This window comes from Sander lucioperca, chromosome 21 (assembly GCF_008315115.2).
Source record: "Sander lucioperca isolate FBNREF2018 chromosome 21, SLUC_FBN_1.2, whole genome shotgun sequence".
In the NCBI taxonomy this organism is placed as follows: domain Eukaryota; kingdom Metazoa; phylum Chordata; class Actinopteri; order Perciformes; family Percidae; genus Sander; species Sander lucioperca.
This window is the reverse complement of record NC_050193.1, coordinates 12,437,374-12,488,574: the sequence shown is the minus strand read 5'-3', so window position 1 is coordinate 12,488,574 and position 51,201 is coordinate 12,437,374. Positions and strand designations below refer to the sequence as shown.

General features: G+C 40.7%; 3 protein-coding genes across 10 annotated transcripts; 2 read left to right on the top strand and 1 right to left on the bottom strand.

Moving 5' to 3' along the window:
• The first annotated feature begins 15,021 nt into the window (after positions 1-15,021).
• Positions 15,022-29,741, top strand: sgsm3 (small G protein signaling modulator 3). Of its 4 annotated transcripts, none has more exons than XM_035996507.1 (22): positions 15,059-15,243; positions 16,522-16,577; positions 19,978-20,065; positions 20,341-20,426; positions 20,727-20,790; positions 21,333-21,544; positions 21,766-21,873; positions 22,951-23,094; positions 23,204-23,399; positions 23,742-23,887; positions 24,183-24,413; positions 24,506-24,688; positions 24,912-25,067; positions 25,183-25,237; positions 25,357-25,406; positions 25,597-25,749; positions 26,137-26,207; positions 26,350-26,398; positions 26,789-26,874; positions 27,021-27,143; positions 27,499-27,559; positions 27,675-28,015. In XM_035996507.1, exons 3-22 carry the CDS (start codon positions 20,059-20,061, stop codon positions 27,744-27,746), a joined length of 2,253 nt encoding a protein of 750 aa, XP_035852400.1. In that variant the 5' UTR covers positions 15,059-15,243; positions 16,522-16,577; positions 19,978-20,058; the 3' UTR covers positions 27,747-28,015. The 4 variants fall into 4 exon arrangements, with proteins under 4 accessions (XP_031158282.1, XP_035852400.1, XP_031158283.1 ...); XM_031302423.2 differs by lacking the exon at positions 27,675-28,015 and adding an exon at positions 28,061-29,741 and having other exon boundaries at positions 15,060-15,243; XM_031302424.2 differs by lacking the exon at positions 27,675-28,015 and adding an exon at positions 28,061-29,741 and having other exon boundaries at positions 15,060-15,243; positions 16,519-16,577.
• On the bottom strand, positions 29,730-41,527 carry gtpbp1 (GTP binding protein 1). Of its 5 annotated transcripts, none has more exons than XM_031302429.2 (14): positions 41,081-41,527; positions 38,362-38,473; positions 38,033-38,213; positions 37,652-37,835; positions 36,866-37,030; positions 35,286-35,409; positions 34,943-35,057; positions 34,717-34,861; positions 33,946-34,128; positions 33,535-33,670; positions 32,965-33,143; positions 31,737-31,901; positions 31,341-31,462; positions 29,730-30,997 (listed from the first exon to the last, which is right to left on the bottom strand). In XM_031302429.2, the coding sequence occupies exons 1-13, from the start codon at positions 41,273-41,275 to the stop codon at positions 31,382-31,384; spliced, it is 1,965 nt and encodes a 654-aa protein (XP_031158289.1). In that variant the 5' UTR covers positions 41,276-41,527; the 3' UTR covers positions 29,730-30,997; positions 31,341-31,381. The 5 variants fall into 5 exon arrangements, with proteins under 5 accessions (XP_031158289.1, XP_031158286.1, XP_031158290.1 ...); XM_031302426.2 differs by having other exon boundaries at positions 29,730-30,809; positions 31,406-31,462; XM_031302430.2 differs by having other exon boundaries at positions 31,341-31,456; positions 41,081-41,526.
• A 3,535-nt stretch (positions 41,528-45,062) lies between these two features.
• Positions 45,063-49,614, top strand: LOC116051976 (beta-galactoside-binding lectin-like). Its single transcript, XM_031302462.2, has 4 exons — positions 45,063-45,242; positions 47,848-47,927; positions 48,292-48,463; positions 48,943-49,614. The coding sequence occupies exons 1-4, from the start codon at positions 45,234-45,236 to the stop codon at positions 49,087-49,089; spliced, it is 408 nt and encodes a 135-aa protein (XP_031158322.1). The 5' UTR covers positions 45,063-45,233; the 3' UTR covers positions 49,090-49,614.
• The last annotated feature ends 1,587 nt before the right edge of the window (positions 49,615-51,201 follow it).

The window sequence follows — 51,201 nt, the reverse complement described above, 5'->3', positions numbered from 1 at the left end:
TATTCAAAAATAACACCAGTACATAAAATGTACATATGGTCTAAATATGTAAACAGTCTACACAAGACGCCGCAGTAAGTTAAAAATGTATAAGTGACGTGTGCCAGGAAAAAAACTAAATAGCCAACAGACTAAAGAAGACATACATGAACAGGTGTTTTGAACTTTGGTTCGAGTAAAGTGGCGAACTTTTTGGCATGGCATAAACTGTATAAAACAGGTCTATGATCGGAAATGTCAACTCTGAAAGATACAACGTTATTTCCTCTACGGAAGACATTGACAAAGACGAAAACTAAGGACATTTACTTGATAATTTTATTTTATTTTATTTAGTTTTCCAAACAGCTATCACAGTTTTAGTTAGTTATTGTTTTTATTGTAATGCCTCGTTTTTATTTTAATTTCAGTTAACAATGTTTTTTCCCACCTAGTTTTCGTTATTTCATTCGTTTTCGTTAACGATTATAGCCTTGGTGGACCCGCCGACAGTTTTGTTGTCATTACTTAGAATTTGTCATGGGGGCGACAGAAACTACGCACTTTAATCAATCAATTTGTCAGATAAAAGACACTGTCACACCCACAGTGGGATTGTCATGGTGGACGGTATCACTTGTGGTATTCAATGTGTGGCCTACATAGTCCAAATGTCAGGGCTAAGGCTGTTAAATGTTTTTCTATCATCAGCTCAATGTAAAAACATGTTAGAGTAACAACTCTACACAGAATGCATGAATGGATTAAAAAAAAGATGTTGACCAGTGAAAAATTGCAACCAATCTATCTATCAACCACAGTAACGCGCACATCCATTCACATTTCCTTACTCTTTCTTGTCTCTCTCCCTCTGTCTCTTCCTCTCTTTCAGTTTTGATACAATTACCTCGGAACTTATATCCTTCATACTCTATCTATCTCTCTATCTATCTATCTCTCTATCTATCTATCTATCTATCTATCTATCTATCTGTGATTTATTGTAAACACATTCCTACTTTTTTCCACTGTAGTTGGCTTTTATTTTTATTCCACTGTCATTCTCCTCTTCCACATGCTCCCTTTTTTCCTTGTTTATCTTTTTTACTTTGTCTTTTGCCAAGGGGCTCCCCTTTCCTTGTGATCTATCCCTGCTCGTTGCATCTTCACTTGCAAATCTCTCCCCTCCTCCCGGAGGAGCCTCCTCCTCTTCTCTCCTCATCCTCTTATCACTGCTGCTCCCTTATTCTCTTTGCTTTGTACTTCGCTCTTTTCCTTCTCTGCCTGGTCCTTTTGCACACTTACATATATATTGCTTTCTTTTAGTCTCAATCTCTTGACTTGTCACTGAACCATGCATTGTAGCACTGGCATGTGTCTTTCTCATACTGTAGCTTTCATTCTCTGCTTGAGGTGGTGGTCATATTATTCTGCTCACTCAGTCTGTTCATCACTATCTCGCTTGTCTATAAGCCTTGTAGATACAATATGCAGTCAGATCTTTATGTCAGTAATAAATACAAGCCTTTTCTTATGTGGTATGTGGTTGTGCACAGACCAGATCTCAGCCTTTTTTGTTTGTTTTCCAGTGACATTGATTGTCTTTATTGCTCCTCTTACATACAGAGGTCAACGTTCAGAGTCAGCCCAATAACACTTAAGCAAAGTGGATGTTTGCTGTCATGTGGGCATGAACTAGCTGGGCATTTAAAAGCCTGCCCTTTTCACACCCCTATCCTGCCAAAGGCATTTACCGATTATGATCCAGTCGATCAGACCTACATATATGTTCATGCATGGTATAGTCAGAATGGTCAGCCATTTTTTTATGGAGAATACTAAAAACTTCACGTCTGTTAAAACGGCCCTAAGAAAATTCAGCAGCTCAAAATGTTATTGGTCAACGCTGACACAAATAAAATCCCTCGTCTTTATTAATCAATACAGCAAAGATATTTTTAGGGTGCAATCCCAAACCGGGTAATCTAATCCCAAATTACCGTGAAACTGCGATACTTGCTGTAATAAATGAACATTTTTGGGCTGTTAAACCCCCTTAATGAGGTTGCATTTGTCACATTCTGACCATGTTTTCTCCTCTGGTTTTCATCACTGTTATTCCTTTTGAAGGCAGCAGAATAATGAGTCATAAATTAAGCGAGACCGTATGATTAATATGTTTTTAATTAGTCATCTGCAGTGCCTATTGCTCTCTTCCTCCCGGGCATATCAACTTCAAGGTAACAGCATGAGTGGTGTGCTGGGACCATTAGGAATTCATTCTTTTTAGTTGGTACTGATGAACTGAGGTTGCAGGACTCCTGTTGCTGATCAGACTAGCAGCAGATTTCAAAGCCACTATCTATCCCCAGGTTGACAAGAACTAACAAAATACGATGTGTGCGATTGAAAGCAGCTAAAGTATTTGAATCAGTGAATCAATGATTTTGCTCATAAAATGAATGCAAACGTTGTTTTTTGCAAGTCAGATCTCTGCACTTCCTTTTTTTTTATTGTATCACCTATATAGCAACCTATCAATATTGTTTGTTTATCTGTGACTTTGAATTTTTGGAAACCACCATTTGCACAGACCTGGATTAGAGTTAGTTGTCCACAGTTCTTCGATACTTTCAGACAGGTGAGACTGTCAAGAGAAGCTATCTTGCCAATTAATATTCTGGCTTAGCTTCCCCTGCTGGCCAACAATCTGTATTTTTGGCACCATGACTTGTTTTGTACCATACAGAGTGTGAGCATCCTGAAACTGGCACCACCAGCAGAGAATTATACATTGGCTATGTTCATAATTATCATTCAAGCTATTCAAGTTGAGCTTTGCAAGGAATTGTACAATGCATTAAAGGAACTGCTAGAAACATGCTGTGTTTTGGTTCTTCCAGCATCGAACCTTAACTGGTAACAATTACTGTAACAATATGGTACACAAAAATGTGAGTTACTAAGAATTGAGTGAGGAACGACTAATTAATCAATCGTTTACATGTAGTTCCTGAATAACTCTGATTCTGGGACTATACAGTAGATTATGATGAGTTACTAGAGGACAGACTGGGAACTAATGAATCATTAACATAATTTGTATTGTTGGTGTTACCACTTCATTTTAATAGGAGATCAAAACACACTATTATTTTTCAGCCTACCCCTGCTGAGAAGTTTCCAGTCTGACTCATGTATTGTTTCTGAATCATTCTCTAAATATCTGAAAGAATTATGTAAATTAAACTTTTTCCCCAAGTTCTTTAAATGAAGGGAACTTTTCTCCAATATTTTAATCCAGAATATTAGTAAGCATTAAACAGAGATACTTTAGAATGTTTTGCTTCTACAGTACCATACATCAAATCCATCTAAACTCTTCTTGCATCTTTATAAAATATACATTTCCACATAACTTTATTAGAGTACCACAAGGGCAACCAAGCCGGCTTGATGCAAAACATTTTACAGGGCTCTAGAGCTGGCAAGCCAGAAAAAAATGAATGCCCTGAGCATGAATTATGGCATTATTCATATCCATGCCTTGCTGCTTCAGCGTTCCTATTGAAAGTGAAGCTAGCTAGTGAAAGACAGCCTTAAATTTCATTACTTCATAGCGGCTACTAGCCTCTCACCAGGGTGATGACTCATGGTGAAAATAGATAAATCAAACATTTCCTAGTGTGTGTGTGTGTGTGTGTGTGTGTGTGTGTGTGTATGTGTGCGTGTGTGTGTGCGTGTGTGTGTGCGTGTGTGCGTGCGTGCGTGCGTGCGTGCATGCATGCGTGTGTGTTTGTGCCTCCTGGTTTTCACTGTAGATTATTCACATTCTTCTTGTGCAGCAGGGAGGGGAGCCAGCGAAGCGTAGCATTGCACTACCCTGCTTGTTATCAGGTGGAGAAAACGAGGACAGAAAGTGGGTAGACAGGGCTGGTGAACAGGGGGGGAAGAGAGGGGTGAATGGAGAGATGAGCCGATATTGAGAAAAATGAGGGAGAAAGGCTCGGATGACTGGAGAGACAATAAGAGAAAGGATGAACGGCAGCGGACGTGCACAAATGACTGGGAGAGAGGCAGAGTGACACTTGAATCTGTGCTGAGAGCATATGAGAGATGCTATGAGAGGATTGACATAGATGAAGATGGAGAGAAATGTGAGGAAGAGGAGGGAAGAAACATTAGATGAGTTACAGGAGATTTTATAGTAATGTCAGTGACAGCTCTGTTGCTGTATTATGTTCCAGCTATGTCATTAGCTTCCTGAAATATTATTCAGTAAACACACTGGGAAACACACAGAACTGCCCAGCATAGACATTTTTTTATTTTATTTTATTCATGATGCACAATGGAACAGGTACACTTTTACAGAGAACACAACAGGACACACTGACACTGACACAACAGATGTCACTAAGACACGTTGCATCATATTGCATCACATCACTAAGATACTGCAACATAACAGTCAGGGTTGTGACAGAGTATTGGGTACATTTGTAGGTAAATAGAAAGAAAAATGCCTATTTCAAAAGCATTTTATATTGTCTTTTTCTGGTGTGTGTGTGTGTGTGTGTGTGTGTGTGTGTGTGTGTGTGTGTGTGTGTTTTGCTTGTAGATATGTAGGTTTGAATTCATGGCTGCATGTGTCTCTGTGTGCAGCACGCTAAACTTATTTATTAAAGCAAAGACTTTCAATATTTGATTTCCTGTGCTGAAGCTTAAAGGATGAGTGATGTGAAAGGAGTATCTTAAATATTTGATCAAACCCAGGTAGAACACGCTGCCTGACTATCGCTGCCTGAGCTATGGCCTGACGTATAACTGACGAGAAAGTCAAAACATCAAACCTTATTTTCAGGCTGGCTTCTTGCATGTATTGACAAATGTAATTGATTGTCATTCATATTCCACCAGATTAAAAGATTGTATTGTTTTTTTCCATATTTCAGTAACAATGCGACAAAACCTTTTCAACACTTTACATTGCACTATAAATTATGTTATAAAAATCACAGCAGCATCCTACCAGGCTTTACATTGAATTAGAGGCACATTTAGAGGTGATTTTCTCAAGAGAAAATGCAGTCCAATGATTACATTCACGACATGAGCACTGGCCACCACTGTAAGCTCTTGAGTTGATATACTATTTACGCCAAGTCATGCAGATTATGGAACGCTATTTCAGCCAGCCTCAGTGATTTGATGTGCAAAGCACTTGAGTGCAGAGAGTTCACCAACTGATTGAGCAGTCAAAGTCAAATAAACCATGCTCATAATAAAGCTCATAACAAACTTTGATGCTGAGATAGAGATAGAGATACGTGTGTGTGTGTGTGTGTGTGTGTGTGTGTGTGTGTGTGTGTGTGTGTGTGTGTGTGTGTGTGTGCGTGCGTGTGTGTGTGATATGTACCCACCAGGATGTGTTTACGCAACACAAGTTTTAATGAAGTCTCTGTGGTGACATCTCAGGCAGTAGTTGCATCCAAATTGCACACAGCATTTTAACCGAATCTTAGGTAGCACAATTTTAGAGTGCCTTTAGAGTACATTTTTGATGATGTCAGTGTTGTTATTCTCTATGTTAGTGTTTAATTTCCATAATACATGGCTGTGATCTATGAGCTGCTGCTTGCGCTTGGTAGACTGTTGTTGAGGGTTTTTTGTGCCCTCTCTTACCCAGGAGCAGTGGTGTAGTCTACAAGATACGCAGTATACCCACTAAGAAATCTCCAGGATTTCCATATACCCACTTAAAAATGTGCAATGATACGCAACATAGTTTTGTGACAGAACTTTCACTTCAGATATTTGTCTTCACAAATATAGGGTCGAGTAATGTGACAGCAAACTAAACTAACACTGCAGAACATGCAGAGAGACTTTTCTCATCTTTCATCGACCCGCTCCTCACTGAGCGAAGTGCGTAGTGTGTGGTAGCGACCGGGCCCAAAAGCTCCGCATACACTAATGCCAGTATCCTCCTTCACCGTACATTTAAGACAAATATAAGTAGCCTATATTATTTTGTCCTCGTTGCTTTGGGGTCAACTTTTGTGATCCAGGCTTAGGTGCCTGATGTGAACGCCCCCTTACTGCATTTATATTCCATTATATTTTTGATATATTTTGAATATCATCCATGCTTTCCTTCTCATAGGATTAATAAAGGTATTCCCACGATAAATTGGTGCATAAAAGTGTGCAGGAAATTAAGCCTTTGACACTCAAAATAACCCTGGTGGAGGACACCCAGACCCCACACTTTGATATGCCCCCCCACCCCAAAAGGCCCATTCTGAGCCAGGAAAAAACTATTTATACAGATATACAGGGGCGGATTGTCCATCTGGCAATTCTGGCAAATGCCAGAGGGGCCAGACCTTTTTTTTTAATGTGGGCTGGTCAGATTTTTTTTTTTTACTACAGTCTGTACTGCCGACAGTGCATAGGATGGGTTTTTATTGCTTGCACGATTTCACTATGGTTATAATAATTAATATTATATTATTAATAATAATAATAAATATTAAGCATTTGGCCAGTCTGCAACGGCCGGCCTGGTCCTGAGATGGGCCGACCGACCCAATCAGAAGTTACTCAAATTGGAACGTTCAGTCAAAATCAAGCATGTCACCTGCAGGGTTCAGGCTGTACCGGACCCTCCTGGTGACCCTCCTCGTTCATTCCTGTTATCAGTAAATACCATCACTGAGAGCTCCGTCTGCTCCTGATTTTTATCTGTGCTAGCAGGCCAAAAGATCCCTATCAGACACTAAAGTAACTACTTCTTAAAGTATAAGCATTCTCATTCCCATCATTGTCTATTACAGTTTTTTCCAACTGCTTACACACGTTTTCAAAACTATGTCTCCTTTTTTCAAAATGAAACACTGCATTCAAAGTACCATAAACACATCTCAAAATGAAGCATTTGCATCAAATGGCAAACACTTTTTTCATAATAGTAAATCTTTGGATATACCATGTACACACTGTTGTTCTAAATCTAAAGCTCTTTTGTCTTTCATAGGCTTATATCTACATTTACAATGTTCTAGAGTGAAAGTAATCTGCTGAGAGTGGTTGAAAAGTGCACTGTAAACAACAATGTAATGTTAGAGTAAAACAGAAAATATTTATTGGGCAAAACATTACGTTTGTAAGAGTAGCACAGTGTTGTATACAGTAGCATGAAACAAGAAAACAAAACTACAAACATATGTAAACCAAAGGTATCATTTTTAGATTACAGTAAATAACGTGTGTGTGTGTGTGTGTGTGTGTGTGTGTGTGTGTGTGTGTGTGTGTGTGTGTGTGTTTGTGCGTGCTTGTGTGTTGGGGCGAGGGGGGGGGGGGGGGGTATTGTATGCACTTTGTGCAAAACAAAGTCTGATTGATTTATAATGCTGAAATAGTCATTACATAGTTGCATGCCTGTTCTCATTTCTGAAGGTTTGAAGTATCTGTAAAGCCATTCTCTCATGGTCAATCCGTGGTTGATCACGTGATGAATAAGTGTGGCCCTGATCTCATCAGAGATGGCTCTCCTTCTTTCTCTTCTTCCCTCCTCCTCCTCCTCCTCCTCCTCCTCCTCCTCCTCCTCCTAGTTGTCGTCCCCTGTCTCTCCCTCCTCCCCTTGATCTCTGTCTATTGTTGGCATCCATTGTTCAAAACAGGTAATCTGAACTTTGACCTATGTATAGGCCTTGTTTTTGGAAAAGGAAAGCAAGTCACTTCCTGTTAGATTTTTGTTTAGGTAGAGATGATGTTACGGAAATGGGAAATGATTGTTCATGTCAGAACTTGCTGAAAATATATTTAGCTGGAAACTACAGAGCCTTTTTGCCCATGTTGTTCCCATTAAATTATTTCACAGTTAAAATACATACCTAGAAAAATATAGGAAAGAATGTATTAATGCAAATTAATAAATCAGGTTTAAGCATTACGAGTATTGTGTACACTGAACATGAAGAGCCAGGGAATATGGGATCAAATGCTAAAGGAAGAAGTCAGTCTTGACTGCTGGACCATATACAGTATGAATAACTTAAAGCAAAAAAGACATCTATGCTTTATAGTGAAATGCTCCCTACAGTCATCTCACAATATTTCATGAATCAATCAATAGACAGGGCACATACAGTATCTGGAATATATGGAAAACATGGACTTGTCTTTTTTGTATGCATTCATGTCATAATCAGTCTCAATAAATATTAATTTAGTTTGATGTAACAATTGGCAACATCGGACATCATTCAGAGCCATCTCAGAGGTGATCAGGTAGATTTGGAAGACTGACAGTGATTATCCCTGCAGAGTGTGATAAAGAGAAAGAAGGTTGAGCAAGAGAAATATGAGAAAGATATTAGATAAAGATATAAGATAATTTAGATAGAAAAACAAAAAGATGGAGAAGTGCTTGCATGTACAGTAGATAGGTGAAGAGGAAGGGTCTATTTTACTGTATACCAATTAGTACACCCTTCTATTTAACGTAGGCTAAAATATTCATAACTGACACAACCAAAAATCTGAATGTTAATTAACCAAAAATCTCCATGTAAATTATATATTTTATATCAATCAATCAATCAACATTTATTTATATAGCACTTTACAGCAACCAGCAGGTATCCAAAGTGCTTCACATCGGAAAAAAAGAATAAAACAACATATCATACAACAAAAGAATGAAACATAGAAAACAGTAACATCAGAAAAGGTTACATAGAAACAGGAGGAGGAGAGTGGAATTGTCACACCACTACTACGTATTAAAAGCCATTCTAAACAAATAGGTTTTGAGTTTGGACCAAAAAAGAGCTACATCTGTAATAGTGTGAATATCAGGGGGTAACTTGTTACAGAGTCTCGGGCAGCTACTGCAAAAGCCTGATCACCCCACCGTTTATACCTTGACCTTGGGACTTCTAAAACCAGCTGATTTGAGGACCGCAATGAACGGTTGTGCTCACGCAGCGTTAAAATTTCGGACAAATATTCCGGGCCCAGGCCGTTTAAGGCCTTGAAAACAAACAATAAAATCTTAAAATCGATTCAAAAACGCACAGGGAGACAATGTAGGGTGTAGAGAACGGGAGTGATGTGTGCACGTCAAGATGTATTTGTTAAAAAGCGAGCGGCAGCATTTTGCACAAGTTGAAGTCGTGAGGAGGTTTGATTCAGACCAACATAAAGAGCATTACAGTAATCCAACCTTGAACTAATAAAAGCATGAATCGCCTTTTCTAGATCATGCCTGTTAAGGAAGGGCTTAACTTTAGCCAGGAGACAAAGCTGGAAAAAGCTCATTTTAGCAACTTTATATACAGTATATAAAAGACCATCTGTTTACATCTGCATTACCACACACACACACACACACACACACACACACACACACACACACAAAAAAACAAATTTAGTAATTTACCTTATAACAACTTTAAAGACTGACAGTTTTGCTCTTGCATTTTTATGATTTAATTTCTTTTTACCCATTAGGGCTTCATATCAAGCTCTCTTTACAAACAGCATGTATGCCAACAGCCATTATTGTCAAGAGCCTATGTGTACTCATTATTATTATAACTTTGATATAAGTCAGCATATGGATCAAGGGCACACTGCTCTTTTATCCTCTTAGCCAGCACTTAGTGTGACACACACACACACACACACACACACACACACACACACACACACACACACACACACACACACACACACACACACACAGATGTGTGACATAAGTCATGATCTCTATTCCACCCTTAATTTTTCCTTTATTGTCCCCCCGAGTTTGTTGTTCTTTTCTCCAACTGTGGTTGAGTATAGCAACAGTGTAAACCGTAGAGCAGGAGCTCAGCAGTTCATGAAACAAACAAACAGCAGCAATGCAAACAAAAACACTGCTTTCAGTGGAAATACTTCTCAAATGCTTGACTGAATATAAATGTGACAACCTTTCCTAAGACAAAAGCTATGTTGAGTTTCAAATTATGCCAATATCACAGGATAATAATTCTGGGCTGTGTGCAAGACAAATCCCCAAAGCCAATATAGCAATATACAATATTATCCTCTGCTGGGTTTACAATGAATGAAGGAACCCCCCCCAACGCAAAACAATGGTAACTGGCGGAGAGGTATGCCACAAATCCAGTTCAGCCCATAACACTCATAATACTCAAACATGAGTTCTTATTACATTCTCGAATTACCGCTACATAAATGAGCAGAATGAAAGCCCCATAATGCCAAAGAGCAGCAGACAAGAATAAGCTCAGCCCAAACAAGAAGTCGTTCCCAATTGTTGAAGAACAGTAATTCCCAAGATGAGAGATAGTGGCTGCATGGGGTTCCATGGACAACAATTTAAACAATTGTATTGCTTACATTTATAACAATTTTGCACAATGACTCAGTGTAAATATATAAATAGAATAAGGTATTTTATGTCTACGTATTTTATGTCCAGTTCTCACCCGTCTATATTGATATACTGTTGAATGACATAGATTGAAAAGTGTTTATACCAATCTGCTAGTCCATACTGGATTCTGAACTGTGCTATTTTTAGACATCTCTGTCAGCTGTGAGTTAATCTGAGCAGGCACAAACACACAGACAATGTAACACACTGAGGGTTCAAGGGTTAACAAGCATTACATTCACGGTCATAAATACAAGAAGGGAGGGAGGGTAGAGGGATTTATGTAGCCATAACATCCATTCATCTGTGTCCATCACTAAGACAAACAATAAATGGCCTCCCACCTAACAAATGGCCACAGCAGATGAACAGAATGAAGTGACACAATTGCTGCGCAAACAGCTGGCACTAAAGAAATATTTAAGTACAGAGGATACCTTGTTGGTTGCAATGTCTGCTATTGTTTAACATTTTACAAATTGCAATCAAGTGATTGCTGTAACAAATACCACATTGCTGCTATAGTGCATTATTGTTATGGCAATAACCCGGTGTTTGAGGTTTCTTGCAGCACTTTGTTAAAGAAGAAATACAAAAGTTTTATTGCAGTGATGCATTAATGCAGGTCTTTTATATGCTGCGGTGAAAATAGCATCTACAAATTTTGCTGTGGCTTTATGATTACTATCTCTCCCTCTTTGGCTCGGTATTTTATATCTCACATTGTAAATCCATATACTTCCCTCTCCTTCATTCCAACATGCACTCTGTTGCTCCTTCTAAGCTTTGTGTTCTTCATCACACTCGTGTCCTTTGCATGACATCAACCCTCAGTGTGTGAATGTGTTTGGATGCTCAGTGCATTTCATTTCCCAAATGACTTGACCTCATGATGAAATGATAAAACAAGCTTCGACAGAGAGAATGTAGGATTTTTATACAAGTGCATTAAACACTCATGAGACTTTTTTCCCTCTCTTTCCCTTTTCCTTCTCCTCCTGCCCTTGACCCGTGGATATGCGTTGTCCTCAGCAATGCGGCCGCTGCATTCTCTAATGTCGGTTTCAACATTTTGTAATTGCTGTCAGTACACCATCCATCTCAGAGTGAAAATCTTGTTTGAATGACTGTTTAGCCTTCATGATGTCCATTGTGGAGGGGTTGTCCATGATTTCAGTGCTGTCTGTACCTGACTCTGCAACGCTTGCACCTCTTTCTTCGTCTGAATTCGGTCTCGCCGGCTCATTTTCTTTATTAGCGAGTCCTCCAGCTGTTTTATATTTGTCCTTGGTTACTTTTCTTGGCATATTAACTTGTATTACAACTGTTGTTTCAATTTGTGATGTTTTTACTCCAATTGGGATAATTTAAGCAGTATTTGTTTTAGGATTAGCAACAGAGCACAAAAATCTGCTCACTGCGCCGCCATAACCGGAAATCCAAAAAACACATTTAAATATATTTGTCTTCATCATTTTTTTTGTCAAATTGGTAACACAGGTAGAAAACATGTTAGCCCTGCTTTTTCTTTGCCCCACATGCTCTACCCACACCACATACAGATTAGATTTAACACAGAATCATAAATACAAAGAGCACACAACACCCAAGAGAAATCACTTCCCAATGCAATTCTTAGCCTGGGAGCCCCTGCCCTTTACCTTAAATCCTCCTCAGCACAGCAGAGATCCTCTGAGACCGGGGCAACAGCTGCGTGAAAGCCCCATGATCCAGCCCAAGAGACCCAGCCTGGGTTAGTCTATGCTGGCTTTATATGCACAAATGATGTAAATGATCCCAAAGGCAGAGGCCACTTCATGCAGGTTACATAAACCTGTGCACTCTGTGTTGCTTAAGGGAGGCCCTGAGCATTTCTGTATGACAGTGGAGACATGCCGACTTAATTATGTTCAGCTCAGTGATTTTTATTTAGTTTAATTTGTGTCCATATGAAAATATTAGAATGAGGACTGACAAGACTCTCGTGATATTATTATGCATGCATAGTAAAGACAAATATATAAGTATGCATACACATAAATCAATGTGCATAAACAGCCCTGATAGATGTGAGCATACAAGCCCGTTTACATATGTATGCTTGCACGCATGTGCGGGCACACACACACACATACACATTTACATTTACAATATAATCTACTCAAATATGGCCCACATACAGGGTGAATTGGATATGACGTAATGCAACATCGCCATCTTCTGTCATGAAGAAGAACTGCAAGACTGCAGCAAACTGACTCAGACTGAACAAGTAGTTCTCTCTCTCCTTTTACCTCCTTTTATCTCCTTACCATCTATTTGATGGTAAGATCCTGATTCATCTGAATCAATAATCTCTTTCATCTTATCCAATGAACATGTCAATAACACTTGTGCATGTGTGCTTGTATCTGCGTGCGTGAAAGCTTTTGAGCTGACTAAAAACCTGCCCACATAAATACATCAAGGCTGTGAGCGCGAGGTCCCTCTTGCCTATGAACAATATATCAGAAAAATGCCTTTCAGCCCACGTATTCTCTCCTCCCTCTACTTTTTCCCTCTTTTTCCACTGCTTTCTCTTTGTCCTTAATTTTCTTGTGCTTCAGCCACACGCACAAACACACACACACACACACACACACACACACACACACACACACACACACACACACACACACACACACACACGTCTTGGTAGTTGAATCTTTTTTGAATGAATCTTTTCTCACTCACATAGCAGCTTTATTTCTCTTCCCTCCCTCTCCCACGTATGCTCCCACCCCCTTCTTTGTTTCTCAAGCTCTGTCTGTCTCCTCATTCCTCCCTTGGCATCTCCCTCCGCCTCTCTCTGCCTCTATCTGACGTCATAGCAACCGCAGTGTAAGATCCAGGGCTTGCTTGACAGTGCCCATCATCCTATCAAAAATGACGAAGACAGTCAGACAGATGAGCACTAGAGGAGGTGGAGTAGGGGGAAAGAGGTGGCAGAAGACTGAACCACACCCACAGTACTGTGGCATGTAGGGTGAATGCACTATTGGGGCTATTTGGCCTGCAAGCTATGGGCAAGGTCGGCTTTAGGCTGCAGCATTTTTAATGATGTGACTCACTCTGGCATGGTGCAGCAAACAAAGCATGCAAGCAATGCAAGAGGGTTAGAATGAACAGAAGAGTGTCATACTGATGTGTCACAGGGCAGAGGCAGAAGGGAGGGTGAGAGGGAAGAAAGAGATTGAGGGAAGGGTATGTAAGACAATAGAAATTTTAGAGAAAAGTGTATACTAGCTTTTTAGTATACGTAGGCCTACGTATGTCAGTGGCAAAAGAGGCAAAAGACTGCAGAATGAACTGAAGGATGAACTGTTGTGTAAGTGTAATAGGAAAAACAGAGTGAGACACCAAAGTGATTTGCATTTTAAAGGATTATTGGCTCCTCAGTCAGAAGGCTGTGCAATACGTGTTTTCATGTACACGCACACACAATTTCATTTTTTAAGAAGAAATTAAAATGCAGTCTCTCACTGTGCAAAATTTGCATCTGCAGCATCAAAGTGCCAGCTCCTTCACGCATGAATCATCTCATAGAAAGGAGAATAGCTGATAATTTAGTTCTAATGCCCATTTAGCCTGATATCCACTAACTAACATGAGATAACAAAGGGTACTTTCCCCTAAGGCCAATTTGGACTACAGGAGCTCATCAGACTTCAATTATAATATCTTATCTTCGGTGCGTATTTGTGGTTGAGAGGTTTGGTGGGTGGATGTGTGGAGGAGGAAAATGGAGGCTTGTGGGGGCTGTAATACTGTAAAGGGGACATACAGTATGCAATAAGGTCTTATACTTTCAGTGGTTGGTGGTTGATGGTGCCAATGTGTAAAAGCTTGTGCACTCATTGCACTAGAGACATCTTGTGGAGCAACTGTGTAAATGTATTATGTTTCAACCATCAGTGAAACCATTTTAGAGGAAATTCAATCTCAAAATAATTAAAATTGTTCTTCATTATCTTGACTTGAAATATTTAGTGATGACAAATGTTTTCACTTCTTTCATTCAATTTTTCTTTTTTTTTAACTCAATATTACAGTTTTTTTGTATGGGTAGTCTACCCATAGCCTACTCAATGCCAATAATTAGCGTAGCTAGGCTTATACTTATTAGAACTAATAGGCCTATAATAATAATAATAATAATAATAATAATAACAATTATTATTGTTATAAATGTTAGATCACAAAACAGCTTTTTTTACCTCGAATTGCCAGTTTATTAGGGACCCACCCTCTTAAAAAATGCATAATTGAAAAGGATTAAACGTGTCATTCAAAAGAAAAACTAATGAACACAAACAACAACTTAACCCTATCCATTCAGACTTCCATAACAAGGTGTTTTGTTCTCGATAACGTGTCTGATCGCGTTCGTGATTGCATCTCACATTTTGATTGGTAGCCTTCTATTGTGATTGGTGACTGATTGTTGTGCTGGAGGCTGGAATAAATGAGTGAAAGGACGAGGAAACTGATGAATGAATGGAACAAACACACGTCGTGTGCCTACGTCATCAATTCCTCTGCGGAAGGATATTTTCAGTAAGAAGTGTAGTTCCGGGATCTGGTACTATTTCTCAGGATGGAAAGGAAAAACCTTAAAGGGTGTAAGGATACAACGTGGCTGCACGTCGCTAGCAGGTGCATAACGCAGGGAAATCACAAATACGAGACGAGTGATGGCATATTCCCCTTTCGAACGACAGAAGACACGTTCGCCACAAACCATAACCTTGTGCTTTTACTAGGATAATGTCACGGTAAGTTATGCTAGCCGGCCATTGTCCACCGTTGTATGTAACGGTTAGCTCAAAGCGAAAGGTAGCATATAGGCTACTGGCTAATGTTAACAGCTGACAACTCTGAGTAAATACATTAACGTACATTGGTCTCTGTGAGACGGATTTTAGGAGTTTTATCAATTCGTAGGCATGGTTTATTATCGTATTCCACGTTTTGTGTGGTATAATTTGTATATACACGTGAATGTAGTCGGTCAAATGTGTGTTTGTATTGAAAAAGTATTGCTCATTTTATGGTTTGACGTCATCTGGGGTTTGACGTAACGGCTGAGCGTTCTAGGACTGTAACATAATGTGTGCACACTTGCATACAAGTAACGTTAAGCAGCATAATTTCATAGCACCTCCAGTGATATTTTGGCTTTATCGCGCGTTGATCTAACGTTAATGAACCATGCACAACGTTAGCTTTTCAGCATACCATCTACCATTGGTCAACAGCTGACTGGTTTAACAGATGCTGCAATTTACATTAAAACTTAAGAATCTGTTACACCCTAACATGTAGGCTACTGCTTGTGTTACTGTGTGTGTGTGTAACCATGAATACCAAATCCAGATGAGTCACTTGTTGCCATATATCTACTGTCTTATGGATTGGTTCTGTAAGTTAGAGAAAATCAGCTTTGATTAAGAGCTGCACGTTGTTATGATGCTCTTTCCCCTGCAGAATGATTTTCCTACCCCTAAATTTCCTGGAAAGTGGTGGATTGGGAGATTTTTCCATTATCTTCTTATTTCCTGCTCTTGAGGAAGCAACATTTCTGTTCACCAGAACAGTTCTGGTGAACAGTTCTGTGTGTATAAAAACTGCCAAAGAGTACAAATGACTGTTGTATGTATCATTATTCAGCCAAAGCTACTGTAACTTGGTGGGGCACGAGCCGGTAATTCTGTCAAACAGGGCTGTGTACGTGGGCGTATAACATGAGTCACCATTGTTGTGATTACTGTGAGGAACAACTGGAAGAGGTGTTTGGATAGGGGAGGGGGGTGGCGGTAGGGCAGCCCAACAGGGCAACACAAATTCTGTTATCAAGGTAAAATAATTTGGTTGTTATTTTTCCTTTGATAATAGAGATGTGTTACTGTTGGGCTGCCCTACTGACCCCCCCAGATGTAAAGGAAGGGTTTCCCGGAACACACACTTGCTCGCTCTCTCTCTCTTTCTCTCTCTCTCTCTCTCTCTCTCTCTCTCTCTCTCTCTCTCTCTCTCTCGCCCTGTCTGTACAGCAGGATGTTACTCTTTGTTTTACTTGCAGCAGGGTGTTGACCAGTGTGTGCAAACACAGGTGAGCGCAACCGCACCTCAATAATAGAAAAGATCCTTTTGTGTTAAGAGTAAGATGGGAAACATCCTATTTTTGACCCAGTCAAGTCCTCTGCTAAGTCAACATAAGTTATTTGGTTTCTTCATGCTGTTTCTGGGAGTTTCATACAATCTGTATTGGGTTGGACGATATATACACACACGTACTGTGAGATCATATACATTTGTAACGCGTCCCATTTTGCAGTCTCTGTCATGGTTGCTGTCTCTTCAGTATCTCTGGTTGTATTTGGCCATTGTGGGGATTGTTGTAAATTACAGTTGAATGGTAAATAATAACATACCTATAAAAAATCTAATAAGAGAACACAAAAAACATAAATGTGCTGCAATTTATTTTCATATATCTGCCTAAATATACCCAATATGATGTGTGTGTGTGTGTATATATGGTAGCCCAATGTCTGCAAATTATATTGGTTGGCCTCTATTCTTTACATATAAAGTAATGTTTATGAATATAAAGTTGTCAATGGGGGATTCTGTTTACTCATCAATCAATTTTTATTTGTCACATAAAATCGTACGAGCTTCAACTTCTATACAATGTCAGAAAAGTAAAAAACAAAACAAAAAGACATTACGTTTCCATAGAGGCCATGGTGGCATCTTCAATTCTCTTCAATGTCTTCAATGTTTTTATCAGACCAACCCCAAACTATTCAGTACAGCTGCAAAGATTAATCGTTTAGTTGTAAACTATTAAATTAATTGGCAACTATTTTGATAATTGATTAAATGGTTATTTTGTATGTATTTTTATATTCCTTGTCTGGAATTTTTATTCTTTTCTTTCCTTTTTAAATATTTTAAAACATTTATGTTCATTTGTAAATTGGTGGCAGTCATGTACAGCTGTCTTTTAATTTGAATGTTAAGTGGGTTCCTTTTACAAGCACTCAGGGTTTTTTTTCCATCCCACCTCTGCATTTTCTTATGTTATTTTATATTTCTTTTATATGCACAAATAAAAAATAAAAACAGTCGTTAGTTGCAGCCCTACGATTCAGTATACTATCACAGAAGACAAAGAACAGCAGCACATCCTCACATTTGACAGGGTGGAACCAGCATTTGTTTGGCATTTTTATTTGAAAAAATGATTTGAGCGATTGAATAGTTGCTGATTATATTAATGTTGATTTGCTAATTGATTAATTAACTTATCATTTCAGGTCTAACCTTTGCTTCCCTCTGCTGCATCATTTTGCAGTAACATTGTCAATATGTGCAACAGTTTGCAGGAGGGGCTCAGTCGTGATGCTTTTCTTGGCAGGTGATTAAACTGTTCGTGTTCTTGTAAGGGAGTCACTCCAAAATCCGTACTCCCCTGAGCTAAACACAGAGCTAGCCTGGAAGTACTGGGCCATCCTCCAAACCTCAAATTGATTTCTCATCTCTCTTAAGTCCTAAATCCCTCTTCAGATGCTGCAAGCCTGCTGCTGGAATGAATCATTTTGGCAGGGTGTTTGCATGCTGGTGAGCCTCTTTTGCAGGTTACGGTTGTTGTGCTGTTATGTCTGCCTGTGTATGTCTGTGTGTGGTTTGTCAGTGCTTACATTCCAAATAGTGTCCCCTCTCAGGATGCTTAGTAAGAAGGTGAAAGCAAGATGTTATGATCTTTTTATTAGCATCCAAAGGGGAAGCCCTTACTCAATGGCTTAATTCTTGACATAGAAACTCTGCCTCTTGTGCAAATAATTGGTATTGACTATCCAATAATCCGGGGATAATAATCATAGAATAATCATTCAAAACCTATTTGGACAGCAGATCATTAATTGTGGTATTTTGGATGTATTATTTGGCTCTGATGTGTTTATATGCAGTACATGTTTAACGCTAGTACAATTTTATGAAATGGTCATTTGTGTATAATAGCCTGTACAGTCAGCCAATAGGCTGAGCTGACATTGCGTGAATGAAAAAGAAAATCCAGGGACACTTAACATTTTTCCATTGTATTGATGCATTAAAAAAACGATGTAATGGAGGTGGCATACCTGCTGAACTTTTGAAGACCGAAGAATACTGCCAGAAGAGAGTAGTACCCTGTCAGTGTGTTTTAGTTAGTCATTCATTTTCAGAAAATCTGAAGTGTTGGCTGACTGATGTGCTTGAGATAGTCCTTCTTTATATGTGGTATAATCAGAACCAAAATTGCCAGGGCCTTGGATGGGTGTAGGGTAGAGCTTTGTTGTCACCATGAGAAGAGATGGTAATTGGCTCAGGAGTGCTGTAAATGTTTATTTTTCCTACTTTCTGTTATTTACTTTATTACTGTTCTAATTATTTGCATAGTATTTTCTTAAATGAGTCATTGGAATTGTAAGGAGACCCTTTACCATTGGACGGTTTGTCTTACAAGAAAACTAGTTTTTAAAGGAGCTGAGGCTCTCTCCCAGTATTCTCACAGAATGTTTGTTAATTTTGCCGCTGTTTAAAAAATGGAGCACACTAGGGCTGGGACGATATGCTTCTGTCCTGATTCGATGGGTGCCGATTCGATTTGTATTGCGATTTTCATTTATTGTGATTATTCCCCCCCACTCCTAGCGTGCGTGCGTGCACACACACACACACACACACACACACACACACACACACACACACACACACACACACACACACACACACACACGCGCGTTTCACTATCTTTGTGGGGACCCGTCATTGACATAATGCATTCCCTAGCCCCTTACCCTTACCTTAACCATCGCAACTAAATGCCTAACCTTAACCCTTACCCTAACCTAATTCTAATCCTGAAACCAAGTCTTAACCCTCAAACAGCCCTTTACAGTGGTGGGGTCTAGCACAGACACACACACACACACACACACACACACACACACACACACACACAGTTAAGTGAGGTAATTAGCCTCTGGTAAGTACAACAGTCATATGGCCATGAGAAGAGTGACAAGAATGCCCCTCTTTCTCTCTCTGTATCTCTTCCTCTCTCACTTAACTGTATTTGTGTAAAACTTCTGAAACTCTCCTTTGAGTAATGCTTGAAGAAGGAACGGTGCTTTGTTACAAGATTGTTGGACTTGAGAATGGACTCATTATAAAGGTACTTGTGTAATATTTAAAAAAAAAACAGGACTGATATTTACAGCAAAAACTCTGCCTTGGATGGATTGCCACTGCAACAACTAAATCAACCATATTAATGCTGACTTGTCCCGAGAGCGGTGCTACAGTATGTCTTACATTCACCCACAGACACATGGAGCACTGATATCTGGAGCACTTTGGGGTTCAGTGTCTTTCTCCAGGACACTTCGTCTTGCTGTTTGGACGATCCTGAATTGAACAACCAACCTTTTCTCTTACTCTGTTGTTCCTTTTTGCAGAGTGGGTGCTATCTGCTGACCTCCGTTCTCCAGAGTGACTGTGGTATTTGCATATAGAAGCCATCCACTATTACCAACAAAATGTCAGGTAAAGATTTGTATGAATTTGGTGCAAAAAACACTCAATTTGAAGAGGGGTCTCTCTCTGTAAATAGACTTATTAATGTCCACAAATGCACACTAACCTTGGATTGCTAAAATTACATGAATAACATAATACAACTATTTACTTTGTATATATTTAGATATCTCATTTTTGGTTCCAACCTGCTTTGTTATTGTCAAAATGTCCCTGTAGTATTTATCATATTTTCCGTTTAAGTACCAGTTTTTTTCTAATTTATGAATCTGTGTCTGTTTTAGGTACCTACACACCAGCCCCTGGCGGGCCATTCTCTGCTCTCACCCCAAGCATGTGGCCCCAGGACATTTTGGCCAAGTACCATCAAGTGAGGATGTGACTTCATGTGTTGCTTATGTGCAAACCTTCATAAGGTTGTGTGACGTTAAATAGAGAATGATAAGAGTGACTATTTTGGAACGAGAGCAAAAAATGCAATGGCAAGCTTCTACCTAGGGCGACAAAGACAAAAATGCCACGGGAGCTTTGTCTTCATGTGACACTTACATCTGATCTGTTCTTACCTGGTGTTTTAAGATGCTTAGAAAAGCTGCTGTGGCCATCTTCAGTTGCAGTTCTTCAACTTTGGTCTCCTAATGAAATGTATGTTATTTGTTTGTCTCTACAGAAAGAGCCCTCAGAACAGCCTGAACTCCAATATGATGAGTTTGGCTTCAAAGTGGACACTGAAGGTAATGTGTTCACTCACCTTGACATATGAACACATGTGCCCACTTATTCTTCATTTTCCACATTCCTCAATCCCAATCAAAAAACACAAATGGAAATCTTTATATCTGAGGACAGTAATTGCAACTTCTTTATTTCTTGCTTGAGGGCGGGGGGGGACAAATGTGTTTTGTACCACTTTAAACATTAGTTTTTTTGTTCAAAGCCTGTTCTTGTGTAGTGGTTCAGAAGCCTGTTTTCTGTGCTTAAATTATCCAATATTTTGTCTGGCAGCAGTATTTTTCCTGCATTCTTCTGATTGTTGATACATGCCACGTTGGCTGTTATCTTTGCTTAATAGTTAACATGCACACCACAAATGGTCAACTGCTAGGACAGTTTATGTCTCCCATTCCGGGAGTTTTATTTTTGGCTTTGTTATTTAACCACTTGTCTCTTATCCAATACCTCAGTTCAAGAGGTGGAATGGGGTTTACTTATTTATGTTAATATTATGATTTCAAAGAACACAAAAACACTGATATATTACTCTGCTCTCACTCAGACCATGGAAAGCTCAGGTCTTGGCTGGGCGCTGAAGGCTCACCCCAGCGTGAAGACCCCCAGCAGCGATTGCGCTGGCAAGCCCACCTGGAGTTCACCCACAACCACGCGGTGGGTGACCTGACCTGGGAGCTCATTGATCCCGTCCTCCCACGCTCGGAGCGGCTGCGTTCCCTGGTGCTAGGTGGCATACCTCACAGCATGAGGCCACAGGTACGTAGACTTTCTCAGCATGGGAGAACTATTTGTGTCGTTGATTAGAAGTGTTAAACATTGAGATAACATACTATACTAATGTACTGTATAATACTGTTGACGATGGGCAGTCCATTTTTCTGATGTAAGAAAAAAAGAGTGCTACAGTTGCTTTTTAGTATTTACATTAATCAGGTCAAGTCACAAAACAGCGCTTTTAAAGATGTTTTGTTTGTTAGCTATGGATGCGTCTGGCTGGAGCACTGCAGAAGAAGAGGACTTCTGAGATTTCTTACAGAGAAATCATTAAGAACAGTTCCAATGATGACACCAGCGCATCTAAACAGGTAAAGCTACTGTACACATCGCCAGACATAATGCAGATTTCCAAACAAGCAATAAGCAACTACTTAAAGGAGCTGTGTGTAGGATTAAGGGGCCTCTATTGGCAGAAATGGAATATAATCATGTTTTCATTATTGTAAAATCACCTGAAACTGAGAATTGTTGTGTATTTGTTAACTTAGAATGAGCTCCGTATATCTACAGAGAGTGGATCCTCTTCCACAAAGCCCGCCAGGTTGCACAGCTATGTTTCTACAGTAGCGTACGTTACCTGAAGGCCACCATAGGTTCTCCTACACGCTTGTAAAGGAAGAGGTATTAAGTTAGTTGCAATCTGCAACCTCAGTTCTAGATGCCACAAAATCCTACACACTGCTCACTTTTGGATGGGATCAAAAAATCTTTATTGGCATGTTTATACATTATACAGTTTGGTAATTTGCTACCATAAATTGGTGTTTTAAGCCCCCAACGTTGTCTTCCATGCAGCGCTGAATGGAAGGCACTAGGGTTAGGTGCCTTGAAGTCGACGGTGGGGGCTTAAAACACCATCGAGCCCATAAATTCTGTAAAGCCCCAAAACGCATGAATGAAGCAGCCATTAATCTTCTGTAGACATAGAGGGTAACACATGGTGCCACAGTACAGGGAAGATGCCACAGTCAACATGTTCACAACTACAGATTGAGTAAGAATTTAGGTTTAAGTTAGTTTTGACAGCCAGTGGTGGTGAGGTGGGTGGTATCACATAAAGGTGATATTGGTGCATACCCTTTTATAGTCATTTATTTCCTCACTAGGATACTGCTAGATAGACAGACAGATGCAGAAGGTAATGGAGCAATCACTAACATGGCTCTATCCAGTTAATGCTATAAAGTCAGAGATAACTTTAAGTCACAATTAATTGAAATAAAAAAATACCCTCAAAATAAGATCTTGGATAACAGGTGCTCACATTAACAAGGGTGAATACGAGGCCATTATGTCGTGCTTTTCTCCAACCTCCCTTCTCCAACCTCTCCTGCTGTTTTTTGTAATCATGATGTGATTGTTCCTTGTTAACCTCTGTCCCTCAGATAGAGAAGGACCTATTGCGGACTATGCCGACCAATGCGTGTTTCTGTAGTCTGACCAGTGTTGGAGTGCCGAGGCTGAGACGGGTACTGAGAGGCCTAGCCTGGCTCTACCCAGACATTGGGTACTGTCAGGGCACTGGCATGGTGAGAACACATATACTGAACCCCACAAACAATGCACACACGCTTGTTGAAGCACTTTCATCACATATGCATGTTTTGCTCTTGTCTTTCTTCTTGTCTCCCCCATCAGGTGGTTTCCTGCCTGCTGCTCTTTCTTGAGGAGGAGGATGTGCTATGGATGATGTGCGCACTGATCGAAGACCTCCTTCCTCCATCCTACTTCTCCTCCACTCTGTTGGGCGTCCAAACGGACCAGAGGGTTCTTCGCCAGCTCATTGTTCAGTACCTGCCAGCCCTCGACCGTCTTCTGCAGGAGCATGACATAGGTAAGGATGGGTATTAGGAAAGATAGTGAGAGTGTGATGCATGGAGTCAGATAGGCTACATGGGCATTCAATGAACACTAGATTACCCACCACCTTTCAGCCTTCTGCTGTGCATTAATAATAATAATATTGAAATTGACAAATGTTCTCGGTGAAATACACCCTCTGGTGTTTGGAATTAGTATAAACTGTATACAGCATACAGTATGTAATCCCCTCCTTATACATCCAGAGATATCACTGATCACAATGCATTGGTTCCTCTGATACAATTGGTGTTAGCAATTAGTATAAACTGTATACAGCATACAGTATGTAATCCCCTCCTTCTTATACATCCAGAGATGTCGCTGATCACACTGCATTGGTTCCTGACATCATTTGCCAGTGTGGTGGACATCCGTCTGCTCCTTAGGATCTGGGACCTGCTCTTCTACCAGGGCTCATTGGTGCTCTTCCAGGTCACACTGGGCATGCTCAAGATCAAGGTATTTGCACTACACTACCTATTTTCACAAGTCCCTGAATACTCCCTGATACAGTTAATTTTGTGCTGAGATGCTTTAGAGTTATTTTATTGTTTTCAGTGTCTGCAGTCACGTGTTTGATTTTCTTGGATAGAAGATGATGATTGTCATGTTAGAGCAATTAATGCCAACAGACATTATACACTCATATAGCCAGAAACCATCCCAAGCGAACTGTTTACTCGCTACTCCTACTATTGACAAAAACTGTATATGTTGACTATTAGTCCTTGTGAAATTTACCCCTCTACCCCAGGAGGAGGAGCTCGTATCATCAGAGAACTCTGCGTCCATTTTTAATACTTTGTCGGACTTGCCAAGCCAGCTGAGAGATGGGCCTGCAGTTCTCGGGGAGGCTATGAGACTAGCAGGGACACTATCCCAGGAAACACTGGAAGCCCACCGGCACAAGCACCTGGCCTATATATTAAATGAACAGACGCAGCTCAACAATGGGAACACAACACTCAACACCAATCTCAACAAGGTCAGTAGTTGTGTAATGTGTCCATTCTTTCAGAGTTTTCTTTTCAAAATTGTTTAAAAAAAATTATTTGTGCTGCGTTTGTATGTGTTCAGGTGGTGAGGAGACAGTCCCTGCGCAGGAAGTCCACCCTGAGCTCCCTGTTGTTTGGGGAGGATGAGGCAGATGCCCTGAAATCCAAGAACATTAAGCAGACAGAGTTGGTGGCAGCCTTGCGAGAGGCCATATCCCGCACTGCAGAGCACTTCCACTGTCTGGACCCACGTCACTCCAGCACTGTTAGTTCACACACTGCCGCACAGGAACAGTGTAGTTTATGTCCTGTTGTGGACTATACATCAACTAAAATAAGAGCATTAAGAGACGCCTCCCTTAAGATGCTGGCATGTCGGACTAAATGGTTCAGTCCTAAATGTAATATTGTAATACCATAATTTCATTCAGCAGCACCTTACATTTTCATTTAATTTTAACCTGACTTCTTCCATCTCGTCTCTCAAGGACCTGACTCCTGACTACTCCATGGAGAGCCACCAGCGAGATCATGAAAACTTTCTTGTGGTTTCTCGAAACCGACGGAGACGGGCAAAGGCTTTGCTGGACTTTGAGCGTCATGATGACGATGAACTGGGCTTCAGGAAGAATGACATCATCACTGTGAGTCATGGCTTGCAGAGACACACACAAACACAACACTGCTTCTTGTTGTTTTTCCAACCATGTACCCATACTGTACATACCCATCTTAAACAGCTGTATTTTTCTCTTTCAGATCATCTCACAGAAGGATGAACACTGTTGGGTTGGGGAGCTCAATGGCCTTAGAGGTGTGTGCTTTTTCTTATGTATCAACAACACTCAATCGCCATCTGGATAATGGATTTTCTACAGTATAATCCGTTTTACAGGTCAATTGACATACATTTTCTCTGGCTCTTTGTAACAGGGTGGTTTCCAGCTAAGTTTGTGGAGATCCTAGATGAAAGAAGCAAAGAGGTATGGAACTAGTTACTTATCATCTTTAATAAGGCAAAAGTGTTTCTATGCTGACTTTGATTTTCCCAACGATCCTTTGAATGTTCAATCCATGTGATATTTATCTGTGTTTTCTCACATTCATCTAGTATCCTGGTTATTAATTGATAGTGTCCTAAAGAGTGATTTTTCCTTTTGTGTCTGTCCCCAGTACTCATTAGCAGGGGATGACTCTGTGACCGAGGCAGTGACAGACGTGGCCAGGGGCACACTGTGTCCGGCCCTAAAGGCCATCTTTCAGCACGGTCTCAAGAAGTCATCTATACTGGGAGGGCCTTGCCACCCTTGGTTATTTATAGAAGAGGTCGGAGAGCTTTTTTTTTTTTTTTTTTTTAAATGGCACCACATTGCATTGTTGTATGAAATTCACCATAGGACTTAAACAGATATGTTGTTGATTTTAAATCCAGCTCTGTGTCATGGCAGTGTGGACAGTGTGTTTAGATGAACAGTGTTTGGCTTCCCTCTGTGGCACCAGTGCATGGAGCTCCAAGCGGAGGTCTGCCAAGATCCACCAGATTGTGCAAAAAGCGCCACCCAGGTCGCCTGATGGCAGACCTCCCTGGGGAGCTTGGTGCACTGGCACCACGGAGGGAAGCCAAACAGTGTTCATCTACAAACCAGCTCTGTGTCATCTTTGTGTGGGTAAATGATCCCTTTAATTATTCATTGTCTTTTTGTTTTCTCTCAGGCGGCCAGTAGAGAGGTAGAGAGGGACTTCAACTCTGTCTACTCCAGACTGGTGCTGTGTAAAACCTACAGGTAAAACCGTCATTGGCTCTTCATTTGTTTTGTCAAACAACACAAAACATGAACATTTAAGATGGCTGTGGTCGATTATATTTACATACACACACGGAATAAGGAATCCACTTTCAACTTCTTCTCTTCTGGTATTTTCCAGGTTAGATGAAGACGGGAAAGTGCTAACACCAGAGGAGCTGCTATACAGAGTAAGTAATAATTTACTCAATGTGTAAATAAATTTTAAAAAAAACCGGTACATTTACTTAGTGTGCAGCTTGATTTAAGATTAAAGTTAAGTTGATTAAAGTTAAATATTTTCAATTATTTCATGGACATGAAACATTTGTCCCAGCTTCTTATTTTCCCATAGTGTTATTTATTGTCCCATTGTATGTTGTCTGTGGTGTCTGAAACTGTCTCTCATAGATGCCCTGCCCTATTTAACTGTGCACCAAATGTATCTACAGGTATAAATAAAGTAACCTGAACCCTTCCAACAATAAGTTCGTTACTTCAAAGTAGTGTTTGTCATGTCTGTAAATTCAGCCTGAATGTTAGTAGGAAGTGCATGAGCGCCCTCTGTCTGCTCTTCCCAGGCGGTGCAGTCGGTCAACATGAGCCACGATACAGCACACGCTCAGATGGATGTCAAATTTAGGTCACTTGTCTGCGTCGGCCTAAAGTGAGTTCTTAGAATTGAAATCATCACTGTCACTCTGGACATTGTAACAGAGAGCACAGGCTTACAAATGTGCAAATCCACAAATTATGAGTTGGCACACACACCCTCAGGTACCCTTGGTTCTTAATGTGTGTCTGTCCCACCAGTGAGCAGGTGCTGCACCTATGGTTGGAGGTGTTGTGCTCTAGCATGGCTGCTGTAGAGAAATGGTATCATCCATGGTCATTCCTTCGCAGTCCTGGATGGGTACAGATCAAGTGTGAGCTCAGGTAAGAAACACTTAACTTTAAAACTACAGCCTGTTTTGATTCTATATATCTCGGATTTAGAGAATATTAAAATCTCAGATAGAGCATTCAAAGTTGTTGACTGTGGTCACTTTGAGCAAACAAACCAGGAATAGGATAAGCTGCTGACAAACTTAGTACTGAATTACTGATGTTGGCTGGCATTATTTAGTGCACTGTATCTCCACTATCTTCCACATTTACCACACATAATCCAGTCATTTGAAAATATCAGTGAATATCTAAAAAGGGGTTTAAGAACAAAAATTAAAATCAAATGTACGCATAATGACCCATGGAACAAACAATGACCAGTCTACTGTTGTTGCTTCTTCAGGGTCCTATCAAAGTTCGCCTTCAGCCTCTCCCAAGATTGTGAACTACCTGACAAGAAAGAGGTGAGCCAAGGAGATTACCTCAGCATCCCCATATAGAGGAGCAGTAAGCAAGTCTTACTATTCAAAGACAACAGTATTCAGGGGAAGAAAACGTTATGACTTTATGCTGTTTCAGAAATCCACTATTCTGAAAGCCGAAGTTATCGATGTGCTGGTTCAGCATCACCTCTTTAGTTGGGACCTCTAGGTAACATGTCACATACAAGACTGTAGATGCTTTAGTATCGTCATTAGTTACTAGTTTACTTATCTGCTAATTTAAGACCGTTACCCCATCCCACAAATCAACTTATTCTATATGTGTGCTCTTCACCCAAATGTATGTACCTTTTTTCATTTGATCTTTTTAAAAGCAGGCTTTTGCATCATCTTAAACAGCATTCTTTAAAAGTTGATGATTGGTGCCTGGTCATTAGTCAAACATAACTGAACTGCCCTCTCTGGTGTAGTGTTGATTTTGTCTTTAGGTAAAAGTGTTCCACATTTCTTTCCTTTTTCTAGGAGAAGGAGCAGAGACCACTGAAAGAGGGAGTGCAGGATATGTTGGTGAAACATCATCTCTTCAGCTGGGACATTGATGGCTAGACACACAGCAAAACACGACTGAATCCTACTGTCCTGTGTGTTTGTGTATATTTGATGTCTCTTTACCTGTTTCTTACAGACTGTCAATTATAAATTAGACACCGCTGTCTGCTACAGTAAACGACTACTTCACAGACGATCTGTCACGTCACCTTTCAGCATTGGACAAAGGTTGACCAGTTTGTATGTGCTGAAGCATGTGTGCATTAAGGTGCATACGTTGTTTTAATTCAGACCCAGTGTAGGATGTTGCACTACATGCTGAAAACTACATATACTAGTAAAACCCTCTGTAGTACAGAATAGTCTGTACCCATGGGACTGGAGCACTCGGTGCGTCCAAACAGTAAGTATTTCTTCAGCACTCACTGCTCTGGCCATTCAGCTTTTGATAGCTAACTGAGTGCATGTGTATGTGCAGGAATGAGACATTCACTCAATTCTCTTGCATCAGCTGTGTGTTTGTAAAATACACCAGCACGTCATCACCAAGACAAACACTGGGCCTTTTAACATGGTCCGAAATACCCTGTAAATTCCCAAATATTAAGACCAAAACAGAACATTCCTATACACGGAGCTGTGAAGTTACAAACTATTTTTTGAGAGGAATGCTACGTACCTCACTATCATGAATTCCACAAAATATTTCATTAAATACTAATGTTGCACATGCCAAGTAAAGCCTTTTCAAAATTGTAATACAAGACTATGGGTATGTGTGCTACCTTAACAGTGGTAGTGAACAGTCTGCACTTGTATGACAAAGATAAATACTTTTTTTTGTGTTACAATATACAGTAAATAAATGTTACATATAATTTGTAATGTTTTTGTATATAAAGTAAACATATTTTGCTTGTGACTAAATTGCCCTTGTAGGTTAAAGCAATTCAACATAGGACTTTATCATTCTTACTCTTATTTCCAAACCGACCTTTAGTTCTGACTTAAAGCTGCACATACATCAGAAAACAGGGAATTGTCTGTTTTATTTATTCAAATTGTTGACCATTCTTGATAACGGTAGACTGTAAAGTAGGGACTCGAGAAGGTTGATATGATAATGTTTCTGTTCATCAAAAAATATATACTTTTTTTCTTCTAATTTTTGGATACTTTGCTGAGAGCAAATATTTTGTTGTATTGGTTTTTATTCCTGCCAAGCTAATTAGATCTTGCAGATGTTTTCTTTGACTTGCAGTGTTAACTGTAACTTCCCTGTGTGCAGACATTTCACGATTGTAGCTATTTTAGCCTGTGTAAAATCACATAGATTATCAAACCTTTACAATCAAAAAACACAAGAATACTCTGCTGTCCGGTGTCTACTCAAAGACGATCCAGCCCGCTGGTGCCACTTTCCATCTGTAACACATGGAACTGATAAGACTACACAACACTCCTAAGCATAAGTGAGTTGCAGTGCGTTGGAGAAAAAGGACACGATAAACATTGAAAACCCATCTGTTTTCCTGTTAAATTATTCCAAGTTAATAAATATTTTTTTTGCTCTACCAAACAAAATGCATAGTATTAAGATGTTTGTCATTTGAGAAAAATTCACATAGAAAAATAAACGCTGTTTAAAAGTTCAGTAAAGCCTGTTTATTAATGGTCAGCTTTTTTAGCCGCAAAGTGTTTAAAATGTCATGTTAACAGCAACAGGCCATAACGCATGGGGTACTAGAGTGACAAGTAGCACTGCAATTACTGCATGTCTTATAATCATGAGCAACTTTGAGTGACAAGATTATGTGCTGTATTTGTTTGTACTGACACTATTTGTATAAGGATTGTAACATGGCCGACACTGCTAGATACTGCTGAATCTATGCATGCAAGCGAGAGTAGGTTGAACGATCGATGACCATCAGTGAACCTTCTGCATGTATGCCAAATAAATAACTGACAATTATAAAATGTAACCGCTTATTTCCATATATCTAGAATTTGAAATCACTATGTGCCTTCTGCTACATTCATTTATGATTTGCATACATTTTGTACAATGGCATCTTTTCAATAAGAGCACAACTAACAGCTAATTTACATAATGCAGTATAAATAGTACATGAATTGTTTTTCATTGCAAATACACAGGGAATGCATGGGGGAGTTTCACGTTATAGCTGCTCATATTGGTACGGGTTTTCGGTTTAGCCTCCCTCCCTTTCAGTGACATTGAGCCAGAGGACTGAATTGTAGATTTCACAGACACACAAAATATGGATAAAATTAAATAAATCATCATCCTGAGTGAGGCTAACCTCAAAAAAACACACTGCTTTCCATCACCAAAACAATTCAAAATAGTAAAGGCAGCTGATGTTAAAATGCATTAAAGGGTGTATGCCTTTTGGTTTGGGACATACCCCTTTGTGTTCCCTTTTGAAAAAAAATAAAACTATATGACCTGGTGCAAAAAGGCAAGGAGTGATAAGACAAACATATGTGTCCTCATGGTTTGTGGAATGAGAGCAATTAGTGGAGTGATAGCAGAGAGAGAGAGGGGGGGGGGGGGGGGTACAAGGGTCAAGAGGGTAGTTCAGGAGCCTCCTATTCCTGATGAGGAGGGAACTGCTGTGGAGTTGGTGCTGCTGTTCTGGCCTTTTCCTTTATGCCTCTGGCCACCCCTTCTTCTTCCACCTCCTCCAGACTTTGGCTGCAAGGGAGAGATAACCAAAACACTTGATACTGTAAGGCACCTCCAAACCTCCAAGTGCATTTGAAGTAGTTGATATGGAAAGTGGTAATATTAGGCAAGATATGAAAAGAACACGAGTGGAAAACATTGTTTCCTGAAAATGTATCAAGAAACAAGATCACCAGGTTATGAGCTGAACCATCTTGCTTAAGCCTCTTTCCGACCAAGTAGTTACAGGACCGTAGTTATAGGAACAGTCCACTTCTAAACAGTTCTACTAACTACTCTCCCCCAAAACCGGTTTTACCATTTGAATTCACACTGGCCAAGTGGCCATAGGAACTGACCTTTTGTTATTATAACACAGCCATCTAACCACCACTATGAGGAAAAGACCCTGTCCTGAAGTAGGAGCTGAAAGAGTTACAGGAGCTGTGGCCAGAGGAACTTAATAATCCCCAAATTGGTCCAGTTGGAACACGAGAACAAAATGGTTCTAGGAACGTTATGTTCTAGGAACTGCAAAAATCCCTCCGGTCAGAAAGCGGCTTTACACAATCTTCCCTTTTCAGGTTCTCCGCTGTTCTTTTTCATTTTGAATTGAACAATTTTACCTTGTTCTCTTTGTTGCCCTCCTTTATCTGAGGGTCTTCGTCTTCCTCTCCCTCTCCCTTTAGGAAGCCAGCCACGCAAGCAAAGGAGGGGGAGAGAGTATGGAGGAGTGATGTGGCATGACACAGTTAAAGTTTAGGATGAAATAGGACAAAATCAAAGCAGAAGAAACAAATGGGAGGAGGACACAGAGCAGGTAACAAGTTACAAAAGAGCAGCAATGTTAGGGCAAGTACACAGTAAAAAGGCAGCAAATCCAATGAAACACAAGAAGATCACTACCACACAAAAAAAAACACCTCATATAGTAACATTTTTATTGACTTGTCTCACCGGTTGTGTCGCGTCTGGGATGTTTGCTGACTGTGCTATCGTTGCTACATCAACACTGGCTGCCGTGGTGTCGTCCTCTTTTCTCGGCAGTGCCTTCTTTGTAGACTGCATTTTGATTTGTGGAGGTTTGGAATTTGATGGTAGATTATTGGTGGATTGCAAAAGCTGAAAATAATGTGAGACAGTATTTGAGTCTCAACAAGATTTTAAAGGTCCTATGACATGCTGCTATTTGGATGCTTTTATGTAGGCCTTAGTGGTCCCCTAATACTGTATCTGAAGTCTCAGAATTACAGCCACTAGAGCAAGTCCCACAATGAGCTTTCCTTAGAACGTGCCATTTCTGTGTCTGTAGCTTTAAATGCTATTGAGGAGGAGACGGGGGGGGGCAAGGTGGAGGGTGGGGGTGTGGCCTTGACCAACTGCCATGCTTCGCTTGTTTGCAAGCCATGCTGTCTCTCTCTCATGGGCGGGCCAAATTCTCTGGGCGGGCAAAGCAGAGAAAGGGCAGGTAACCTTCCTCCTTATGACGTCATAAGGAGGAGATTCCAGATCGGCCCATCTGAGCTTTCATTTTCTCAAAGGCAGAGCAGGATACCCTGGGCTTGGTTTACACCTATCACCATTTCTAGCCACTGGTGGACCATAGGCAGGCTAGGGGAACTCACATTAATGTTAAAAAAAACCTCATAAAGTGAAAATTTCATGCCATGGGACCTTTAAAAAAATCTGTTACCCATGACTTTAAAAAAACATTCTACAGATCTCAGCCTGAAGCCCTATCTGGATAGAATATGTTTCACAGGGGAGAAGGTAAAGTAAATATCACCAAGCCATGTGTTTAAATCCTTTACTACAATTATTAGACAATAACTTCTACAAAAGTTTTTTATTTATTTATTTTTTTTTATTTTAGAGAAGGAAATAGTTTTTTTTCTTGTCTTTTACCTACTCTTAAATACCTAATGAAAATAACGTGTGGTTATAGTAGTCTGTGCAAATTGTAATTCTTGGTTGTAATGAATTATCATAGGAATGGAATTCACTATTTTCTGCTCTTACCCTGTGGGAACTGGCCATCAGCATTACAGATATTGTCCTGAAAAATTTCCCATTTAATAATTCGGGCTTTAGGCACATCATTGTAATGGGAAAAATACATATCTTTGAACTTTGATTTTGTCAGTACTGTGGCACAAGTGCTTGATCTTCCAGAAGGCTGTGTTACCTTGGTGATGGTACCCACAGCCTTGGTGCGTCCCTCCCTGAACACCAGCCTCTGGTCGCAGTGCAGGTACTCCGGGGTTTTGATGAAGCGGAAGTGGACTGAAGCCTTGTCCCCTGTCCGTAAGCAGTCTTTGTTCATAGACAAGATGGTGGCTGTCTGCCTAATGCTGCCACAGTGGACTGAGTGGTGGGTGAGGACAGAAAGGTGATTGGATAGAGGAAAAGAAAAAAAGATGAGAGAAAATTATTACAAAGGCAACAGGGAGCCACTAAAAGACGCGCATGCACTTAAGTGTGTCTGTGAGAGCATTATTTGTCAGTGGTGAGATACTGCGCTGTACTTCTATCAAACGTAATCACTGTGTACAACCCTTGAGAAAATGATGTAGTACAAATGTCCATTATTTCAACAAAGCAGCATTTAAGAAATATTAAATGCTATTTGGAAAGTTGGCTACAAATCTTCAAGGCACTCGAATGTGCAGCGATAACATAAAGCTGCTGCGGAAACCCACAGAACATGCACTTTTGTTCCAACTCCTTGACACTTTTCCGCATCATTGTTACCCACCCATGGCCTGGTATCTGGGGGATATCGTAGTGGGATGATGCAGTACCAGGATCTCAGCCTCAAACTCCCAAGTGGCCTGTGGGCACAGCCTTGGGGAAACCATCACCATGCCTTTCCTTATGGACGAACGCTTGATCTTTACAAAGAGGTGAAGATGACAGAACACTGTTGTCATCAGTTCTCTAGATCATATCTCAAGATTAGATCTATTAGATCAGTGGAGTGTGATAAGAAAGATGGAAGAAATGAGGGTAAGAACCATACATGTGACCATGGTGATACAGAACCTTCCCCAATAACACAAATACAGCACACGGTTTGAGCAGCCAGTTAATTAATCCATCATAACAAAAACATGCAGTCCCAAACATTCCCCCTAGAGGCTGCTGTGGGAGATTTTTCTCCTCCTACCTTTTTGAGAGCAAATGAGGCAGTCTGGCCACCTCTAACCTCCTTCACGGGCATTCTTTTGCGGTGGATTGATTTGACGGCAATGGGGATGAAGCTGCCCAAGGGGTCCGGCCCTAGTAGCATTGTATCATTCAGACGTATGAGTCCACGTAAAGTAGTTCCTGATACTACGGTTCCCACTCCCTGAGACATAAACAGAACACAAGCAGTGGTTTAGATTAGAGCTGAAGATCTTTCCCAGAACCCGACGGGTTCGGTCTTAATTTCTATAATTTTACACGGGCTCGGGCCGGGCTCGGGCTTTCGCTCCGGGTTGCGCGGTAAATGAGCGGTCAGGTGATGCGTTTCGATTAGCGCGAAAATGGATGCTGAGGAGGTGAAACGGAGGCTGGCCTCTGGAGGACTTATTTTATTTCTTTGTTCCAACTTCCAAGTGGCCTATAGCCTATGTTAGTCATGAGTGATGTTAAAAAATTTATAAATGACTCATTCTTGACAAAAGGCAAAAGAGCTGTGTGCGTGCGCACATTTGAATAATGTCGGGCTGTAAATGGGTTCTGGCTTTTAAAAAGCTGTCAATCAAAATGTACTTGTCGGGCTCGGGCCTTGTCGGGCCTAACTTTTAAGGCCCGATTACAGCTCTAGTTTAGATAGCATTTGCTAGGTACTGTTCTGTATGATGTGTGAGGTTTGTACCTGTAGCATGATATACCTCACTTATATAATGCGCACAGTGAAATGCATTTAGTGATATGTCACTGGTCAGAGTACCGGTACAGAGTAGGTGTCGTCTATCTGAAACTCAGCGGGCTGGTCATCACGGTAGGAGGTCCTGGAGGAGAGCAGGTTGAGAAACATCTTGAGCAGGTCCATGTTCTCTCCGGTCACATTGGAGATCTGAAAGATGGGACACATCCTGGGGGGACACAACACACACACGGGTTACAGAGGATCATTTTCATTCCTACTCTGAATCTGGCTGGGAAAGACTTTGTACCTCTCCGAACTGAAGTTCGACGCCGTGACTATGACGTCGTCCTTGTTCTGTACCAGGACAGGGATCTTCCTACAGCCGGGGGACTTCAGTAACCTCTGGAGCAGCTTCAATGTCTCTGTTGTGAGCAAAGCAAGACCACAAGAATTATAGCACATAATAGCCTGATAATGAGCATAGCACAATGAGATGCACAATTACAAATCAAACACATCAACGCATGGTGTAGGAAAAGATAACAGCATACCGACACATACTTACTAAGCTCTTCCTAATGCTACATTGTGTTCTCAAATGTAAGTGAGAAATATAGGTAGAGTTGTAAAAGGGACTCCACAGGACTGACCTTGCAGGATGTTGGCTGGACACATGTCTATCTTGGTTACCACTACAAACACAGGCACATTCAGGGCTAGGGCCAGGCCCAGGTGCTCTTTGGTCATCCCTACGATACCTGCATTACTGCCCACCTGGCAAGGCAGGGAGAGAGAAAAGTCTTTGTCTATATTTTGATAAAAGAAACAGGGGGAAAAAAGCATTTGTTGTACATGTGGACACTAACAATCATTTCACATTTGGGTAAGTATTAAAACTGGTTTAATTCAAAGTTTGAATGTTTCACTACATGTGTATAGATAGACGTATGAATAAATATAGATAAAAACAATACATGCAGGCAGACATTTTGAGTTTTTTAAATATATGGCACCCATTAGGGGTGTGACGAGACACTCGACTCACGAGATTGGGGTCACGAGAACGAGACGAGATTTTAACACTAATTTAAAGAAAACTTAATTTAAGAAATATGACTGGAAAAATAGTCTTTACTCAGAGAACCAAGGTTACGACATAACCAAGCGTTTCATTGCAGCAGTAAACAAGGAAGAAGGGTGCTCTTGGATTGATTTATGACCATTTTAAGACGAGGGGAGAACATTTCTCTTTGTTTAATATCATTCAAATTAAAGTAAGTTTTGCTTTCTGCTTTCGACTCATTTAAAAAAAGACAGAAAAAGAGAGCAATCTGCGCGGGTCAGCGCTACACTGAACTGCACGCTGCAGTCCCTGTGTGTGTGTGTCGGGCGCGAGAGAGAGAGAGAGAAAGCAGCTGTATCCTCAAACGTTCTAACGCTGGGGTTTTACAGGCAGCTTTTTACAAATGCAACTCTGCTACCGCTCTGCAAAAGTGAACTCAGAGTCAACTTTGGCGACAGGGGGTCTTCTATGCTAATTTAGAGCTCCAAGCCAGACTCGTCTTCAAAGCCAGATGTATTATAAGCAGGGGCGATTCTAGTTGCTTATGTTTCAATTTGGGTTCTAATCTGCGCCATGAAATTAGCAACTTCTTCTCTGGGGACTACCAACATTAAACTTCACAACCGCACTCCTGCTCTCCCTCTGACAGATAATATGGAGACTCAGCCAAAAGCGGGAGTCTGGGACAACCACCTCCGATTGGCCGAAACTACGTTTCTGTTAACCTTTTCCTTGACGGGGTTACAGGTGCATGGCATTGGCGACAGCGACACAGGATATTAAACCTGTTTCAAGCCCTTTGAACCTGTTTGTCCTCTGTCACTAACAGACAAGTTCACAAAAAAAAAACGTTTTTTTTAATTGTAATTTTTAGGGGGGCTGAGATGAAATTTAGGGGGGCTTGAGCCCCCCTAAAACGGGTCTAAAATCGCCCATGATCGCCCATGACAAACCAGGTTAGACTCCATCTACTGGCTGCTGCTCTGCACTTGTGACCGATATCGCGAGACAATTTTTACCTCGATGAGAAGTCTCGTCACATTTTAATCTCTCTTGGACGAGATCTCGTCACACCTCTAGCACCCATTCATGATACTACCACCAGAATGCCAATTTCCTAATTGCCCACACACACACACACAAAAACTTCTGAAACCCCCTTCTCACCATGAGCATGCAGAAGTCAGGCAGGTGTCCAGTCATCCCAAACACGGTGGTCTTGAGGTATTTCTCATGGCCAGCCAGGTCAATGAAGGTTATCACTTTGGAGGACTTCTCACAGATTTTGGTCCAGTCCAGGCTTCCTCCATGACTATCTGGTTTGTTCACCACCTAGTGGCATTGTTAAATCCACATCATTCAGCACCACTCATACAGTAAGCATCTCTCTCGTGGTTGTTGCCAGTTTCTGAGGGAGGCTGCCAAGTACTATAAAAGGTTGTTGTCTAAATCAGTGGTTCTCAACCTGGGGGTTGGGACCCCTAAGGGGGTCGCAAGATCATTTCTGGGGGTCACCAGATGCTTGGGGAGGAAAAAAAAGACTTATTTTAGGCTGGGGAATGGTCGCGACTCGAAAAGGTTGAGAACCACTGGTGTAAATAACTGGTACTGAGGACTGGTGAATAGCCCCTGAGCAAGAGTACCTAAACTCCAACTTATAATGAATTTATGGTGCCATACATGCTACATTAGCTGGTGAACTTGGATCACTCATCATTCACTTCTCTTTTTCTGGATACCATCCTTTGCATTCCCATGCCTCTGCTCCTACACTTCTTGTTCAGATAAACCTGCTTCACTTCTCTAGGTACTGTCAATATTTCCTTCAGAATATCAATGCATTTGAAAACCTCATTGTGTGGCAACAAACTCAATCATTTAAACTATAATTCTAATGCTTTAACAACTATTCTTTTATAAGCTTCCCTGCTCTGCCACCTCCCCACCCCTCACCTGTCCCTCCTGGTCAAACCCCAGGATATCGTTGCCCACACTGCTGGTCCTGCCACTCTCCATCTCATGTTTGTGCCTGAAGAGCTTTTGGCGGGCAAAGCCCCTGCCATTGTCCAGCTCTCCATGCGTTAACACTCCCAGCAGAGTACTCTTACCAGCATCCACGTTACCCACGACTGCAACCCTGAGGGATAGAGGAGTATCAAAATGTCACTGAAACTGTCCAAGGAAGGCATCACTTTCTGACATGTCTCATTAAAGAAAGCGAAACCAATGTAGTGAAAAAAGAAAGGAACTATTATCATTGCCTAGGTATTGTGAGTGGGATCTATTTCTGGATTGCAACCGTGACCCTTTTTATTCTGATCTCTGACCACTCACCTGACCTCCAGGAAGTCCAGCTCACCCACACGCCGGCGGATCAGATAGTCGCGTACCAAACCGGCAGCCTCATTGCGCTCCCGGAGCGTAATAAGGTCAGCATCCACTTGCTCACACATAGAGCGCACCGTGGCTGCTGAGGCCTCCATATCCCTCTCATCCAGGCCCCAGTCCCCACCATCTACGGCAGAGAGACAGAGGAGGGAGAAGAGACAAGAGCTAAGTACACAATATAACAAGCGGACGCTACAATTTGTCCAGGTTTTGTAAACTGCTTTGGCACAGATTGACTGCAAAATTGGAGGAAATGTGTTTTGTGTTTTTCTCACCTGAGCCCATTCCAACCACATAGATGGTCTCTCCGCATCCCTCCTCCATCCTGTCCCGTAGCTGGCGAAGTAACGAGTCATATTGCTCTCCATTTGGGCTAACAAGTGCCAGCTATTGGGTTTGTGCATGCAGGCGAGAAAAGAAGAAAACAGAGAGAAAATGAACTGTTGTGGGAGCTATGACCCTGGCTGGGTGGTTGCTCTATAATAAATGTATAATCAAAGCAAATCCTTTTGCCAATGAGTTCTAATCTGTGACAGTCATTAACTGTTCAAAAGTTGGTGGTGATTGCCCAAGGTGTGGTTGCTTTCAAGAGAGACAGTGACTGCACTTCAAAGTAAGCAGCACTCTGGACATTTTTCCCTCAGTTCAGACAACTCTTTTATATTATATGTAGAAAGGAAACCTAGAGGGAATGGCAAGTTCAAAAGCTGCTCTCCACACATAAATAAAGCTGTCTCTAGTCCAATGAAACAACTCAATGTTACATGTGAACACACTATTAGGCTAGTGGGAAGGCATCAAATACCTTGAGATACCCTAACTAGAGCTTAGATCAGGCCCAAAAGATCAAGCCCGACCCTACCCGAGCCCGTGCACGTTGTGTCCGAGTCCGGCCCGGCCCGACACATTAACTGTAATCATGAGCCCGAGCCCGATTTAAACCCGACATTTTTTTAAATACGTGGCCCGTTATAACTGGAGTTCTCAACTACAATTCCGAGTTGTTTGAACTACAGAAATCTGTTTAGAAGGGGTACTTGGAGAAGTAACAAAAGAGGACATTGAAGGATGACTATCGTCTTTTCTGCCATGGCAAGCCTGCTTCATGTGTCTATTCATCGTCCCTGTTTTTTTGCTGTCATAGGCGAGCAGCGTGCCGCACTTAATGCACTCGACAAAGCCAACACATATGTTGTCACTGCCCACGACTTGTTTAAAATGGTTCGATACCTCCGACTTTCCTCCAAACTTGCTCAAAGGTAGGCTAATTCTCCTGTTTTTATTTATTTATTTTTTTTACATTTTCAAGCTCCATGTTGCACTTATAAGCTACACAATACAGCACAGCAGGCCCGGTGTGATGCGTGCGAGTGGAGGAGACGCTGCGCATGATTATGGCATAGCTTTCTCCCCACCCAATTAGGCTAATAAAGTAATGTTAAAAAAACACAAATGCTTGATCAAGGGCCCGGCCCGAGAATAGTGGCGAGAAATGTCGGGTCCAGTTCTGGCTCGGGCAGAGAATCTAACCTCTAACCCCAACCAGACTGAGAACAAAGCACAACCATGCTTTTATTTTCTCTAAGGTCTCCCACATATAAAATAAATATAAAATCCCACCTATACAATATTTTACTGCAAAAGTGGTTAAACTGACAGATATTGTGACAGCATCCTGTTGAAGCCTCTGAGCCTCTTCAGGAAGTAGAGCTGGGTTTAGGGTTAGGTATTTATAGGAGTGAGCCACCTTGACATCCTCCCCTTTGGTGGAATCAGGGGTCAGAGGAGGCTTAAGTCCCACGGAAGTCCACAATCAGCGCCTTCATCTTGCTAATGTTCAGCTGCAGGTGGATCAGTTTGCACCACCCGACAAAGTCATCCACCAAACCTCTGTATTCCTCTTCCTGTTGTCCACTGATACACCCAACAATTGCAGAGTCATCCAAGAACTTCTGCAGGTGGCACAGTAGGCTTTATATTTCACAATTATTGTTTTCCTCAAATCATTTATCAAGAAAGAGAGAAATAAAAGAGATGGAGGGAGGGACTGCTTTGTGCTGGAGCTTGTTGCTGGAAACAGTCAGCTGTTACCCAAACTCCTGGGCAGTTAAGTGCTTGTGTTTCGTTTTTTACCCTCGTAGTTTTTAAAACGTTCTTGTGACAGCGATAGAGACAGTCAGGCACGCAGGGTGACGTCAGGTTGCGGGTTCTCCAAAAGTTTAATCAGTCTCAACTTTTTAGGACTGCGGGTTTTTTCGGCTCCCCCTGTGGCCCCACAGCCGCAGCTTAAACGTACACTACCCTCATTCAAAATTAATGGAAAAACTATTGTTTTCGCCGGACCGCGCGCGCGTGTGTGTGTGTGTGTGTGTGTGTGTGTGTGTGTGTGTGTGTGTGTGTAGCTCATAGGCATTGTTGCTGCCGGTATGGTCCAGCAGGCTCACCTGTTACCTGGCCATTATCTTGTTGCCCTCCTGTATTTCATCCGATTTCATCAGCCTGTGTGTTTGTGATGAGGTCATGTCAAGTCAGTGTTATGGTGTGTGACAAACCATTACAACCCTTGTTTGACAACGCAATTTTTTGATGTTGCTGTGCCTTGCTTTAGTCAGTATCACCAGACTTGGTTAGCTAGAGACTTGTAACTTAGTAGAATTATGGTGCAATGTGCTTCGACTCTTAACAAAGCAACAAATGTTAGCGTTAACGTTAAGCGCTTGAGCATCAGATGGGGCTAGCCTTAGCCACTAACTAGATATTTTATTTAACGTCAGCAAAAACAATGCCCTGCGTCCTGGTCTTGTATATTTTTGGTACTACAGGCATTTAGTAACGTTAGTTAACGTTACAGTATGGAGCAGCATATGGTGTTTGTTAGCTAATTAACGTTACATAGCTAGATATTTACGTAAACGTACATGCAAGAAACACATACTTTAATTGGTTCATTCATTCATTCCCAGCAGCGCCATAATATCAAGGGCCTTTCTTTACCTTGTTGGTGAAGTCAACCCCACGGCCCTCGGGCTCGCCATTGATCATGTCCCCGTCCTCAAAACACTCGTCTTCGTCCTCGTCCCCGCATCCTCCCCGGTCTGGAGCAAATATACTCGCGGGTACTAAAGCATCAGCCAACGGTATGGAGCCTGGGCTTATACCCGGCTCATGCGCCGCTGCTATTGATGCCATTTCTATGCCAGCCTTCAAGCTGTCCCGATTGTTGTGATGACGGCTGGTAAACACGCATACACGCTAGCCAGCACAGTGACCGCAAGCTCTAAACGCTACCGTACAGCTACGTTACAGATAAGGTATACGTTAGTCAAACTGTATCACCTCACTTTTCCTAACATTACAATTACGTGCTGCGTAGCCGATATGCTGCCAGTTTGCATTGAATCCATTTAAAAATACAATTGCCACCAGCAATATTAATAAGGAAGGAAGATGTGGGTGTGTATGCCTTTTTACTTCCTATTCACCAATGGTATTAAAGTCAATGTGAATATATTAGCAGTGGACCAATACCATAGTGAGAGGGTTGTTCATATGATTATAAAGTGGACCAGCCCCTCACACAGCAGCAGGGCTGGAGCCTGGTAATGTTTTTGTTATGGTGTAATCAGAGTGTAATACTCATGTAGGCCAACTGTAATGACAATAAAAACAAAGATGCTGTCATGCTCTTTTGGGTAAATTAATTGTCAACTCAATAACATATTTTTTTATCTGTGAAGTATTCCCCCTCCTGGCCCTGTAGAAGTTAGTTCTGACAAAATGACCAGCCAAGTTTCAGCTAGTTAAAAATAGTTTGACATAAGTTGATAACTAAAACAAGTAATGTTTTTTTTTTAAATCAAAATCAGTGAAAATGACATAGCCTAATAGGCATTTACCTTACAATACTAGCAAATATGCCATATGGGAAATAAGAAAGAAAACAGCATCAGGCTGTGGACTTGTTTTGATTTACTTAAAGTAGCTATAAGACCTGTCAAGCAGTAAGAGTTTCACAATGATGTAATAAACATATGAGAGTGACAGCAATCAGGTTTGTGTTCTCTCACCCACAACTTTAACCCCACTTCCACAATAAAACTTTGGGAATTATTATAAACAAGTAAGTTAGTGACAAAGGAAAGAATTCCCAAATTGTTTACTTTTTAAATCAATGTAATTTCATCCTCCTTCATCATCAACATTGCTCTACAGATTGAACTAGTCTTTGTGAGGAAACAATGCATACATTCACAGATTGGGTTGGGATTAATTATACAGGTTATAGAAATATAATAATTATTAATGTTATATTATCAATGATTGATTATTTACATGTTCATTTTGTTTCTTTTGACTATTTCCAAGAGGGTGGTGTCAGAAAATTCCACTCCTTGATGTCCATGAGCACAATTTACAACTTAATATGTATTGTTTACCATATCTAAACTAAAGGAAGTGAATTGTTGCCGACAGACCTCTGCTGAGGACACGAAATGTGATATTTTATTTCATCTGACAGATAAGTGATCTATGGCTGTGGTTCTTAAAGTGGGGTCCTTGAAGGGGTCACAGGGGGTTCCCAAAAAAAAGGGGAATCATTTATTTTCACTATAATTTCATCCATAAGTAACACAATGACATATTGTATGACTATTTTGCTCATGGGTTTTATTGACTTTCTGTAATAAACATTACAAAAACAAAAATTACATCAGGTAGGGGACCCTGGGACAAAGTCTTATCAGATTGGTGTCCGTGGTCTAATTTGTGTAAGTTTAGGGGTTCTTGATGTGAAAAAGTTTGAGAACCACTGCTCTATGGGTTAACATTAATGACAATAAAACAGTGAAGCTGACCAAAGCCACTGTGTAATAACAGCGGTCTCAAGGCCTTGACTTGCAGTTCTTCACTGTGACCACTGCAGGGCAGTGAACATTCATGTGTCTAAATATACTCAGTTTTGGGTTCAACTCCACCTAGTGTCAAAGCAGACACAATACCAGACTAATAATTCCAGTCAAAACTTGATACTTTGATGAAACAATCCAAAGAGATAGCTGTGTGTCTGTGCACCGCCAAGTATGTAGATGGAGGAAGCAACTTTCACAAAGGCAGTATTTCTTGCAGCTGGCATGCATTACATGTTGCAGGGGTTCATATTGTTTGATAACAAAGGGTATTATTATAAAGCAGATTAACATTAGAGCAGCATGACAATGAATACACTTATTGTGTGTGTGTCTGTGTGTCTGTGTGTTCTTGTTTAACTATATTCGTGGGGTCCAAAAACCGGGAATACAGTATACTTGTGGGGTCCGGACAGCTTTGTGGGGCCAAAATGCTGGACCCCACAACTTTAAAGGGCTGTTTGAGGGTTAAGACTTGGTTTTAGGATTAGGGTTAGAATTAGGTTATGGTTAGGGTGAGGGTAAGCATTAAGGTTAGGCATTTAGTTGAGATGGTTAAGATTAAGGTAAGGGGCTAGGGAATGCATTATGTCAATGACGGGTCCCCACAAAGATAGTGAAACACACTGTGTGTGTGTGTGTGTGTGTGTGTGTGTGTGTGTGTGTGTGTGTGTGTGTGTGTGTGTGTGTGTGTGTGTGTGTGTGTGTGTGTGTGTGTGTGTGTGTCTTTTCTTTCTCTGTTTATGTGAAAGATTTATTAGATCTGCTGACTGTCTTAAGACTGGTTCTTCTTGGGGCAAGAGGAAACATAAGATCTCTGTGCCACGTTGAACTTCTGATGCAAGAACCGCATCTCATGACAAGTCATATTAATATAGCTTCCTAGATACATGTGTAGTTAAAGAGATCCCCCTTTTAATTAAGCTATTATCCAATGGATGATGTATGAATGCACATCTCTGTTTGTTGTGGAGGAGGTCAGTGTAGCTTAAGCTGTGACTTGGACACTGCTGATTCCTTGGATCACTTATAAATGCCAGCAGTTTGAGATAAGAACAAACCGCACACTGTTTGTCAGATAACATTCAGAAAGAACATCTGAACTAAGTTCTACAGATGTGCACTTACAAACGGGAGAGTCATTATGAGTGTGTGCTTGTCTGTCAGTGAACAAAATGTAAAAGCAGATGTGTTGTTAGTAATCAGCAGACACACAGGTCAGTCGTGTGTTAACCTGCAGGCATGATTATAAACACTTCATTCCCCATAGAGCCCTTTCACGTGTGTGTGTGTGTGTGTGTGTGTGAGAGAGATAGTTTTTTTTTTTACAACAAACCCTTGTGTTGATCAAACCTTCCTACCCTTTTGTAAATTAAATAGTTATTCATTTTCAAAAACAAAATCCATGTATGCAAACATTTGCAAATAGGCACCATTTAAATAAAAATACTAGTATTAATACAGAATGATGCAAGCTAGAGTTTAATGAACACATCCCAGTGCCACATCCCACTAGATCTAACCCAAGCATTTACTCAGATTACTATCACTCCACCACACAAATGGGAATATAGTGTAGAAAAAGTATATATATAAAATAATAATTCTTGACAGCTGCTCCATTTGATTTTGTCTCGCTGTGTGAGTTTTATGTCAGCAGATGAAAGTGTTGCTTATTGCTGACTGAGTCAGAGATTCCGATCATTTTGAGGATTTTACTCAGTTTCAACATTTCTCTTTGGTCCGTTTCCCTCCTAACTGAAGTTTTCTTACTCGGCAGGCAGACTGATCTCAAATGCTGCCATTTGATCCTACTGTAAGCTAGATACAGTAAGTGCACATTAAGGCTATTGGCTGTGCCAAATATTTAGTTATCTCCCTGGCAACAAATGCATTTCTATTTCTGTCTGGCGCTCTGGCTAGTGTCCCCTCTCACAGTCAGACTCCACACCAGGTTACAATGTAACAGTCTGATGTCAACAAATCACTAATTATCCTCACTTTACTAAGGTCTGCAATCACTTGTTAAGCACTAAATTAGTTATTTACAGTGTATAACAACACATTGACGTCATTGGTTGATGTTCTCTGCTGGCCTGATTGTATTCGCTGCTTGAAATGTCACTCCGGTGGGAGGAACCTCCCACACTGTATAAATCCTCCTGTCAGGGTGCAGTGAGGCAAGGCCCTGCACCACTCTCACTTCTTCTCAGCTCAACTGACTGACTTCATCCACAAAGATGTTTAAAGTAAGTATAATTTTGACGATAATATTGTGTTTCTGTATTGCTTTAACTCTGTATTTTGTGATAGATGAGCAGTGTTAGGTCATATCTTAAAAGTGGCACTAACAGCTGGTCGAGTATGAGCTCACTCTATGGCATGCCGATGAAACTGAACCAGCTGGACTATGCTTTAACTAAACCAGCTCATTCCACATAACATTAACCGTATTTTTCTTCTGAGAGGTCTGGGTCTTCTTAGATTGCCTTTTATGGTCAAAATATTCACCACAGAACACACGTGCATGTACATCAGTCACCATTGTATACGTTTTCTCAACTGCTTTAAATGCATGGAAATAATTCAGCTGTTTAGGTTGTTCCATTCTTGCTGCAATAATTGTATTGCACTGGAACAGAAATGCTTGTTAGCATTTGTCCATTTCATTCCAATCATCCCAGTTTTAATATCCAGAGCTGAACACGGCCAGCAATGCATTCTGGTCTCTTAGGACTCAAAAACTGATCAGATTACAATAATAGCCCTGCGTCATTCTGGCTTTGTATTGGATACAGGGGTAAACATGTGTTTGGAAAGGGCACAGCCAGGTGGGGGCAGAGGGTTTAAATGACTTTAAAGGATAACATTAATAAAGTCATTATGTGGAGGCTTGAATAGATGCTGACTATACTGTAATTCTCAAGTTTACCTCTTGGAGTGAACAAATCAGCAGTGGTAGATTGTTGAGGCTGTTTTTTCATGCAATTCTATCAGGGAATGTCTCTTGCACTGTAAAAGGTCTATTTTGTATTTATATTACATCGAAATTCCTATTTTAGAGTAAAATAATTCCTTTATTCATAGTAAATATATATGTTTTACTTGTACACACTTGGAGTGTTGCTAATCAGTTGGTGGCCTGATTTATTTTGTTATCCAGTCAGTGAGAAGTGTAATAATTTGGCATCTCTTACACAATACAGTATGCAGATTCCTTTAGACAGCGGTGTATGGGAGAGATGCAGGGTGACTGCCAGCTCCGACTTCAGCCCATCCCCACACAGCTCTAGTCCCAGTGCCATGTGTTACTCACACAATTTACATTTGGACTCTAACATGGAAAGAATGTCGTACCCATGTCATTCTATCCCTTTACCCTCTTTTTTATTTCATGATTTGTTTGTTTATTCAAATATTTTTCTTTGCTTTTACTCCAGATTAATCATTTCATGTTCTACCAGAAACAACAAACCACCAGCAACGTGGAACTATATCTGTTTTTTTTCAGATTACAGGCTATTTAAAATTTTGCTCAGGTGAACAATAGTTCAGGTTCAGGTTCAGGTTCAGGTTACTTTATTGGTACCCGTAGGTAAAGGTTAAAGGTTTATAGTCTAAGAGGCAGGACATCCTTAAAATGTTGTAGACCACCACATAACATGCAACACACAAAACATTAAAACATATAAAACAGACAGTAGAACATGGATAAAAAAAAGTCATTGGGAAACTGCCATTCCACTCCAATTCCTGCAAGTTTGTCTGCCTGCATGTTAATCATTTTGACCCTGAACTTAATCAACCATATAAACTGCCTTTAAAGTTATTTTCAGTGGGAAAGGTTGGTCTCTTGTTGACTGTATCTAACATTGTTAAGATTAGCAAGGATTTTTTTCCAACAGCTGCAGTGCATTAAACTCACACAAGCTATTAAAATGCTTGCTACTGTCCCCTGAAACGTAAGTTAACATCACAATTCCAAAAAATCTTAAGCTTTTGCTTATAAGGAATGTTTCCTGAAATGTAGGTGTGAATGATACAATTTTTACAAAAAATGCAAGACATTAAAACAACTTTATTTGTGTCAAATCATTTTCTGTTCACTTGTCACTGTGTTTGTGACCAGAAGGTACATGATTGTGAAATGCTAATGGCTTGTGTTTCCGGCTGCTTCTACTGTGTCTGCTCAGAATCAGGTTTTTCCAATATCTCATAACCTTCTACTTTATCACACATTTTTAACTATACTGTGAAAAATTGCAAACCCTCAAAGGGCTGCTATATTTGTACTCGTTGCCCTGGTGACAGTTGACAGTTCCCCAGTTACATCATTTGACAACATGACAAAATGTTGAACAGCAGTGGTCTATGTTTCACAACCAAATAATAGATTGCTAAGTATAATTTCCTAATCATGGCACAGCTCAGTTCCCCTGCCACATGTACAGTAGCAAGCGAGCTGAGGATTTCTGCTGTGCTCAGCCTTCTTTTCCACCGCGTATACCAACCGGTATTGCACTTAGGAAAATATTACTCAGTTTAACGGTCGTCCCTCTTTCTTTTTTTAAACATTTTTACCCTCTGCCAAAATCTGTGTAGAGGAAAAGAGCCCTGGCAATGGTAGAGAAAAGAGCTGGGATCTTTGACCAGTCGGCCAATGGGAGTATAATTGAAAACACATGTTGTATAATTTCTAAGGATGAAGTGAGGATTGGAGAGTTGGCTGAGGTTACTGCTGGTGCAGGTTTATGCCTGAAGCTGCAATAATAATTGGATCTTGTAAAAATCCAGTAGTATTTCCACACACAATAACGTACTGTATCACTATCCTCCCCCTGTTTGTCTACACAGGGTATGATCGTAAAGAACATGTCCTTTAAGGTCGGGCAGACGCTAACCATTGTTGGAGTCCCCATGTCTGATGCTACAAAGTAAGTACTAATCACAGAAGTAACAGAGGGCGGCTGAGGTTAATGAAACATATTCTTCTGTGTTTTGTTCCTATTCTTTTTCTTCTCTCTTCTGAATTCAACACGAAGGCCATTCTTTACAAATCCACTAACACAGAGATGGGGGTGGAAGCTGTAATCAGTTCCAGTCAGTGACTACCTATTAACTTCCCCTTAGTAATGTGGGGGTGATGATGAAGATGATGGTTAGCAGATGAAAAGAGCAACCACACTACTGCTGAGGTTGTCTCAGTATTTTGTGCGCTTTGGTGTCCTCTTCTTACCCATTTTAAATATAAGCAGCCATATTAAAAGTAATACATATTTTTGTTACTTTGTGCCACAGTTTTGCAGTGAATATTGGTCCTGATGAGCAGGAGATTACTATGCATATTAACCCTCGTTTCAACGCCCACGGAGACGAGAATGTGGTGGTCTGCAACTCTTACCAGGGAGGCAATTGGTGTGAGGAGCACCGTGAGGGAGGCTTTCCTTTCCACCAGGGAGAGGAGTTCAAGGTGAGAGGTTGTGTGTGTGTGTGTGTGTGTGTGTGTGTGTGTGTGTGTGTGTGTGTGTGTGTGTGTGTGTGTGTGTGTGTGCGTGTGCGTGCGTGTGTGTGTGTGTGTGTGTGTGTGTGTGTGTGTGTGTATGTACATACTCTAGCTGTACATGTGCCTGCAGGTATGTCTCATGCCTCTTGCTGTCTGTTAAGGACTTCTGTTGGAAAATGTTTTCACTAAATCATTTGAGCCATATCTATATGAGAGCTATATCAATGAATAAATCATCAGATAAACTATTTCCAGTTATTTATAATGATATATTACAGCATGCTTTGCTTTGGCTTTAAATACATCACTATGTTACATATTACATAGAAGTGGGAAGAGGTGTTAAGTTTGGAATATTCACCATTTTATACTTACTGTAAGTTCATTATGTAACATCTTTGTCTGCATACTCTTCCTTTTTTTCTCACTGTCTGTCTACCATCTAGATCGTCATTGAATTCACCCCGACAGAGTTCCAGGTGAATTTATCAGATGGCTCTATAATCCGCTTCCCTAACCGCATGGGTGCGGAGAAGTACTCAATCATCAGCTTTGATGGAGAAGTTCGCATCAGAACCATTGACATCAAGTAAACCCCCTGCCAGGAATTGTTGGATTGAAATACAGTTTTTTCTTTTTCAATTTCTCTTGCATCATTCATCACATATAGCCCCAGCTTTTAAGTTCCTGAACACCATTTGGTATCGGTAGTGCCTTATATGTTTATAACACAGCGTATTATGCAAGAATTTAGCTTGTTGACATGTGCAGATGCAAGCAACCACAGACAAAAAGATGGAAAGATAAGGTAGACACATACAGTACAAAGTCATAATACTCAGATGTACTCACAAAAACACATCTGGACATATTGTTGAGCGCATGTCTTTCCTGCACACTTGACAGAAATACTGACTGAAAAGCAAACCAAACATAAAGTAGTCCCAAGCCCATGTTATCTGGCTATTTGCTTTGCAGTTTGCAGTGTTTAGTTGAAAAGTACAACATAAAATGCTGCATGTTTTCCCCTACCTGACATTCCAGATTTATAATGCTTGACTTTACAATATGTATTAAAGCATGTCCTTAATAAACATCGACTTTTGTGACTCCTTAAACTTGTTAAACACACATATTATCTGGTGCACTCTATCATTTAAGTTCACTGCAGTGAAACATTCACACCAACTGGCTATGAATTGACACAACACAATAACTTCATCATCAATGAGAAAAATATAATTTTTTAGGCTAATAATTAGTTCTGCATCACCACTGATCCAGACCACCTCCTTGCAACAATAACTGAGACCATGAGCTCTGATTGTCCTGCTATGAATTCCTTTGACCAGCAGGTGCTCCCAGTGAACAAGACATGAATCCTCAAGCAATGAACCCAATTTCAACACAGTTTGGCTGGAAAACATTCACACCGCAAGTCTTGATTCAGATTTTTTGCTCAGATCCGATTTTTTTGTTTGGCTGTTCACATTACCTTTTAAAATGTGGCCTATATCAGATTCCAGTGTGAACTGTTTGAGGTTTTGAACTGACCCGCATGCGCAAAAGAACAATAACAATGACATCAGACGCAGCACGCTTTTGCACTAAAGTTAGGGAGGTTATGGAGGAAGTAAGCATTTTTGGTTTTATTTCACAATGTGTAATGGCAGCCGCAACATTAATGAGCAGGTGCTAAGGAGGAGACAATTTACGGTATGATCCTTCTAGTTTTGATTGAATTGAAGTATCTCCTCATACACTAATTAGGTCTAACACCTATCTCTCCCTCCATTGACTTGCTCCATCACTGTTCTCCATTTTGTTGGCCTAGTCAAGTTTTTATTTTTAGTGTGTCTAGGACAGTGGCGATTTTAGACCCTTTTTCAAGCAATAAAAAAATTTTCATTTTTCTTTTTAAATTTTTCAAAAAATAAATTTCAGTGCTTCAAGTGAGAGTTTGCAAACTTGTCTGTTAGTGACAGAGGACAAACAATTACAGGTTCAAAGAAACTTTGCCTGTGTCGCTGTCGCCAATGCTATGCACCTGTAACCCAGTCAAGGAAAGTTATATTTTTTTCATATTTATTGTTTACATCTCATTATCATTTCATTTGATTCTGGTAGTCCATTAAAGGGACTTTCGTAGTTTTTTCATATGTTCAATATTATAATAATAAATACATATATTCATTGTTATCCAGTGAAATGATTTAGCGGGGGGAGGTGTGTGTGTGTGTGTGTGTGTGTGTGTGTGTGTGTGTGTGGGGGGGGGGAATCCTAGAATCGCCCCTGGTCTAGGGCTAACTCCAGCCGGCGCATAATTGTGACAGATGTCAATGTAGATTGATGCAAAAGTCACATCAAATCTGCCTTGGTTGTTCACGCTGCGGCCGCATTGAAAAAAATCAGACCTGGGTCTGATTCAGGACCACATATGGAAGTGGTCTAAATCTGATTTGAAAAAATCAGATCTGGGCAAGATTTGAGTGTTCACACTAGCCTACATCTGAAGAAGTCTGACCTGGTCACTTGACCCCAAAAGAAATCAGATTTGGGCCACTTTTGCCTGCGGTCTGAACGTAGCCAATGACTCAGCGATGCTTTATCTTGGTTCCCTTTCTTGTTCTGTAAATAGTTTACATTTATGTGGCTCACAACAGTAAAAAAAACAAAAAAAAACCCCGCAATAAGCCATGTTAGCC

Excerpts from the sequence above, each read along its gene's own strand:
- sgsm3 (XM_031302422.2), top strand. Across the intron at positions 20,427-20,726 it reads TTTTGGCCAAGTACCATCAA|AAAGAGCCCTCAGAACAGCC; the intron begins GTGAGGATGTGA and ends TTGTCTCTACAG. Across the intron at positions 26,208-26,349 it reads GTGCTGTGTAAAACCTACAG|GTTAGATGAAGACGGGAAAG; the intron begins GTAAAACCGTCA and ends GGTATTTTCCAG.
- gtpbp1 (XM_031302426.2), bottom strand. The coding sequence starts at position 41,275 with ATGGCATCAATAGCAGCGGCGCATGAGCCGGGTATAAGCCCAGGCTCC. Across the intron at positions 38,214-38,361 it reads TGTGGTTGGAATGGGCTCAG|ATGGTGGGGACTGGGGCCTG; the intron begins GTGAGAAAAACA and ends TCTCTGCCGTAG. Across the intron at positions 31,902-32,964 it reads CTGTGGGTACCATCACCAAG|CTTTTGCAATCCACCAATAA; the intron begins GTAACACAGCCT and ends CATTATTTTCAG.
- LOC116051976 (XM_031302462.2), top strand. Across the intron at positions 47,928-48,291 it reads CCCATGTCTGATGCTACAAA|TTTTGCAGTGAATATTGGTC; the intron begins GTAAGTACTAAT and ends TTTGTGCCACAG. Across the intron at positions 48,464-48,942 it reads ACCAGGGAGAGGAGTTCAAG|ATCGTCATTGAATTCACCCC; the intron begins GTGAGAGGTTGT and ends TCTACCATCTAG.